Raw genomic sequence first — 60,896 nt, forward strand, 5'->3', positions numbered from 1 at the left:
AGCTCTATCTATGTGGCAGAGAATATGAGTCTTGAATTTTACATCTTACAGTTTCAGCCACCAGAGAGGGACTAACTCAACTCTCTTGGTCCCAAGTCCAAACCTCCTAGCAGGGGGGACCCATCAGTCTAGCTTAGATCAGGTGCCCACTCCAGGGTCCATCAGGCCATGGGGGTAGGATTACGTTAAGAGCTGAATATCTTTCACAGGAGACATACGAATGGGATGATGGATGGGGGCAAGTAATGGGAGGTTATGCTAAGCAGACACCTCATAGTTGTCTACTACAGTGACTGTGAACCCTGGTGCCCAGCGTGGGGCCTGAACATAGGAGGCACAGGACACAGTTGGCTGTAGACAAGGGCAGCATGAGGAAGGCTGAGAGGCTTTCGGTCCAGACTTACCAAGCAGAAGCATCAGGCCCACCTCCACTCCTCGGCATGGTTCTGCTGGCCTTAGCAGATCTGGGCTTATCTTAGGCCGTTCAGTCTAGATCAGTAGCTTCCAGCTCCTGAACTCCTGTTAGGATCACCCCCAGACAAATGCTCAAGGTCAGGTTAGGTCTGACCAGCCTAGGCGGCTCCCCTCTAGGGCACAGGTTTGTGTGTGATCACGTTGCTCTAAGAGTTGTTGAGCCAACTTGCTGGGGCCCTCGGGCAAGGCATGAAGTAGGAGGGTGCCACCTTAGCCAGGGACCCACCTGGGTCCTACGAAGTGGAGTTTTAGGAAAGGCAGCCCCCTGATCTTTTTGTGTCCACAGACCTGGGTCACATCTTCAGGTTCAGAGAATCTGGCTTAGAATCAGCAGAAAAGGTGAGTGAGGGGTGGGGACTGCAAGAGGCCCCACAGCTGGAGCAGTTGGGCTAAAATAGCCAAGGGTAGGGTCAGGATGAACACCTAACTAGGCTCAAACCAGGGATCTAGGCAGCCTAAAACAGAGACTAATCCCGCTGGCCTTGACTCCTGTTCCAGCTGTGCCCTCAGCTAAAAAGATATACTTCTGCATATCCTTTCCCCCGTCTGTCCCAGGGTCAGGCCCTATGTGACCGTCAGGGAACTTCTTGAAGGAAGGATGAAGCAGGGCATATAGCAAGGGTCTGCTCCAGGACAAGGGAGCATTCTGGGCAGCTTCCTAGAAACCCAAGTCCTGGCAAAGCAAAGCCTGGCATTGGAAACTTGGAACTTGAAGAAACCATTTTATTGCTGGGGAATCAGGCTCAATGTATGCATTAGGGGAAAGGCGAAGCTGCTGTGATAGACCCCAAACTGCGATGGCTTGAATAAGATGGAACTTTATTTCTCTCTCTCATAACACGAGGTAAGAAGCTCAGGTTGTCAGGGCTGCTCTACAAGGTCACTCAGGGACCCAGCTTCCTTCCACTTTGTTTCCCTGCATCCTTTCTGGTGGTGTCGCCTGCATAGTCCAATCTGGGTATTGGAATGTCTGTATTCTAGCTTATGGGAAGCGGGGAAGACAGGAAGCCCTGGATAAGCAACGTCCTTGTACACAGGAGAGGGAAAAGTAGCTCATATCTCTCCTGCCTACAGATGAGAATAGTAAGTTGTCTACACCTATTTGCAAGGGAAGCTGGGAAAGATAGTCTCCAGTTGGGCAGCTGCCCTGGAGGGAGGGGAGAACGGAGGCTGGGGACACCAATAGCAGTCGGCCATGCTCAGGAAGGGGAAGTTGCCTGAGAGCTGCATTAAGTAGCGTTTGAACCTGAATCAGGATCCAGGCCTGAGCCGTCACCACCAAGTCTGAGAGGCCTCAGGGCAGCACCACAGGCTCTTTGAGGGTCTGAATTAGCAGCCGGTCTCCAGGCTGTGGGTGACTCAGTCTGCTGGGCTGGGGCATATTTAGTGCAGGCCCTGAGTAGTGGCTGACTGTGACCTCCAGCCCTGACAGGACTCAGATATTTCTACGACTGACCACAGAAGGGGCCCAAGTGTGAGGGCTCAATGCCTGGCTTGGAGAAACCCAGGCAGGTCCTGGGTAGCAGCAGCCATAGAGGACTATGTGCTTCCAGGGTGATGGGTTTTTCTCCAAACTTGTATCACTTGGGAACTGGTGGGGCCTCTCAGACAGGCTGGGTGTGACAAAGAACCCCTTGGGCCTCTTCGATTTGGGAGCAGGGGTAGGACAGAAGGACCCCACTAGATAGAGCCTGGAGGAAGCAGACCAGGAGTGCTTCCCCATCAGCCTCACGTACCTTGGCCCCTGCCTGCAGCATCGGGAGGACGGCTTCTGGGATGCATGTGCTGTTGGGACATGCGGCTGTAGCTCCAAGGGGACCACCTGCATGTGGGCGTGTTCACTCTGGTAAGCTTGTCAGGACACTGTCTGTTCTCTGGGACTGAGTCACAGTGCTCAGCCCACAGGCCGGTCGGCAGGAGTCCATGAAGCTCTGGGACCAGCCCAGCCCCACGAGTACGTGGGGATGCCCGGCTTCAGAGATCCAGCCCAGGATCACTCCAGGTCTTCAGTCCGCGGTGGACAGGTGATTAGGAGGACGGGAAAGGGAGCAGAGGACCCTAATCACGCAGGATGATTATTCGGGATTCTGATTGGGATTGGGATTGGGATTCTTTTTTCTTTTTTTTTTTTTAATAATAATTTATTTATTTTTGGCTGTGTTGGGTCTTCGTTGCTGCGCGCGGGCTTTCTCTAGTTGCGGCAAGCGGGGGCTGCTCATCGTTGCGGTGCGCGGGCTTCTCCTTGCGGTGGCTTCTCTTGTTGCAGAGCACAGGCTCTAGGCGTGTGGGCTTCAGTAGTTGTGGCACTCGGGCTCTGTAGTTGTGGCTCGCAGGCTGTAGAGTGCAGGCTCATTACTTGTGGCGCACGGGCTTAGTTGGTCCGCGGCATGTGGGATCTTCCCGGACCAGGGCTCGAACCCGTGTCCCCTGCATTGGCAGGTGGATTCTCAACCATTGCGCCAGCAGGGAAGCCCATGGGATTGGGATTCTGAAGCTGCCGATCAGGCTGGAGCTTGGTTGCTGGGGTGGCTGTGGCCTCAGAGGGCACAGTGGGGCTCCAGGACGCCCCCGTGGTGAGGGTCTCTGATGGGTGGGAGGTGCAGAAGAAAGCCATTTGGAGATCGAGTGTGCCACTCTCGAACTGCCGGGGAAGCCTGCAAGCTCACCAGCACCACAGAGGGCCCTGTCATCACCAGTTCTCAGAACAAGCTAGATGACTAGATAAATACAAGAGTGGAGGGAAATATGTGAGGAGACAAATTCTCCCAACTGTGGTTAGGGTGGTGGCTGTGAGAAGGGCAAGGACAAGTTCAGAATCTCAGAGTTGGGTTAGACCCCTGGGCCTTCTTGTCTGACCCATTTCTCCCCCAAAGCAGGGGGTTGGAAGAGAAGATGCAAACACTTACAACTTAACAGTTTTTCTTTGATCCCCGTCACACAAATAAGTATACAGATAACTATGTAATTAACTAGATCGTTGTGATAAGAACTATGGAGGAAAAGCAGAGGGCCCCGCCAGACTGTAAGAGGGAGATCTAACCTAGTCTGGAGGGGAGAGGCCACCCTGACGAAGAGAGTGACATTAAATCCCAGACCCACGGGGTGAGCAAGAGGTGGTCCAAATGAAGAACGTTCCATGTAGACGAAACAGCAAGCCTGCAGGCCCTGAGGCAAGCAGTGGTTCAGACAATGACGAGGGCAATGACTGCAGGTGGGAGCAAGTGGTGAGAGCAAGTGGTGGGTGCCCGTGATGGGAGATGCTTCAGGAGACCCTACTTGTGCAGAGCCAAGGGACAGGCTGGGGATGGGGGCTTTCTGCAGAGAGCAACCGGGAGCCATTACAGCTCTGACGGTTGGTTGACCAAATCTGATCTGCATTTTGAAGACATCTCCTGGCTGCATACGGGGTATGGAGGCTGTATTAGCGGGCCTCAGGGTGGATGCAGGGAGGCTAGCAGGAAGCTCTTGCAGCAGCATGCAAAAGATAACGGTCCCTCAGACTAGCGCAGTCGTGGTGACTGTGTGATTGGAGGGAGTGTCAAAAATGACTCCAATTTATTTCTAAATTTTTTAAAATTACAAGTTACTTACTCATTATAAGTAATGAAAAGATTCTAAAGGTACACAATGAAGAAAGTTGCTACTTTGCCCTTAACTCCCGCCTTCCACTCTCACCTGCTAAGGCCACCCTGCTGACAGCCTGAACAGGAGCAGCCTTGCACATCTTGCCTTTGTGTTCATCTAAGCAGAGAGAGGTTTTCTTTTAAATGGGATATTACTTGCTACTTACTCTGCAACCTACTTTTCTCGCTTAACAGTACATCACAGACACCCTTCGCAATTCCATAGCTGTAGGTCTAACTCCCGTTTTAACAGCTGCGTGATGTTCTACAGCTGGACTGTACGACAGTTTATTTGATCATTGAGTGACATTGATATCAGATAGTTTCCAGTTTCCTGCCACCACAAACAATGCTGAAATTATAAGGCTACCCTTAAATACGGGTGATTTTCCTCCATAAGATATATTCCCAGAAGAATTTCTGGGTCAAAAGGTATGTGCGGGTGGGATGGGGAGGGTGGGAGGGAGGGAGACGCAAGAGGGAAGAGATATGGGAACATATGTATATGTATAACTGATTCACTTTGTTGTAAAGCAGAAATTAACGCACCATTGTAAAGCAGTTGTACTCCAATGAAGATGTTAAAAAAAAAAAAGGTCTGTGCATTTCTAATTTTAATCAATAGCACCAGGTTACTTGCCCCAAATTGTAACAGATAGTGCCCGATTACTTGCTCAGCAACAAATGAGAGCGCCCATTTTCTCACATTTCTAACAGACCTTAAATTTACTCTTAATTTTTTTTCCAATCTGATGAATTAAAGTAATGAAAACTTATTTTGCTTTAATTTGCATTTTCCTAAACAATAATGAGGGTAAGCATTTTATTGACCGTTTAGATTTCCTCCTCCCGCAACAGCCTGTTCATACCCTATTTCCATTTTTCTTTTGGGCATTTGTCTTTTTCTTTACAATTTATAGAAACGCTTTGTATATACAACATTTTCCCTTTTATTGTTTTATATTTTGCATATATTTTTCTGGTAAATCATTTGTTTTTTTTCTTTGTTTATGGTATCTTTTGCCATCAAAGTTTTTTTTCTCACTGTTGTGGCCTCTCCCGTTGTGGAGCACAGGCTCCGGACGCGCAAGCCCAGCGGCCATGGCTCACGGGCCCGGCCGCTCGGCGGCATGTGGGATCTTCCCGGACCGGGGCACGAACCCGCATCCCCTGCATCGGCAGGCGGACTCTCAACCACTGCGCCACCAGGGAAGCCCGCCATCAAAGTTTTAAAAATTAACTTAGTATAATGTCTATCCTTTTTTTTGCTACTCTTGCAGATATCCCCCACCAAATTTACTCATGTTTTCATTATCCAAATCTATTCCATTTTTCCTTTAAATTTCTTCTAATATTTTCATTGTTTCATTTTTGTATTAAAATCTCTAACCCATTTGGAACATAATCTTTATGGGAGTGGGTAGGGATCCTATTTGTTTCTTCCAGATGGATAACCAATTATGGTAGCACCATTTTAAAAAATAGCTTTATTGAGATATAATTTACATACCATACAATTTATCCATTTAAAGTGTACAATGTAATGCATGTTAGTGTATTTATAGATGGGTGAATCACCACAGTCAACTTTAGAACCTTTCATTACCTCAAAAAGAAACCCTGTGCCTTTTAGCTGTCATCCCACTATTAACCCCACTCATCTGCTTTCTGTCTCTACTGACTTGCCAACGCTTGACATTTTGAATGAATGGACTCATATAACGTGTAGACTTTTGTGACTGCCTTCTTTCACACAGCATAATGTTTTAAAGGCTCATCCATTTTGTGGCGTGTATCAGTACTTCATTCCTTTTTATGGCCCAGTCATGTCCATTTGTCAGTTGATGGACATTTGGTTTTTTCCCACCTTTTGGCTATTATAAATAATGCTGCTATAAACATCACTGTACAAATTTTTGTGTGGCCATGTTTTCAGTTCTCTTGTCTATATACCTAGAAGTGGAATTAATGGGTCTGGTTTTCATAGAGGAATTCCTTGTTTGGGGAATATTTCTTGTAAACAGCATTTGGCTATATTTTATGTTTTAACTTAGACAAACTGTTTTTTGATAGGGAAATCCAGTCTCTTCACATTTAGTGTAATATACTGATATACTTTACTTATTCCATCTTATTCCATATATTTGCTGTTTCTTACACACACACACACACACACACACACACACACACACACAAACTTCTTTTTGGTTACTTTTGCTGGCTTGGTTGAAATTCTGCTTTACTTCCAGATTTCTGGTATTAAGAACTGAGTGGCAGGTTTACTGGAACAAGATGAAGAAAGATTTGGGAAGAAATCATGAGCTCAATTTGGATTTTAAATTTTAAGGTACCTTTGAAACAGCCAAGTGGAAATATCAAGGGGGCATTTGGAAATACTGGAGTAGAACTCAAAGGAGAAATCCCGAGTAAGGGCTACACACCCCAACAGCCGTGGACAGCACCCCAGGGGAAGGTGTTCGGCAGGGGGAGGTGGGCCTTTCTGTCTAACACCTCTCATCTCATAAGGTAGGAGGTGACATCATCTGCTGAGACTTCAGTGGAGCAGGGGGATGAATCAGACAGTTGGGGAGACAAGAAGAGAAATGAAACAGAAGTTCAGGAGCAAGGACGAGCATGTGTGGCTTCAGGAGACCTTCCGGGCAGCGAGGGGCCATGGGAACAAAGCCTTTGGTTGGCCTGATGTTAATGAGGCCCTTTGCGTGTCCTGCTGATCTCCACTGCCATCAGGCAAAGCTGGCAGTCGGGGCTGTTCCGGCCCATTCCTGCTCCCACAGCCTCTCCCTTCATGCCAGTCACATAGCGAAAGCAGGTTGGAATATGGAGCCCATACATATGCCGGGTACCAGATCTTACACATTTACAACAATTAGCCCGAAATTCTCATGCTCTGATTCTCTTCTTCTGGATCCTCCTCTCCAAAAAGGTGTAAGACCTTCTAGGAATGCTTACATGTGTTATCCAAGTGCCCTCTGGACACTATCAGATTTGGAGTTCTGGATAAAGCCATTTTCTCTCTAACAGTCCCAGGGTTGGGAGGTAGGATTGATGGGCTAGGGATACAGATGCCTCCCATATAACGAGAGCTGCTTCCCAATACTCTTGCCATCTTGTCGTCCATTGCATGCATGTGCTGCCACCAATGCCACCGAGCTGCTGACCCAGTTGCTCTTGTCCCTCTCTACAGTTACCTTTTGTTCCTAGTGACCAGCTCTTTCAGAGGAGGCTTCAATAGTAAAGCCGTTAGTGATATGCTTCCTCATCTGCACCACTGCCCACTTCCTATGGGAGTGCCGGGTGGAAGTGGGTCAGGCCTAGCTTTGCGCCATACCTGGAATTGTTGCCCCGCCAAACTCCAGGCCTTTCTACTCAGTCTAGGTGCCCATGAGGATCTCCTTTCAGGAAGCTCGCTGTCTCTCCTCCAGCGTGGTTTCTGCTGGGGACCTTGATCCTTACAGTAGGTCTGTCCATGTCTGAATCTCAGGGATGGACTGAGTTCAGTGTCCTTCACCAGTGCTTGGGGCCCATATAAATTCAAAGATGGGCTGGGCATCTGTTTCAGTATCCCTGACCACCCATTATGGTTAAACTCTCTGAATTTTCTCTTCCTCTATGAAAACCAGGAGGCTGGTCTTCTAAGAGCTCACACAGGCCCTTGGTGTGAGTGAGGGTGGGGGCAGAGGAGGCTGGGTGCTCAACCCTTCAGGCCGGCCTCCTTGAGTGTCAGATCTGGCCAAGCAGATCACTCAATTCCGGGGCCACGCGAGTCCACATAGTGCTTCTGTGCAAACTAGCAAAAAGTACCCTCTTTTGGTGGGTGCAGCCCATGTCAAGCACATGGCTTGGAGAGCAGAGAGAGGGCAGAATTTCAGCCCCCTCTTGTCCCGTTGGCCAGATGCCCTAGTGCCAGGAACAGCCGGCACCAATCCAGGCAGTAGCCATGCCCAGCAACACAGAGAAGCATGGAGATCCAAATATTAGATCCAGAGGAAGCGTGCAACTGGGTTCTGGTCCCATGCCATCTGAGATCCTGGGGAGGGAGGAAAGAGGGTACCCAAGGTTCCCTCCTTCTGAGCCTCCATTCTTATATCTGAATCCTTCCCCTGCTTCTGCAGCTCGCATTTTCTCCAGTGACCCAGTGTAGACTCTTCATATGATATCTGTCCTTCCACTCCAGAGGAGAGCTGAAACTCTGCCCTCAAGGGCTGACCTTATACTCCAGGGCTCAATGGAATAATCCACATACCACTCAGTCATCCAGACTTCACATAGAGACACTCACTTAGAGAAACGTAGGGGTGAGGTTTCCTTAGAGGGCTTTGAGAGGTGGGCAAGGGCTTTCTAAGCAGAGGGATGCCATGAGAAGAATCACTAGAGCAAGAACCTGCAGGGTGTGTTCAATTACAGTAAAGCAGTCCAGAGGGGCTGGAGTGTGGGATTGTTGTTGGAGATCAATAGATAGCAATTGAATTGAAGTGAAGGGCAGTGGTGGTTACAAAGGCTTCCCCAGATCTCCCGAAGGGCCTGAAATGATAGGATAAGTAGTTAGGGCTTTGTTTTATGGACAAAGGGGAGCCATGGAAGCTTCTTTTTTTTTTAATTTTATTTTTTGTTTCTGCTTTATAACAAAGTGAATCAGTTATACATATACATATGTTCCCATATCTCTTCCCTCTTGCGTCTCCCTCCCTCCCACCCTTCCTATCCCACCCCTCCAGGCAGTCACAAAGCACCGAGCTGATCTCCCTGTGCTATGCGGCTGCTTCCCACTAGCTATCTACCTTACGTTTGGTAGTGTATATATGTCCATGCCACTCTCTCGCTTTGTCACAGTTTACCCTTCCCCCTCCCCATATCCTCAAGTTCATTCTCTAGTAAGTCTGTGTCTTTATTCCTGTCTTACCCCTAGGTTCTTCATGACATTTTTTTCTTAAATTCCATATATATGTGTTAGCATACGGTATTTGTCTTTCTCTTTCTGACTTACTTCACTCTGTATGACAGACTCTAGATCTATCCACCTCATTACAAATAGCTCAATTTCGTTCCTGTTTATGGCTGAGTAATATTCCATTGTATATATGTGCCACATCTTCTTTATCCATTCATCCGATGATGGACACTTAGGTTGCTTCCATCTCTGGGCTATCGTAAATAGAGCTGCAGTGAACATTTTGGTACCTTGAGCAGGAGAGTAGCAGGCGCAGGTCTTGGCACCAGGAAGATGACTCTAGCAGCTTGTGCTGGATGGTGAGGATGAGGATTTGCCAGACCCAGTCATGGCAAGGCCATGTTCAGTGCTCATGGGAAACCAAGAGCAGCAGATGTGGGAGATCATCCTGAAGAGCACCTCTGAACAGTCTGCTTTTCTTTACTGAACTGAATATGATTAATTCAGTCATTTCACAAACTTTTCCCAATATGAACTATGTGGGTCCATGGGCAAGGATGGAGGAGGGCAGAAGGAATCAGGATGAGCCCTCCCTTCCCCCCAGCCCTCTCTCCACCCCTCAATCAGAATGTGTTTTGATAAGTGGGGGCTTGGGGACAGCATAAGGGTGACAAGCTGTGCCTCCCCCACCAATTAAATTTTTAAAAAAGCGGCTATGGAAGGAGCGAATATTAGTTTCCTGATTTATAAAGCCAAATGGATTAAGCTCATTCATTGCCTGAGGAAACAAAAAGGAAATCTTCAATACCTCTGTGCACATTGAGAACAGGAACAATACCGGTCTTTAGAAAGCAGAAACCTAATTTGGGGGAATCAATTACCCTCTGTGTCCCTGCCTCTGTGGGCTCTCTCACTGGCTCTCTCTCAATAAAGATTTCCTGGGAGGTAAAATGTGGAGAAGTTGGTCGACCATAGGCACACCCTCCGTTCAACCTTACAGACAGGAGGCAAAGAAGTAAGGTTTGTGGAATTGGGTGGGGGAGTGTGCCTAGATATCAAGCACTTGTGGAAATGGAAGGGGGCGAGCTGGGACTCAGGAGGGCTTTGGAATAAACGCTGGAGAATGGGGGAAGTATAGGGATGTGCAGTGAGAGGGCGAGGGAAGGGGATGATGGGAACCTGAGGTTTATAACTGGGGGGAGGGGGAGCATAGTCCAGTCGGTGCACAAACCGGTGATGGGGGGAGGGGGACACTGCCCCAACCTGGGCACTGCCTCCTGATTCTTCCGGTTTCTCTTGTGTGGTCTGCACTTGCCCTTGTGGGTCTGAGCGTGCAGTGGGCAATGGCCAAGCAATTAGGCAAAAAAGAAAGGGGATGGGTGCCTACCACAGTAGCCAGGGAGTCACATTCACAGCCACACACAGAAGCACTCGCACAATCTCATACATTCCTGCGTTGGGGCTCGGACCCTCGCCCTCAGTCCCCAGACTCAGAGCCACACCCAGCCCGATGCACTGACAGTCGCACACGTAAAGTCCCACACTCACGAGGACAGGGTCACAGACTCAAAACGACACCCCACACACTCCCACCCGAAATCACACACATTCCGCCACCCCCAAGTCCCAGCTGAAGCTCACACAGTGGCTCACCACCCCACACAGCCCACACTCCGGCATGTGATCACACACACACACACACACACACACACACACACAGAGTCCTCACACACACACTCTGGCTGTGCTTTTGTGTTTTGTCAGAATTAATGAGAAAAGTTCCCGTGCCCTGCGGGTAATTAGTGTCCTTGGAGTTAAATAAGCTAATGGCGTGCACCTCTGGCCCAAGCAATTATGTTTGTGTATTGAATAATTGATTCAAAGGGGGGAAGGGCCGCTAATCAGATCTGAGCATAATGAATTGATTTAATTAACAGGGGAATCTGAGGGGCCCTGGGAAACGCAGGCTTCACTCGGCTGCGCGAGCGCTGCCAGCGCGCAGAGAAGGGCGCGCGGCGGCGGCGGCGGCGGCGGCCCGGCTCGGGCAGCGGCTGCCGGATCGGCTCGGCGATCCCGGCCCGGCTGATGCGCCCCAGCCCCGCCCCGCCCCGCCCCGCCCCCGGGTTGCGCCCGCCCGCGCGAGCTCCCTGTCCGCTGGGCTCAGCTCCCGGCGCCCGTCCGTCCGCCCCCGTCCGCCCGCCCCCGTCCGCGGCAGCGCTAGCCGGGCGCGGAGCCCGCGCGGGGCCGACTGGAGCAGCGCAGGCGGGCGGCGGCAGAGTCCGAGCCGCCCGCCCCTCCGCGTCCTCGGCCCGGGGGGGGGAACCATGGTGTTGGACCAGGAGGACGGTAGGTGCCCGGGGACCCGCGGGCCTCAGGGTGGGGGCGGCGGCGCGGGCCCGGCCGAGGCCACCCCGCGCGGCGGCGGCGGCGGCAGCGCCCCCGGCTCCCGGCTGCCTCGGGCCGCTGGGCTGCTTCCTGGAAGCCGGGCGGTGGAGGTGCGCGCGGGTGTGTGTCGGGGTGCCGGGCTCAGCCCCCGAGGCTTCTCAGGGGGATTAGGAAGTCACACGGGCCACCCCGAGCCCGCCAGCCCCGCACGCTCGGGCCGGGAACTTTCTCACTGGCTCTTGTCGCCTCGCAGACACAGGAGCGCCTCTCCGATCCGCGCCGCGGGCTTCCCCGCAGTGCCCGCTGGCCCCAGTCTCCCCGCCTCCCACTTGGGTATCTGCACGCCCTCCCCCTTCTGCACCGACTGCAGAACGGCTCCCCCAGGGGGATGCCCAGAGAACTCGGCACTGTCCTGGGGTCCCTTCCGTTCTGGAACTTCATAGCTGCGGGATGGGTGACATTGCTTCATCCCTGGCAGGGCTGGGGAGGACGCTCACCATCAGCTCCCCCAGTCCAGCGTGTTGGGAGGTGCTCCGCTGGCTAGGGCCCGTGGATGGGCCATATATCCAAGATATCAGGGCCGGATTCACCTTGAAGCTAATGAATTATAAGCTTCAGAGTCCTTCTGTTGTAATTTGTATTAGTGATCTACTGTTCCTTTCTTAACACCCCCCCCCGCCCCAGTTGCATAAGGAAGCTTGGGTCTCCCAAAATCTGGACCACCCCTGGATCCAGCTCACACCCTTCCCATTCTAACTGCCAGCCTCTCAGGAGGGCTCACAGTGCTGCTGGCCCAAGGAGCACTGCCAGTTGCTAGGGCAGTTATTTGGTGCCCAGGAGATGGAGCCCTGAGGCAGGAGGCTGGGAAATTTGGGGGTGGGAGGCAGCTGCTGGTCTGCAGGGTCTGGCTGCCTGGCCTTTCTCTCCGGCCCCACTAGTCCCTTGTCCCACCCTACCACATCCCACTAGGGTGATTAACTGTCCTGGTTTGCCCAGGACCGTCCCTGTTTTAACACTGACAGTCCTGGATCCTGGAAACCCCTCAGCCCCAGGGCAAACTAGGACATTTGGTCGACAGCCTATATCGACAGCCTTCTCTGGGCTGTTGTGCAGGGGTGGATTGGACTTCATCAAGTGAGTGGGGAGACTTGTTTTCTGGAGTGCAGATTCTGCCTAGGCACCCACAAAGCCTAATAAGTTATAACTGCAGCTTCCTAGAAGGCCTGTCCAGGGCCTCCAGAAACCAAAAGAGGAAAAGTTTGCCAACCGTGTACTTCTCCACTCTAGCTGGTTGCAAATCTCTGTGCATGGGCTGCTTTTGTGTGAGTCGGGGGCAGGGCAGGGCAGGGCATCTGAACTTGGCCAGCAGGTATCCTGATTGTTCTGCAAAGTCTGTAGATTCACCCTGTCTAGTCAACTGTGGCGGCCACAGGGAAATGGCCTTTGTCACTCCAAATACCCCTTTGAGTGTCACCTGTGAGGCCAGCTTGTAACCCCATCTTAGAGACAGCTGCACTGTGTTGGGAGCAGGGCCCTCAGGCTGAGGCACATCTGACAGGCTCTACTGAAGGGTTCTGGAATATCTGGTCTGCCTGGGCCCTCGGGCACCAAGTCTCCAACCTCCCCCCAACCCCCAACCCCGATGCAGGAATCCTTCCTCAGGACTTTACTGCCAGGTACAAGACAAACTGCTAGGACCTGCCCAAAACTTTGTAAAGCAGCCAGGAGCACCCCCTCTTCCCTCACCGTAACCTAGGGGACTGATCAAATGGCCTCCCCCTGCCGTCGCCAGAGGCATTTCAAGGGCATTTTGGAGCACTCTTGGCAGTATGGAAGTGAGAGTATATGCTCATCACCTGTGGAATGTGTCAGGTGCAGACAACCTCCCCCAGCCCCAGGGGATCCGAGGACTGCCCCCTGGTGTTGTGGGCGTGTCCCTGGACCTGGAGGCGTAGGAGTGAGCATGGGCGTGGGAGTTACCTGCCTGCACAGCAGTTACCCATAAGCTGAGAGGGAGGCCGCTGGATGAGCCAGGCTCGTGTCTGGGTTTGTAAACCCAGCAGGCCTCTTCCTGGCTGGGAGCTCAAGTCACCCAAACTGTCCAGGGCTTACCGGGTAGCTCTGTGAAGCAGAAGGCCTCTGCAGAGGCCCTTCTCGAGGTGAGTGTGGGAACTCAGTGCTCACCACTGGGGCTGCAGAGAGAGCTGCCTGTGGGCACAAGCAGCCAGCCCTTCACACACAGCACCGATCCCCTGCTCAGTACCCCAAGGCTGCACCAGTCCCTGGGGTGGCATGCAAGGCCTCTGACTCCCTAGAGGGAGGCTGGTTGGGTGGCTGCTAACTGGGCACCCTGGGGGCTGGGGAGAGCTGGTGTTGGGACGGAGTCCTGAGCACAACACGTGGATGAAAGAGTGAGCAAGTGGCCCCAGCTGATGGAGCCCAGGTGTGTGGTTCAGGGCCAGACCCTGAAAGTCAGGAGAAGCAGCCCTGGAGGTCAGGAGTAGGGCTGCAGCCCTTGTGGAGTGAATACCTCCAGGTAGCACAGCGGTGTCTACAGCAAGAAGCTACCCCTTGCCAGCCTGTCAGGCCCTGTGCTTGCTACACTGTCTGGCCCCCTCACTCAGGCTGGGGTGAGGGGCTGCCACTAAATGTGCTTGCGGCAGCAGTGCCAAAGCCTCCCTCAGACCCTCAGGGTACAGTTCAGCTGCAGTGACAGGGGAGAGATCAAGCTCGCAGTCCTGCGGGATGGTGAGTCTGAGCAAAATGATATATTTAACATCAAATATACTCAAGGACTATTAGGATTAAGTATTCAAGATGAAGGGGAAAGCGAAACTCTGAGCTGCGGAGGAAGCAGCTCATTAGAAGCAGCCTCTCTTCTGTTTTCTCAAAGCTTGACTTTGCTGCCTACGATAGAGGACCATAGACTGCAGCACCACTCCCCCCTCCCCCTCCCCAGTCAAGCACCCTGCACTGGGGCCTCCCAGGGCTTAAGGGGCATGACCTGGCCTCCAAGTCTCCTTTGTACCCACTACGTCCCCTTCCGTTGTCTGGGATGCCACAGTTCACAAAGCACATTCACATGCATTATCTCCTCTGATCCGCAGCAACCTTGGAGATAGCAGAGCAGGTCTCCCACTTCACAAACAGGGAAACTGAGGCCTGGGGAGAGAAAATGACTTGCTAAGGTCCACTGTTGGTAATAGGCAGAGATGGGATGAAGTCTCAACTGGTGGCCCTTTGCCCCTCCAGGGACTCCAGCTTCCTTCTCCTTGCCTGGGTCTAGTCCTCAGAAGAGACTGTGGGGATGAGCCTCTGACACATCTGTGTGGAGAAAAGCCATTAAGATTTTCATGCCATCCTGGAACTCTGTACTGTCAAGGAAATAATGCTCTTGATATTGAAGAGAGGCCTTCCTGGAGTAGGCAGCCTGGGCACCAGACCCAGGGCTCTGGGAGAGAAGCAGGGTTCAGAGGGAGAGGAGATGAACACTGTCTCCCTTCCTGCCTCCTGAGTTACAGAGCAAGAATTGTCAACTCTGCAATAGCAGGAATCTTTGTTTTCACTGCTATATCCCCAGGGCCTTAAAATAGTGCTTGGTGCATAGTATATGCTCAATAAATAGTTGTGGAATGAAAAAAAAACCTTTAAGGCCATGCTGTGCTTGCTCAGAGAGAATTTGAGACAGGATCCCATTCTCTATGGAATCAGGATGCTCTTGGGAGGGGCTTCTGGGGTAAAGGTTGTGCTGTAAGACACACAGTGGGAAAATTTGTGCCCTGCAGAGGGTTAATTTTACCAAACAATCCAGGAAGCACCCAGAAACCTGGGGAAGAGGAAGTAGGAAGGGAGGGCACGAGGTCAGAGAAACATTGCCCCGTGGGAGGGGGGCAAAATCAAGGCTGAGGGGCTGGGAGTGACAGACAGGTGTGGTCCACCAGGCAGTTACTGGGAATGAGGACCCTGGGTCCTGAGCAGAGCCACACGCCGAGTTGGGGCCGACAGGCCTCCAGGCGGCGCTGCGGAGCCGGGCAGACGCGCGTCTCCACTCCCCATTAACCCGGGAGGGAGGGGGGCCTCGGGAAATGTGTGCATTTATTCAGTAGCAGGAGTGCAAACCTCATACGTTGAGGGAGAAAGGCAGCGGGAGACGGCCGCCGAGATTCCCCCATCTCTTTGAATATAATTTTAGATTGAGATTCAGATTAAATCCGAGGGGAAAACACTTTATGAGGCTGAAAGCTGTGTCGTTGCCAGAGCCAGGGTTATGAGCTATCAAATGCAATTACATTAAGACAGATTATACTGGGCAAATTGAGCCATTTAGAAGGTGAGAATCAAAGAAACGGCTCTGATCCTCTCTTCCCCCTTCTCTCTCCCTCTCCTTCTCTCTCTCTCTAAATTGCAGTTCATAGTTCCTTGCAATTCTGAGGCACAAAAGTAGGTGAGACTGCTTTTGTATCTGCGAAGTGCTTCACTCCTGAATGTAATTCTAGCTGAGTGCAATCTAGGTTAAGAGCCGGGCAAGCGGGTAATTAGAGCCCGCTCGCTGCCCGAGGACCGGCCGCCCCGCCGAAGCGCGCCCGGAGCCGGCGCCCTTCTCCCGGCCGAGCCGAGCTGCGGCTGGACACGGAGCGCCCGAGATGATGGTGCTAGACAAGGAGGACGGTAGGTGGCGGGCGGGGGTCCCGACTCCCCGCACACCCGCGCCCTCCGCCGCGGCGCGCGGGAACACACACGCCAGGACACCGGCACCCACACACCGGGCTGTGCCGGGCTTGCTGGGCGGGCGGTCCGCAGGGCGCTGGGGCTGGAGCCTGGGGCGGGGGGAGGACCGAGTGGGACTGGCGTGGGGAGATGAGGGAGCCCCGGGCTGCGCGGCCCCGGGGCCGGGACAGGCCGGACCGAACCGCGGGAGGGCGAGCTGTGCGCCGGCCGTGCGATGCTCTGCGGGGCCGCGTGGAGGCTCCGGCTGCCCTCCGATCTCGGCGCAGCAGTGGTTTCACGTAGAGCGTTTTCGTCTTTGCGGCTGCTCCTCTCACCGCAGCCATCAGCCTCGCGCCGCCCGCGTAACCCGAGAGGCGCTGAGCGCCGAGCAAATCAGTGGCTTCGGGAAATCGGACTCCAGAGCTTGCGGCGAGCGGGCGCGCGGAAAGACGGTGGCCGCCGGGTGCCCGGCAGGCGAGGGGAAAGGCCGGCCGGACCCTCGGGGAGACAGCTGCCCGAAAGCTTGGTGAGAAAAAGGGTTGCCTCCAGTGATTCCCACTGTCTCCCAGTGTGATTCTCACTGTCTCTTGAAATCGGAGGCAGGAGTTTGGCCCAGAGGAAGAAAGTGTCCCGCTCCTGGCCAGTAGCACGAGTGCAGGAGCGGCATGGACGTGCCCTGGTCAAGAGCCTCGCTGCGCCCGAGAGGTCGGAACAGAGGGACCCATGGTGGTCCCACACACCCCAAAGCCTTCCTGACTGGGAGTGCCCTGCAGTAATTGTCCTGGTATGTGCAGGAGAGGTTGGAGAACCCAGTCCCCTTGAGGGTAAAACCAGGAGTGCCCTGTGACCCAAGGGCAGCCCTCAGGGTCAAGAGTGGCCATCCCCTGGCTGTCCCAGGCCCTCCTGCCCTGTAGGGGAGGGTTACCTGGTTTGTTAAGTTTGTTAGTGTTGTCGGGAGGGAGATGTGAATGTAATTGTTAGCATCCACGCCATCACCTGGGTTCTACTGGTAAGGAACTGAGAAGGTGGGTTTTCCGTGAGTCAGCGGAAATCCTCTTAGAGTGACATCTTCTGACCTCCGCTAGTGAGTAGTAGAGGTCTGTGCCCTCTTGCTCTCCAGGTCAGTGGTGTTACTGACATGGTCACTTGGTGAAAATCTGAAGTTAAGTGACTTAAGGTCACACAGGATGTTCACTTTGCTGCCATCATGTGCTGATGCCCCTAGCCTCCCCTCCCACCTTCTGAGACCTCCAGCAGGGAGGGACATTTAAAATATCTGGCCTGGGGGTGGCATGTGCGGGAGCTCTGTGGCCCTCAAGGCCATTTCTCAGTGTGAGTGTGGAAAGAGAGGGAGGGGGAACTAAATGCTCTGGCCAAAAGAATCCATTGTCCAGGGTCTGGCTGGGATGTGACATTCATCTCCTTATGCTTTTCTCTCTTCATGGACCCCTCCCCTGGAGCCCCATGTGGGCCATCAGAGGGCTGGGCTGGTGCAGTTGTGTACAGATTGAAAGAGAGAAGAAGGGGTCTGGGGTCAGGCCAGATAAGGAGGGAGGAGACCTTGATTTAGCTCCTTTCTCCACTAACTCCCTGTGTAATCTCGGACCAGTCATGCCCATCTCTTCACTTTCCCTCTTGGTAGAATGAGGAGCCAGGGCAGAGGGTCCTTCCGTGGTGTTTGGAGGAACTCCCACCCTGGGGAGCATGTGGAAATCAGGGTATGTCTTTAGCAGAGATTGTTTAGCATGCTTGGCTCCCCAGGCCCAAGCCAGAAACCCAGAAGACCCAGGCCCTATACATGGGCGGCCTCAGGCAGGGAGACTGGTCTCCCACCAATAAGACGACGCCACCACCACCACCTCGGGTCTTGCACTCTGTGCGGGCACCCAGAGTGCCCCGGGCTTTGTGATACTAAAGGTTTCCAGATGAGCCCTGAATGGGAATGGCTCTCTGGAGATCATTTTACCCCATCTCCTGCCTACACCCTGGGCATATGTATTTTCCCTAGTCTTCACCAGACCTGTGGAGGAGAGCTCGCGCTGCCCCACAAGTCCCCCACCCTGTCCAGTCTAAACCATATGGTGCTCTGTACTGTTGCTGCCACTGAGCTCTGGGACACATCACAGCACAAGGAAGAAGGCTGGCTTAGGCCCTGAGGAGCCATTTGCTCCTTGTCCTGCTCAGCCTAGAGCTGTCTTCCAAAAGCAACCTTTCTGCTCATAAAATCCACCCTCCACTCCCCACTGGAGTGAGTCTAGCATCTCCTGGTTCCAGGAAACCTTGAAGGTGGTACCTTCAGTTGTGGGGAGGGAGAAAGGCTCTGGATATACTCACCCTCCCCCCACACCTGCTGCCTAAATCCTTCCTTGCACTTACGCCCACCCAGCAGGTGGCCGTCTGGGCTGGGAGTCAGCACTGGTCCCCAGGGCCCCCAAGGGGTGTGTTCCTCAGGGCTGCGGACTGCACCCTTTGTCTGGCTGCAGCATGAACTCAGGCTCCTATTAACCACCCCCAATGCCTTTTCTCCACCTGACAGCATCTTGTCGGAAGAGGCCGGGGCTCCTCTGGTTGAAGTCAGGTCCGCCAGCTGCTGAGGACCAAAGCTCTTGCTCTGCTGGGCTGCAGGGCTTTCATGTTGCACTTCTGAAAGATAATAAAATATCAATCGCTTTGCTGTAGCAACGGGTTTAAGAGACTTTCTGAAGTATTGAATCGTCAGAAAATTTTTTTTTTTTTTTTTTTTTTTTTTTTTTTTTTTGCTTTTAAGCACAGTGCATTATTAATAAAGTAATCCATTAGGTCGAGCAGCGAAGGGCCACCACAGAGAGGAGAGATCTGTTTTGCAAACGGTTAAACTTCAGGTTTTAAGATTAATTGCTTTCATTCGGATGCTTGCTCTTGGCCTAGGCAGCTCCACTTTACTGGAACTCAGGGTCCTGCCTTTCTACATGCCGTTGGGCCTGCCTGTCAGCAACGGAAGCCCAGCTCCAACTTTCGTGGAGAAACAGCCCTTCTTCCCCTGGTACCTGCTCTTGGGCTGGCACCGGGCTGTGGGCTCTCCGGGGAGGTTTGCAGCCCCAGGGGAGCAAGGGGAGTTACAGCCCTGAGTCCTGAGAGTCAAATTAGCCCTCACGCTGTAGGAGAAAAGGCCCTTGAGCAGGGGCAGGCAGCAGAGGGTCTGAGCAGCCCCAAGAACTGTGAGAGCCTTGGGTTGTGAGGGACAAGGGAGGATGCCAAGGGCACCCCCAAGGGGTGTCCCCAGATGCATGCTGCAGAAGGGTAGGTCTGGGTGTAAGCTGCCTCTGCAGAGGCCCAGCAGGAGGGCTGGGGTGACCACAGGAAGCAGCAGGCAGGCTGTGGAACTAAACATCAGACCTAATTCCTAGGGCATTTTTAATAAGTTAAAAACACCTAAAGGTATTGGAGCTGGGCTGAGGAGGACCAGACGGTGCACCTTCAGTTGTTAGCGAATACTGTGAGTGCAGCGTCCACAGCTGACTCAGTTGATCCGCAAGGGCAGGCTCTCAGCTGTGCTTGGGTACTGACCAGCGGGACCTCCCAGAATATCCCGTCATGCTCTGGGCCACAGAGGGTACTGGCGGCCTCTCCTGTGGCCAGGACCCCTCCACAGCCCTGGGGGGAAGGCAGGGAGTGGGCCCTGATGCTGTTCCACACTACAGATCCCAGCCCATCAGCAGGACGGCAGAGCCCAGTGGACACTGCTGCCTGCTGAGGGCTGGTAAAGGCCTTGTGAGGTTGGCAGGGTAGGGACCAGGCCTGGCACCCACTGTATGCCTAGAAGAGGAAGGTCTCCATCTGCACCTACCAGGCCAGCCCGGGCTGCAGCCGCCTCCTCACTACAGGGAAGCAAGGCATCACAGAACCTGAGCAGCACGTACAGCCGTGTCCCCTTCCTGCCTCAACTCAGCCAGGCAGGGAGCCTGTGAAGATGGGTCTCCCCAACCCGCTCCCAGAGCCTGGGGTAAAAAAGCAGGTGCTTCTGTCTGTTCCCTGCTCTTCCATTCATCTGCCCACGCAGAGCACTAAGGGTCGGGGGTGGGGGGGAGGACAGGGAAACAACATAAATTGGTCTGTCGTCCAGAATCCGTGTCTCACTAATGTACCCAGATTAACTCAACTGTAAATTGTCTCCTCGGATGGCAGTGTCTTGCTAAAAGTTTCCCATATGATTCATGATTTGGATTGCTTTTAACGGCTATTGGCTAAGCAAGCCAGTGACTGTACAAGGTGATGCAATTGGCATTAGCAAGGGGAGGCACGGGAGCGTGTAATGCAGTCAATACTGCATTAACTACTGATGCCCAATTACAGGGAGTGGGAGAGAGCCTTTTGGGAGCATTAGGACTGGGGGAAGCTGAGATCACTGGCCGCTGCTCGCCTAAAAGCTTCACCCTTTGCGTGCCGGGGCTCAGTGCTGGCCTGGCCACTCACTTGGCCTCTGTGGCCATAGGAACTCACTCTCTCTCTCTCTCTCTCTCTCTCTCTCTCTCTCTCTCTCTCTCTCTCTCTCTCTCGTCCCACAATGATGCTTTTAGCACATGGAAATGTTCATTTTCCTAGAGCCGGGGCCTGCCTCTCATCCCTCCTGAGAATTGATTTCCTACCCCACTCCAGGTCCCAGAGTCAGATGGGGCGGCTGCCCCACCCACTTCCATTTAAGGAACCACTCAGCAGGCCCTATCTGAGAGTAGGACCAAGGGGAGGTCTATTTCGGTCTCTCCCCCTTGGAACAGATGGACGATTGCCAGCAAGCATTGGCGGCCGACCTTCTGTGGCCGAAGGAGACACAAGGTTTAGCCTCAGTGCAACTGTGCTGCTGGGGCAGGCAAGGCTGCTGGACCTGGGAAGTAGTCCTGGCTGGGCCTTCTGAGCAGAAGACAGAGATCGAGAGGCTGATGGGGGAGTGACCCAAGCCAGGTTGGGGTTCTCAGCAGATGCAGGCCCCCTCCAGAGCTGCATCGACACAGGGCAGAGCTGCCCGCATGTAGCCAGGAGACCAAAGCTGTAGTTGGGGTCCATCTCCAGGGGCCAGAGGGCCTCCCAGGAACCCCGATCAGACACATTAGGAAGTTTGGAAGGAGTTAGGGGACAAAGTAGAAAAAAGCACCTGGGTACCCCAGTGTGGCAAGTACCGTGGGACTGGGACTGGTTTAGCTACTGTAGTGCTAAACTGTGCGGGTCCAGCACATCCACTGTAGTTCTGTGTCCTGTGCCCACCCAATGTTGAGATTGCTTTGCCTCTATGCCTTCTCATCTCTACAGTGAGAATGACCACATCTAACCGGCACGATTGTTATTAGGATTAAATGAGATAATGTCCACGTACACCCTCGATAAACCAGGAAGCCTCGTGCGTGTGTGAAGTGACAGTGCTCTCTACACAGCCACAGTATGATCTGAAATAGTCCTGTGCCCAGTTCAGTGCCTTGCTCACTGCCAGGCACTGGGTCCTAACCTTCCTTCTTCTAGTTTATCCCTAATGGCCATCAGTGGCCACTGTCCAGGAAGCAGGGTAGACTCACTACTCACCACTGTCCAGATTTCCAAGGAGGGAAGCACCATGGGAAGAAGGCTCTAAAATCGCTCTCTGCAAGCCCTTCCATTTATATGGCATGGTTGGGGCTCAAAGTGGGCAAGAGAGTTGCCCAGGGTTATGTAGGGAGTTAGAGCCCAGAGCTTCTGCATCTTTCAGTGTTCCATGCCTGGCTTCCGTGCCCTCTGCCTGTACCCAAAACATGATAAGGCTGAATGGTAGAAATCTCCGATGAGGAGAAATGTCAGTTGGACCAAGGCCATGTGTCTGGGCATCCTACTCCCGGCCCTACTGACAGCTCAGGGCTCATGGTTCCGTCCTCAGATGTAGATCCTCCTGGCGCGCGTTGATGGTTGCTAACGTGGCCTGAGCCTTCACGGACTGGAGAAGCCCCAGAGGTGCATGTGGCCTGTAGCCCTTGCTGCCTGCCTGCCCTACCTGGAGTTGAAAGACACTGAGGCACACAGGGCATCCTTCCCCCCTCAGGCTGAACTTTTCGTGGTGCTGCTAGAGTGAGTTTTCCTGGTAGGTCTGTACTCAAGATAGGACTACACCAGGGGAGTCAACTTGCACTGGCTTGCAAGAGCTGATTTTGCACATCTCTTCCCAGCTCTGAGTTCAGTGATATCACATGGGTAGCTTGACATCAGCCATGGTGGAAGTATGAACACCACGGAAACTGGCAAACGCTACACATCAAGGGTTTTTTCCCCAGAGAATCAGTTGTGAGCTATCTGTCGGCACACCACTGGATTGCATTCATCTGGGACGCTGGACCCAGCTCTTTCTGTTCGGCCACCACCCTTCTCCCATCCCATCTACCTCCTTTCAGAGGACCCAGCCTCTGCTACGCTGGCATTCTGCCTGAGACCTGCTGCCACACTGAGCTGGGCAGGTCTAATATGTCCGCTCTGGTTTTGTGTCCCATGCAGACCTGGCATTTGCCTCTATACCCTTGCTCACGTTGTCCCCTTGCCACATCCTCTCCCCTTTGGTTGGCCTCGTAGGAGCCTACAGACTCCTGTAGGTCAAAGCCTCTTACAGACCATTCCAGGTCCTGCTCAGAGTCACATCCACCCAAGCTAGTAACAAGCTCATCTCTCAGTGGTTGGAGTATGTTTATTTTGTGTTCTGGCTAAGGCAGGAGCCTACAGTGGCTGACATAACTGGGGGCAAATTAAAAGCAGATGGTAGAGAAGAGTAAGCAGGCTGGTCCAGGTAGCCGAGGCAGATGCCCCAGACTGCAGGCCTATTGGGTCAGATTGGGCCCCTAGCTCTGCCTCCTGCCCCTTCCTAAGTGGGCTTACTTGAATGGCCTACTGTCTTCAGGTGTAGCCTGCTAGCATGAGTCAGGAGACCTGGCTTCTAGTCCCAGCTGACTGCTGTGTGACTTCAGACAACTTCCTGAGCCTCAGTTTTCACATCTCTACAATGGGAGCAACACCTAACTGACACCTAATGTCCATGTACACACTTGATAGGCCTGGAGGCCTCATGCCTATGTGAAGTGACAGTGCTCTCTACACAGCTACAGGATGGTCTCTTTGGCTTCGGCCTCTCAGTCTTTACACAACAGTTCTTGTTTCAGTGAACCCTTAGTTAAAAGTGAGCATTGTACTGTGCATGTGTATCAGTTAGTTATTGCTACATAACCAACCACCCCAAAACTCAGAGGCTCAAAACAACAAGCATCTATTTAGCTTTCGAACCTGTGGGTCGGTGATGCAGGCTGGGCTTGGCTAAGCGGTTTTTCGGGTCTCGGCTAGACTCACTCATACCTGGGAGATGGCTGATCAGACTGGATGCTGGGGGTAACGAGACTATGTCCCTCATCATCCAGCAGGCTCTTCCAGATTGTTCTCAGGCTGGAGGCAAGTCCAGGAGAGAGAATGGACGCATGTCTTCTTGAGACCTAGGCTTGGCTCTGTGATGTTGCCACTTTACATTCTGTTGGCCAAAATAAATCACAAGCCCAGCCCAAGTTCAAGGGATGGGGAAACAGATTCTGTCCTTGAAGGCAGGAGGTGAAAAGTCACATTGCAAAGGGAGTGGATAGGGGAAGAGGTAGAGATGTGGTGCTGTGTGCAGGTCTCACAACTCGCAAGTCCAGGGCTGGGCTGGGCACCCAGGCCATCTGCTCTCCTCTGTGCTCTGCCGGCTCCCAGCTCCCCCGTTGTGGCTGGCAGGCTTGCTGTTGGCGCACTTGTTGGGGGCTGACATCAGAGCCCTGGCCCATTCCTCCATGGGCGAGCCTGGAGGGGGACCACAGTGAGGTCAGTCCCCGCTGCCTTCTCTGGCTTTTCCTCTGTCCTGCAAAGCCACCCATCGGTTAGAAGGGGCGTGAAGCTCCGTGGTTCCCAGAGCTGATTGAAACCTGGACATACATGCAGATGCAGCCAGGCGAGAATCAATTCATTGGTTAGCCCCTTGCCTCAAAGCAGGGCAGTAGGTGGGCTGGTGAGAGGCCCATGTACATTCATAAACCAGCTGATTGAAAAGCAATATTTCAGATAAATACAAGCCAGCGATCTATCAGTGGTTGTAATAAAACCCAGGCTTCAGGCTGTGATTTTATTTTGAAATAATAAGAATTGCTTGATTCTTTTTACTTGAGTTACCATGGTAATTCCAGCGTGGAGCAGTGTTATATTGATTTAGAAAGTGGACAGTAATATTTCTTTTGTGTTATTCTGTTTCTAGGCCTTGATTTCTAATTTCCACTTGGAGATTACTTTTATAAATTTCTTAAGTCCTTCCACTTTTTTTCCTCTCTCAGTATAATTTTCCTCTCATACGCCGCTATGTTCTGAGCTTATTGGTTTGCTCTTATTTTAAATTAAACTTGCTGGTTTCAAATATTGAAATGACATCTTTGTGTCTGTACTTCGGTTTAGCAAAATATTACAGTCTGACGCTTTCCACTTAATAATTTAAGGGAGGCATTCTGTCGGCCCTCACTGGGTGCTGATAACTTATGACTCAACCAACGCAAGCCTTAAACTCCCTGACATTTTAATATTGTGTGGTAGGAGCGGCCACCCCTCTGCTCTGAGTCTCAGTGGAGAAAAATCCATGTGGTACCCCAGAAGGGAGTTTTAATAATTCAACTTTGCTGGTTGGCACAATGACTTGATAGAGAAGGGGCGGGAGGCCGGTTCTTCTCGGGTAAGTGGGAGCAGCTCTGGTCTGGGCTCCGATGGCTCCCACGAGCACCCGCTCCATCCTGTCTTTCCTTTCCCCTGAATCTTTAAAAACTCCAATTCCTGATCCCTTGGTGACAGATTGTCCAGGAAGGATTTGGGGCTGGGGTGGGGGGGGCTGCCTGTGGGTGCCGTCATGAATTCTTGAACTCTCTGCTTCTCAGTTTTCCCATTTGTAAAACAAGTGGAACTGGCTCGGGCTTTGAGTCAGACAGCCTGGGTTCAAATCCCGCCTCGGCCACTGAATAATTCTAGGTAGTAAACTGAATAGTAATTCTTACTGGTAAGATGGGTATGATCACGAACAGCTTTTAGGTCTGTTGAGCCTTTACCCAGCACATCTCTTGTTGGTCTTAGAGATGGTTGGTGCGGTCTCCCTACCCTTCCTAGGGTTTTAGGAGGAGCAAGGGAGAAGGCGGATGTGGGTGTGCTTTGGAACGTTTACTCTGCTCCAGACATGCCTGGGGTTCAGAGCTCTGGCAGGACTGTTCTTTGGAGAGGACCCAGGGTGATGGCTCCGCGAGGAAGTGGGTCAGCTCCACCCACTTTCCTGGTCTGCCCAGTGGAGAGCAGGGAGCCTGCTGTCCTCTGTCCTCTCCTTACAACACTACACAGCAAGGATGGGGCTCCAGAAGGAAGCTCACAGCAGCAGGGGTTGTAGGGCAGAGATCTGTCCACAAGCTCTGTCTCTCTGGCCTGAAGAAAGGTCCCTACTGTCCTGTGTGTGTATGCCACTGTGGTGGTGTATTAGTTATCTCTTGCTGTGTAACAAATTATTTCACAATTTAGCAGCTTAAAGCAACACCCATTTTTTAATCTCACAGCATCTGTGGGTCAGGAGTCCAGGTACAGCTCAGCTGGGTCCTCTGCTCAGGGTCTCTCACAGACGATGATCAACGCGCTGGCCGGGGCTGTGGTCTCATCTGAAGGTTCATCCGGGGGAGTGAGCTTTCAAGCTCACTCATGTGGTTGTTGGTGGGATTCCGTTCCTCATGGGCTGCTGGACTGAGGGCCTCCGTTCCTCACTGACGGCTGATCAGAGGCCGCCCTCGGTTCCATACCTCGTGGGCTTCCTCATTAGGACAGCTTGCTTCCTAAAGCCATCAAGAGAGAGTGTCTGCTAGCAAGCAGGAAGTCACAGTCTTTTATAAGATGTGACACATGTAATCACAGATGTGACATTCCATCAGTTTTGCTGTATTTTCTTCCTTGGGAGCAAGTCTCTAGGCCCAGCTCATACTCAAGGAAGTGTGTGTGGGGGGGCTACACAGGGTATGAAGACCCTGTGTAACAGAGGATCATTAGGGCCATTTTAGGAACTGGCCTACTGTGAGAGGTCAGCCTCTGGAACAGCATCTTAGGCCCCAAGGTGCCCAAGGTATCGGGAGGCCTGGAACCTCTGTTTCCTACATCACCTCACCCCAGGGAAGGCCACAGATGTCTCAAAGCCTTTCGTTTCATCTTCACAGCACCTTTGGGAGGCTGGAGATCAAACACTAGCCCCATTTTGCAGAGGAGGAGGCTATGCCCAGAGAGGGCAAGCTTGCAAAGCGGGCATCCATGACTCCAGGGCCTCTCTTCTGACTCAGAGGAGGTGAGGGTGCTTCCTTCCTGAGCCAGCCTCCCCACAGCTGTTGGACTGGGGGCCTCAACCCCTCGCCGGCTGTTGCCGGGCGGGGTGGAGACGGCGTCTTTGAGGTGGCCTGGGCAGAGGCCACTTCAGCAGTTCCTCACATGGGAACAGGGCTGAAGGAGGCTCTCCTTCGGGCTGGGACCAGAACTCGTGCATCCTCAGCCTGGCTCTCTACCAGCTCCCGTTCATTGGGAGTGTCCCAGCACGTCCCTGGGCAGACCTCCTTTCCTCTCTGGGTTTACGTTTTCCCACTGATGTTTCAAGGGCCGCTGGCCGCTTGATGCTAGTGGTACCGTGCATGGAGACATGACCACGGGTGGGGAACGGGTGGGGTGAGGCCAAGGCCAGGAGACAGAACCCACCCCGTTGACGTTTCTGTGTCTTTCTTTGGTCTCCTGGGGTCAGGAGGAGTAGAGATCCCAGGTGAGAGCATTTGTGGCCTCCAGCCCTCTATACTTGATCTTGCCATGTTTGAATCCAGGTGGACGGCCCCATCCCTGGCTGCTCCCAGGCAGAGCCTCAACTAGGAGGCAGAGGGGACCCTCGGGGTAGGCCCAAAGCCTGGAGGCCAGTGAACGAGTCACAGCCTCAGACCTGAGAGGACCCTGGTCAATGATCTCCTTTTATGGATGGGTGGGGGGTGGGGGGACTGAGACACCAAGAAGCATCTATTTCCTCTCTCAGCTGACGTTGAGATACTCAGCTGAAATCTCAGCTGAGATACTTTCTGAGTAGAAAAGCCTGGGGCCCAGCAGAGGCTGCATCCAACCTGGGGTGGGACATCAGGGCTGAACCCCATCTCTTTGCCTGTCAGTCAGAGGCTGTCTCTTGCAGGTGGCTGCTCTCACCCCAGCCAGAAGCTGTTTCCCGCCTGCCAGGCATCTTGGCAGGGGCTAGGGCTCCGGAGGAGCAGAGGGCAGTGGGCAGGGCTACCTCGGGCACCAGGTCCTGACCCGGTACTCAGCCCAAGTGCAGAGTGGGATGTTTTGACCTGCCTTTTTGCCCCGAGGATGTGTTCACGCTACTCTTTGATCCTCAGAATGCTTTATCAGAGCGGTGCTAAAATACGCCTTATATAACGAAAATAACATCTCCCTACTATTGCTGAAAATGTAAAGGAACAAAATGATCCAGGAAAAAACGGAAGTTGGTTGAAATCATGAACGCAAAGCAAAACTGGCAACAGCTAAGACTGCACCCGGCAAAATACGTTATTGACTAAAAATTGACAGAGGAATCAAATCTTCCTGATAAAATTTATCTGCCGGAGTTGGCTCAGGAAATATTTTCTGGTAGAAATAATTACTACAAAAGAAGTCTCAGCAACAGTGGAAGTTCTCATTTGTAAGATTTGATTTGAGCCCAAAGTTGATCATAAACCAAATAGTCACTTAAAAATAATTTATCCCAATGAAAATAATTTCAATAAAATGACAATGGAGAAAGAGGAAGAAATGGTTTAACTCTAGTGAATAGAAAGTTGATCAAGGCATTGAACTGACTTAATGAAGCTCCCTAAGAACTACTTTCTTGATCAAAAATCATCAATGTTGATACAATTCTTATTAACATATAGGTGTTAGGGGCTAGCCCTTAGTAGATGTTTAGTAAATATTTGTTGAGTGACCTGTGAGTGAATGAGTTAACAGGTGAAGGAGGGTGGGAGGAGAGCAGAGAGAATCATAAGAGTTCCTTTAACCCAGAGAGAGGGCACATTTCCATTTTATTAAGATCCTTTGGGCTACTCTGGAATGTTTTTCGACACCACCAAGCTATTCTCCAATTCTCAATGGTCACCTACTGTGTGTCCTACAAATTTAACTCAGTTCTGACCCTGTCTACCTAGAGATGACAGGTTAAGGGCTCAGTCCCACCAGACTGCTTCCACTTCAGAGGCCATTCGCAAGTCCAGGTTGTCACCTGTACTTCTGACCAACACACAGTAAATCGGGGTTCGCCCCCTCCTCAGGTGAGATAGTTTCCTAGAATGGCTCACAAAGCTCGGGGAAACGTTGCCTTACTTTTACCAGTTTACTCTAAGGAAATGATAAAGGATAGAGATGAACAGGTAGAGGAAGAGGTACCTAGGGTGAGGTCTGGAAGGGTCCCGAGCACAGCAGCAGCGTCTGTCCCTGTGGAGTTGGGGTACATGTGGACATGTTCACCAACCCAGACCTTATCGGATCTTGTATAGAACTTCTTCACTGGCCACTCCCCAGCCTTTCCTGGAAGTGAGCGGGTGAGGCAGAAAGTTCTAACCCTCTAATCGTTTGGTCTTTCTGGTGACCAGCCCCATCCTGAGGCTACCTAGGGCCCTCACCCTAAGTCACCTCATTAGCATAAACTCAGAGGTGCTCAAAAGGGACTCCTTATGAATAACAGAAGATACTCCTATCACTCAGAAAATTCCGAGGATTTTAGGAGCTCTGTGCCAAGGAACCTGGAACAAAGACCAAATATATTATTATACTCCATCTACTCTGTGGAGAATAATTGGAGGGGATAAAACTAGGGGCAGAAAATAAAAATAAAAAACAGCCATGATGTAGAAGGGAAGTGTTCTTCCTTTGGAGCTTTATAGTGTGACCACTGTAGTGTGACCTCCAGCCTCACACTGCCCCCCGCACCTTCCTTCCAGCAGTTTCCTTCCTTCCAAGCTTGCAGTCTGGGCCTGGGGCAGCGGCGGGGGGATGCAGATGGTGGTCCAGATGGTCAGAGAGGAGGCAGTTGAAGTCCGGGAAAGAAATGGTGGAGGGCATGACCAGAGCTGTGGCCTTGGGAATGTGGCGGGCTCCTCTGAGGTCTCCTGGTGGTCAAGATCTTGGCTAGAGAGTCTCAGCTACCAGCAGCAGGGCCTGAGTTTCTGGAGTTGAGCCCCAGGGAAGGCGGACTCTGACTGCAAGCCTGTCCTCACCCACTCTTGTCCCGGAGGCCCCTGCTGGCCCTGCCCAGCTTTGGCCGGAGGCTTCCGCGGCCCCTACACGTCCTCTTCTGTGGCTGCCCTGCGACTGGACCAAGATCCTGGCTTTCCAGACTCCAAAGGAGTGAGCCAAAGCCTGTAGGCCTGAGGCAGGCGGGAGCATACCGGGGCAGGGAAACGGCAAGTCCAGACCTGCCCAGCTACCCACTTCCGAACTCCTGTGATCTCATGTGATCTGTCTGTGAAAAGTTTCGTGGCCTTCCCAGCTCCGGGCCGGTTTCCTTTCTCAGACGGGCTTCCACGAAAGCTCCTGATTCTGGGAAAGAGCTAAGTCTCTCTACCCTTATCTGTGTCTAATACAGTCCTCCCCCTGATTATGTATGTGAGTAGGACTGGCCCGAGAAGAGCGGAACCTGTGTCTAAGAGCACTTCCGCAGGGAGCTGAGTCTAAGGCCCTGCCTCTGCAGTGAACTGTCCCTCGGGGCATCTTTGTACAGCACTGCTCCTGCCTGGCTGCCCAGGACCTAGAGAGCCACCCAGCCCATTCCACACTGGCCACACTCTTCTCCCCACGGCCCACATTCCCAGGTGCTCTGCCTTCCCTTCCAGGGTGAAGGCTTTGGATTCTTTCCCTCAAGAGGAGAGAAACCCCAATAGCGTCCGTCCAGACCCCAGATTCACGGGCAGCTGGGTGCACCCTGCCACAGCGTAGGCCTGACTCCCTCTGCCGGCCACATGCTTCATCTTGAGTCACCCTCTCAGATGAGCCACAACGGGTGCTGCCCTAGCCTGGGCACTGAACTCTCTCCCTCCAGCAGTTTTCATTTGACCCAAAGGCAGCCCTGTTGCCTTCCTTCCTGGCCTACGTGGCCTGGATCTGAGCTTGCACACCGTCTTGGGCGGGGCTCTCAGGCCCTGGGAGAGGATAGCACTCTTTACTGAACCTCGGCTGGGGGCCTGGAGGATCTCACTCTGACCCTATTCATACTGCATGTACCGTAACTTGTGGTACCCAATGTAGGACAAGCTTGGGGTCTAAAACAGGGACCCTCCCCAAGAGTGTGCCCAGTTTGCAGATGGGGCATAGGCCTCGGAGGATGCAGAAATTTCAACAGAGATCTAGGAAGACAAAACACGAGTGTAGTAGTGGAAGCAAATGGGTCAGAGAAGAGTGATGGATTCAGTAGGGTCTGAGTTGCCTAGGAACAGGGCTGGAAGAGTGGGCACAGTCAGATTTCTGGATGGGAGGGACTGGGGAGGGAAGCAAGGGGGTGCTCTGGAGCCCTTCCCTATGAAGTAGCTGGGGTGAGGTAGGGTGACCAGGGCCCAGCCTCTTTGAGGGCTGGCTGCTGGACCTCCCAGGACCCCTCTCCTGACCCCAGGACTTAATTTTTTATGAACTGGTTTCTCCTGTTCTCAAAGGAATATTTGTTTTGTTGTTTGTTTGTTTTGCCTTTCTTTATAACAACTTTATTGAAAATAATTTGCATGCCACCAAATTAACCTTTTAAAAATGTGCATTTCAGTGGTTTTTAGTATATTTAGAATTGTGTGACCATCACCATTATCTAATTCAAGAACATTTTCATCACCCTAAAAAGAGACTCCATATTCATTAGCAGTCACTCCCCATTCGCCTCCTCCCTGGCAACCACTAATTTACTTTCTGTCTCTCTGGATATGTCGTATAAATGGAATCATACAAGATGTGGTCTTTGTGGCTGACTTTTTCCCTAGCATAATGTTTCCAAGGTTCATCCATGTCATAGCATGTCTCAGTACTTCATTTCTTTTCATTTCCCAATAATATTCCATTATATTTATATACTACATTTTATTCATTCATCAGTTTATGGGCATTTGAGTTGTTTCTCCTTTTTAGCTATTGTGAATAATGCTGCTGTGAACATTCATATACAAGTTTTTGTGTGGACATATGTTTTCATTTTTCTTGGGTATATATTTAGGAGTGGAATTGCTGAGTCATATGGTAATTCTATGTTTAGGGATATTTGTTTTTCACTTTAAATAAACAGTACAAGAGTGTTTAGGAGAGACACCATCCTTGGCTGTCTGAGCTTTGGGAAAGGAGGTTGCCTGCAGCCCGGTCCCCCGGGCTCCTAAGGGTCAGTGGAACCTTGGGTAAGTCCTTTCCCCTGCTGGCTTCAGTTTTCTGATCAGTGAAATGGGATTCTTATGGATCCCTGCTCGCCTCAAGGGCTTTTGTTCGTAATTACTACTTACATAGCGTGTCGAGGATGGCAAAGCCCTCCGCTTGTTTTAGCTGCTTTGCTGCTTTGGCCCCACAACTTGGGTATTATTACTCGAGTTTTGCCGATGGGGAAGCTGAAGCTCAGAGAGGCTAAAGAACTTGACTGAGTTTACATTGTGGGTTAATGGCAGAACCTGAACTTGAACCCAGACTCATCAGAGTTCAGGTCCCTGGCCTGAACTCCTGTCTCACCTGTGTCTCTGGGCAAAGCAGGGCATCATGCAAGGGAGATCCCTGTCTGAGCAACCATCACATTCTATTCTCCATCCTGGGTGCTGGGAAGTCAGGGCCCAGACGTGGCGAGGTGTGGGCTCTGAGGCAGAATGGGGCTCTAGGAATCAGGACTTTGCAAAAGTCCCCTTTTACCTGTGTGACTTTGGATAAGTTGCTCCACCTCTCTGAGCCTCAATTTCCCCCCTTCCACAAAATTGAAACAGTAATTATTACTCAAAGCACTGGAAGGGGAACATGGTAAGATGTTGTATAGGAAATGCCAAGCACGATGCCGGGCAGGGAGAAGGTGTTAGGTTATAGAACACCCGAGGAGGGCTGGAAGAGGGTGCAGAGTGCCGCGGGACCTTTGAGGAGAAGCGGCTGGATTCTGGGCTGGTCAGAGCCGGTGTTAGGGAGGGAAGGTGAGAGAAAGTGGGCTGTGCCAGTGGTCTCCAGCCTGGGGCTGCCAGAAACCAGGAGGGGTTTCCAGGGGTCTCACAAAAACCTCCCGTCTCCAGGAGAGTTTGTAGACAGGCCCTGCGGGTACCAGCAGTCCTCACCCCCAGCCTAGCCCACAGCTGCCTGAGAGGGGGGCTTGCCTGACTGCCTAAGTTAACCCAAATGGTAAGAAAACACTTTAAATTTATTGTGACATTTGGATTTAATTAAAAAGTACACACTTAGGGAAGTAGAACATAATGGGGAGAGAGGCAGGGTGGCTTTTCCCCTCCTTTCTTCCCCAAACTAATTAGCGTTGTATTTTAAATTGTTTATGTGCCGCTAATCATCGTAATAAATCATTTATACTGAAAAAGACACAGTTGGCTGTGCCCGCCACGCAGGTTCCGCTCTCCGGGCTCTATCGCGAACAAATTGATCTGGAAGTGAATTTATTAACCACTGGGGAAGAAATCATTAGTGCTTCCTCTAAACATTCCCCAGGTACGCTTTATTGCCGCAGTTTACGCTGTAACTAAAAGAGCATTACCCAGGCCCATGTTGTAATTTCCTTACAGAGCTGGCAGCCCACTCCCAAGCCAGGGGGTGGGAGGGGTTCAGGAGTCCCTGCCTCCTCGCCCATAAGTGGTCTGGTGACCCCAGCTCTTTCCCAGGGCTGCTCATTCCAGAAGGGGCCCCTTGAGGTCTCTGCAGGCCCAAGGCCTTGGCTACCTTCCTGGTGCCTCTCAGAGGAAGAGTGGTTCACAGTCGATCGTGTTTCTGTCTCGGGCGTGTGGCTTACAGTTGGGGGTTTAGCCTCGGGTCTGGAGAACTGAGGGGCAGGGGCTGGGAGTCATTGAGGTCCTACAGGCTTGTTGTGGACCAGTGTCCCCACCCGGAGGTGGGAAGGCGTCAGCGGTAGGCTGATCGTGCGCTTAGGGGAACCAACGTGGCTGAGCAGGAACCCTGGCAGGAACAGCGGCTGCTGGGAGCATCCTCTACCTGCAGGCGTCCCAGGGCCCTCCTCCTGCGGGCCCTGGGCCCTCCTCCTAGGTTTGGCTGGAGCAGTCTGTTCTGCTCAGCTTCCTGCTGAGGCCCGCTGCCCCGTGTGTCCCCGTCCACCTCACAGGGCAGGGCCAGGATGGGGCTGAGTATGCCATGCATGGTCTGACAGATGACAGGCAGCATGTCAGCTCCCTGGCTACAGATACCACGCCTCAGGTCGTGCAGCCTGTGGCCACAGCAGCCTTCCCAGCAGCCTGGCTACCCTGTCATTGCTTTCTCTCCCTTGGCACTGGGGGCTTCAGACCACTCTCACTTCCCAGGGCCTGCACTCCAAGACCCTCCCAGCAGGCTTTCTCCCACCAGGTTTCTCGAAGGGAAATTCACTTCTGAACCAATACCTTCTCCCTAGGAGCCCATGGCTGCTCTGGGATACAAATCCCTGCCTGTCTGACTCCAAAGCTCATGTTCTTAACAGCTTCATCCACTGGGGACCCATGAGCCTCCTCAGCCAGGTTGGGGGTGCATGGGGATCTAGCTCACGTGGGCCTTGCCTTCGGCTCTTTTCATCCGGGTCTGCAAAGCAAGGGGGAGCAGCCCCCGAGGCTTCAACAGGAAGCCCCAGGACGGCACCTCAAGCAAGTACCCCAAGGTTGTGCTGGGTCCACAAGAGCCGGAGGCGCTCCTGTCCCTGCGGCTCCCGGGGTCTTTCTCCCAGCTCCCTCATCCTCCCCTCCCTCACGCAGCCCAGTGGCTAGCAGATGGGCCCTGGCTGCTTTGAGAAGCAGGCAGGACCCAGGAGCTGGCTAGACCAAGCCTGCCTGGAGGGTCCCCTCCTTGTGTCTAGCGAACACATTTAAAAGTTTGAATTCAAAATTGATTTTGAAGGGCCCTAATCTCCGATCCCCTGGCGCTCATGGTGTGTCTGCAGCTCCTGCCAGACTCTCGTTTTCTGGTTCAGCGCATTGGTGCTCGCGTCTCTGTTGCTGTGAAATTGAGACTCGTCTGAGAGTCGGTGCCCTCCTCCTCTGTGGAGACGGCAGGCCCCTTGGGAGCCATGTTTCATTAGATGGGTGACGTGGGCTTTCCGGGTGCCCAGGGAGCAGTTGAGTTGCTGTCTGGGGAATGCAGCTTCCAGACGCTTCCCGCTGGTTCCCATAGCTGTGCAGGTCCAAGCAGCATCCTGCCTAGGGCTCTGGGGGCTAGCTCCAGCAGCCCAGGATGGGATGGGGCTTGGAGGAGGCTACAGATAGAGAAAGACTTGGGACCTGGGGATTTTCTGTAGCAAACTTCAGGGGCTTTTTCCTCCTACTGGTCCTCAGAGGCTCAGACTAGGCGGGGAGTGCGTTACATCGTTAAGCCAGAAGGACCCTCAAGTGGAGAGTGGCAGGGGCTAGGTCTGTGCCAGGGAGGAGCGGTGCCCTGGCCACAGGTACAGAGGGAAAGACTGAACTGCCAAGGTTACACAGCTGCCTGAGCTCCAGGACTCCGCTGCAACCCGAGAGTTGGGATGTAGTATTACGCATGACGAGAGGCACTGAGGGGGGCTTCCTTCCTCATGGGTCTGCAGGGCTGAAGGACAGGATTCCTGCCCCTTTATCTAAGGAGTAGAGGGTTTATATCTGCACAGGAGCAGTCATTTCTCAGCTGGAGCCCTGGGGTGGACCTATTCAGATTCCAGATAGTGGCAGGCGGGACCTAGGCACTGCCACAGTTGAATCTGCATTTGTTTCTTAGAGCTGCGTAGCTACAGGTGTGTGGCACGGGGCAGCACCAAGCCAGATTAAGGGTCCCATCTCTGGGGAGCCTGCCCGTCTGCGTCAGCCCACTCTGCCCAGCAGACTCTTGCCAGTAATATCTGGATAGATTCCGTTCAGTCTCTTCATTCATTAACTGAACTGATTAAAAAACTGGTTAAAAAGTGACCGCTATGGGGTTCAACCCTGGGGACACAGTGGCGAACAAGACAGAGCCCCCAAAATAGGCCTTCATGGGGCTTACATTCTTATAATAAAATTCTTAAACATTTTCTTAGGTAAAATCACAAAAAAGTAAAACAGTTACAGATTGGGGTAAAAAACTGAGAAGGAAATGACCAGGGAGTCGTTTAAATAAGGAAATAAAGAGATCAAGGCTGGCCTCTCTGAGATGGTATTTAAGCTGAAGCCCCCAAATGAGAAGGAGCCAGGCACATGAAGAGACAAGGAAGGGTGTTCTGGGAAGAGGGGAACAGCAGGTGCAAAGGCCCTGAGGCAGAAGGGAGGTCTGGAGTGTAGCTGAAGCACGTTGGGGGTGGAGGGGCAGAGGCCAGACCACCTAAGGATACCCTGGGCTTCATGAAGGGTGTGGATGGCATTCCCAGCCCACTGGAAGATAAGGAAGGGTTTCAAGCTGAGCAGTGACCTGACCTACTTTGTTTTGAAAGATTTCTCCAGCTGCTGTTTGAAGCTGGATTGTAGATCCTAAACAAGGAGCTGGTGGGGTGCTTAGCTGATAGTGCCGTGAGAGATAGTGGTGGCTCTGGAAACGGAGAGAAGCAGGTGGGACGGGGCGGGGACCAAGCAGGGAAGAGGGGATGAGGATGATGGAAGATCTGAAGATGACTCTGAGTTTCTGGCCTGAGCACCCGGCTGGATGATGGTGTCAGGCCTGTGAGGGGAAGCCTGGGTAAGGGTACAGGTTTCGGGGGAGGAGATCTAGAGGCCTATTTTGGATCTGTTGCTTTCTAGATGTGTCTGGGGCTTTACAGAGACAACCTGAGGATGAGAAGAGAAGGCCTACACCCGTGCCGGAGGAGCACACGTCGCAGATAACTATGCAGTTAACGTAGGCATCATTCCCTGTGACAAACTCCAAAGAGCACATGCAGCTTCTGATGTTTCAAAGCGCCCCTCACATTCTGTTTGCAGCTGCTCCCATGTCTCTCGGTACATTGTCCAGGTCCCCTTCAAGTTATCGACTGGGTCCCCTAAAGCCGTTGCCCCACAGCAGGCTGTGCTGGGTTCGGCTTCCCTCAGCAAGGAAGACCTGTGAGGTACGTGTGGAGACTCCTCAGCCCCTCCATCTCTCCACACTGGAAGGTCCCCGTGGGCTTAGGCATCTGGACCCACCATTCCTCAGGATGTCTGTCTCTGCTAGAACCTGCTGCAGAAATGCCTGCTGCTTCGGACTGCTGCATAGGAAATGGGTCCTCTGGGGGGATACTGGGGACCAGAGGCCCATCCTTCCCTGATTTGTCCCTGTAAGGTGTGTTTCAGAGCTGCCTTCTTTTGGCAGGGCCCAGTTTGGGTCCAAGAAGAAGTTCACTTACCCCATTGCTTAGGAAAAAAAAAGACACGATGCTGCCTCTAGAGAGAGCAGGAAGGGGGTGGGGCATTTCCTGGCCAGCGGCCTGGGTCCAAAGCCCTGCTTGGCCACTCACAGGATGCCCCTGGGCCGGTTGTGTGATTTCCCTGACCTCAGGGTCATGATGAGAGAGAGCATTAGCGAGTATAAAGCGTTTGGCCCGTAGTAGGCATTCGGTGCGAGGTGTGGTCATGTGGTCAAACGCCGCAGTTGTCTGGGGATGGGACTGGACAGTGCTTTCCGTCGGCCTCTACTGTGGTGATCTGCGGAGACCAGGAGGAACTTGGCACTTCAGAGACCGCAAGCGTTTGCTGGACCCCCTTTCAATTTGTTACCTCCAGCTCCCCCCACACCCTCCCCCTCCCCTCATTCACACAGAGCCCCTGGCCGTTGACGGAGGCTCCCCGACTCTTGTGGCTCTGGGTCTGGAGCCACCAGCCCTCCCCTCACAGCCCAGCTCTCCCCAGTGAGGCTTCTTCATCTCTGTCAAGGCTGCGATGCAAACGTCTCTGCTCTGCCTCTGCATGGCCTTCCTGCTCCCCTCCCAGCCCCTGTGCTGTCTTTGTCCTTAGATTCTGGTCTGTGTCCCCTTTTCTGGCCCTGCCAGAAGCCCTTTCAAGATCCCACAGCAGCAGAAGCTTCTGAAGGAACAACAGGTGAGAAGCAATAGCCTGTGACCCACCAGAGCCTGGAGACAGTGCACTGCCTGTCATTCCTCCTGGTCTCAGTCCGGACCCTGCTCTAAGCTTGCCCCCCTGAATGCCGCCCTAGCATCACCTGTGTCCGGGCTGCACAGATGCTGCCCCAGCAAACCTTCTTCACCTGGGCTGTTCAGGGAGGCCACGGGGTGTGTTCTGGGTGAGAAACGGAACTCTGGATTCTGGCAGGCCAGGGCTCCAATCCTCCCCCTGCCACCTGTCAGCTGTGTGACCTCGGGTAATGGCCTGAACCTCTCTGGGCCTCTGCCGAGTGCGGTAATCATTTAGTGCCTCAGGGTTAAAATGAGGATTCACTGAGACAACAGATGTAGTGAACAGTGGGTTAATGGTGGGTTTTATGAAGAGGCATATAAAGTCTTGACGGAGACTGAGGGGTCTCCTTCTTAGGTTTTTGGTGTTGCTGAGGTATCATATATATGCAGTAAAAGGCACAAGTCTCAAATGTTCAGTTCAGTGACGTTTTCTGTTACGTATGCACCCATTTAAACACCACCCAGATCAAGATAAAGGACATATCCAGGACCTCAGCAGGCTTCCCCACACCTCCTGCCAGGTGATGATACACCCCATTATTCTGACATTGATCACCATGGATCGGTTTTCTGTTTGGGAATTACATATAAATAGGATGATACAGTATCTACCTTTCTGTGTCTGGCTTCTCTTGTTCCACATTATACTGTCTGATTAACGCACATTGTGGTGTGTACTGGCGATTCGTTCTTTATCATTGCTGTGTACTATTCTATTGCATGACCATAGCATAGTTTATTATCCATTTTACTGTTGATGGACATCTGTGTAGTTTTCAGTTTGGGGCTATTATGAAGAAAACTGCTAGAGACATCATCGTACATCTCTTTTGGTGGATGTAAGCTCTCATTTCTGTTGGGCGCGTACCTAGGAAGAGAATTGGGGGGCGGTCATCGGATGTGCATAAATTTTCTTAGTTGATTGTTTTTAAGCTACTGTGTCCCACATCGTTATAAGTATTTCATGTCCATTATCTAATTCAGTCCTCCAAATAATCCTTTAAAGTAGTCTGTTCTCATTTAGCAGGTGAGTATATTGAGGCAGAGCTGGGGAGTGATGGAGTCAGAATTCCAGCTGAGGCCATCTTGTCTGCAGGGACCACCATCAGTGTGTACCTGCCTGCCTCTTCTCTCGGAGCCCCTTGAGGGGCACCGTCCCCCCGCCGCGCTGACCGCCATCCCGGGAGCCAAGCCCCCCAACCCCTAGGGGAGTTGGAGGCCACAGGAACCCCACTTCCCTCCCTCATCAAATCCAATGAGCAGCTACCAGCGAGGGGTTGTGCAGAGAGGCGGTAATGAGCGTGCTCTAGGTGGCTGTAGCCGTGCGCTTCAACAGTTGTTCTCGTTGGCTTTTGATTCCAAATGAGTAGGAAATGCTATTAGTTCAGGCCTCGCCTGGTGCGTGGCAAGGCCCTGGGATAGGAGTGCAGTGAGACGAGAAATTGTGGAGATAAAACTGGTGTGAAATGGAGGCCTTCGCACGAGGCTGGATGTGTCCGTGCGAAATGAAGTTACTTCTGAGAAAACGAGATTTAAAGAGATTCTGCAAAATTAGATTACACTTTCAAATTTCCTTATTAAACAGGATTGACGCCGAGGAGGGGCCGCTGGCTGGCTCTGTTTGGGATCCTACTCTGCAGTTCCGGGCCCGGGTGTGGGCCCCCCGCTGGGTACAAGCACCTTGCAGGTGGCAGGGACCCAGACCCTACCCCTCCAGCAGCTGACATGGGTGTGACGATTGTGGGACTGATCACTTCTGGATAATTTCCCCTGCTTTGCCTGGGTCCACGTGGGCGAAACCTCAGGGCTTGTGCTCCTCCATTTCCTGGGGCAAGTGGAATTAAAAACAGAGCACCAGTCTTCTCATCCGTGGGTTTTGTTCAAATCAGAGCTTGATTTATAGCTATGATCCACTTTTTGGAAGGGTAGTTTTTTAAAAGGCCGTAAGTGTGCATGTGACGGCTCAGGCGTATGTGTGTATATTTTTACGTGACACCCACGCATGCGTGTCCTTGGATGTAGGCGTCTGTCTTTTCATGCAACTTACTGAGCACCTACTGTGTGCTGGCGCTGTGCTGGAGCCTGGAATAAAGCTGTTCTGGGGAGAATAAGCAGACACAGTCCCGCCTCTCGTGGACCTTGTACGCATGTGTGTGATGACACGTATGTGTGAAAGTATGTGTGCGGCTGTGTATGTTTGCACGTGTGACCTACATGTGCATACCTTCTGTGTCTCCTAATCTCTGTGATGTCTTCCTCCCCGGTCTACTAGCATCTCAAGGTAAGCAGCGCACCACCTGGCATCAGAGCAGTTTAGTCCAGTACTCGGACCCTGAAGACAGGTTGCCAGGGTTCAAATCCCAGCTCTGTCTCATTCTGTGTGACCCATGCCAAGTCACAACCTTTCTTGTGCCTTAGTTTTCCCATTGTTAAAATGGGAATAGGTTTCATCTGGAAGGGTATTTGCTGGTTTCTGTGATGAAAGAGGTGCATTTAATGCGAGGTCTTATCCTACATACGCCTGAGGACATCCTTAGAAGTACAAGCTAGAATCATTCCCACTGTGCAGCTGGGGAGACAGACAGGCCTTGAGAGCCACAGTGATTTATCCAGGATCAAGAACAGGGCTCCACACAGGAGGCCGGACAGGAGCTGATCCATGGACCCCCTGCTCTATCTGCCTGCAGGAGGGCAGGTGCCCCACACCAGCAGCGGAGCCTAGGACAGGCTCAGGGGGGAAAACGTGTCAACAGTAGACAGGAATGGGGCCTGCATGGTACCCGTCTCATAAAGCAGTTGTGAGCTGAGCACTGCTCAGTGTTCAGTCAGTGATATCTCCCTGCAGAATGCCCTTAGCCCCCAGAAGAGTCCAGCCCAGGCTCCCTGCCTGTCCCCCAGTGTGAGAAAAGGAAGCCCCAGCACTGTGCTGGGCAGCTGTGTTTTGCTGTGTGGGCATGGATTTGGAACAGTACTGAGGCATGTGGAGAGACGATGAGAAATCCCAAGCCTACACCTGCCTGTGCCCCAGGCCTCCCAGGGCACACAGAGGGACCTGCCCTGAACTGTCACCCCCTGAGCTGCCACAGCCCCCTTCTCCTCTGACTGTCTCTGAAGCAGCCTGTGGGACAGATGGGGCTGACCTCCCGCACACATTTGCAGTGGCCACTAGACTATCCTTTGGGTAAGGCTGGACTCTAACCAGTGCCTGCGTGACTTGAACCATGGTTGCACATTCAAATCGGGTAATAGCCTCCAACTGTGCCCATCACTGTTGTAGCAGCCTGAGATGGAGCTGTGACTAAGGTCATCCTTCCCCATGTGCTGAATGGGGTGACACCAATCAGAGCTAACTTTTGACCGCCAGGTTCGGTTAGTCCTGAGCACTTCACACGTATTAGCTCCTGGATCCCTCATGGAAACTCTATGAGGGCTATTCTCATATTCATTTTATAACAGAGAGGTACAGAGGAGTTAAGGTCATATAGTCAAAGGTGTCAGATAAACCCAAACTGAAGGAAACTCCATAATAACTGGCCCGTACTCTTCAAAAATGCTAGTGTCTTGAAACACAAAGAAAGGCTTAGGAATTCTTCCAGATTTAAGTAGACTGAACTTGACAGCTGAATGAAATGCGTGATCCAGACTTTTATTTTGCTATAAAAGATATTGGGGGAACTGATTAAATCTGAATGGATAGATAATAGTATTAGATCAATGATAATTTCCTGGTTTGGATCATTGTACTGGAGTTCCGTGAGAGAATGTCCTTGCTCTCAGGAAATCAAACCAAAGTATATATGGGTATAGGGGCTTCATGTCTGAAACCAACTCTCAGATGAGTCAGGAAAAGAATTATAGGAAGGGAGGGAGGGAGGGAGGGAGGGAGAGAGGGAGGTAGATGCATAGATAAACAGAGAAGGATAAAGCAAGTATGGCAACATGTTCGTATTTAGAGAATCAGGGTAAAGGGTATACAGGAATTCTTTCTATTCTTGCAAAATCTGGAAGTTTGAAATGTCAAGATAAAAAGTTAAAAGAGCGAAAAAACAAGTGTCAGAACAGGAAAGGCATCCCACGGTGCATGTTAACAATATACCAGTTCCTGTTTGTTGGTCCCAGCTGGCTGCCAGACCCTGTGCTGTGGCTTCCTCTGCAGAACCTTATTCTACCCTCACTATAGTCTGGTGGAAGGAGACTAGTATGGCCCCATTTCACAGATGACAGTTGGAAAGGTAAAGGGGTTTGTGCCAAGCCCTCCAGCTACTTGGGACAGTTCCCAGATTGGAAAGTAGGTTCTCTGAGTTCAAAGTCTGTGCTCTTAGCCTCAACTCCACTGCTGACTCTGACCTTTGGGGAAGAGTGGGACAGGCAGGACAAGGCATTTCTTCCTGGAGCAATGGCGGAGGGAAGGCTCTAGGGCAGAAGCAAATGAGATCCATTTGCAGGGCGGAAAGGGATATTATTCCTGGGATTCTATAGGGAGCAGAGCCAGCAGTGCCATGCAGGGGTGCTGGCACGTGGGAGGGGGCCTCGAGGGCCAGGTAGAGTTCCCAGTGGTGGCCACGGTGGCTTCCAGCAGGAGAGCCACAGGGCACGACCTGACATGGGGCTGGATGGGGTGGGCATCCTGTGGAGGAGGACCTGCCTCAGAGGAGCTCACTGTGAGCAGAGGAAGTGCTGCACAGCCGGGCTCAGTGTGCTGTCCAAACTGGAGGCAGGGGTGGGACCGGGAGCCGGTGGCCTTGGCACCTTAGAGAAGTCCCATCTGAGGGACACGCTGTCCTGGGATAGGTGGGCAGGAGTTGCTGAGGACTTGGGTCTGGCCTGGCAGGCCACTCTCGAGGATGCGGGAAGAGCTGAATGACCTCTGGCAGTGCCTCCCGGTCACCGGGACTGTCTGGCTTTTCCCCAGATTAAAGAGCTGAGGGTAAGTGTCTGGCAGCCGGATGAGTCAGACTGGGAGGCTGCCTCCTTCCACCATCAGCCCGCCCAGGGGAGAGGCGGGGTAGGAGTCTGGCCCATCTCCTCGCAAGTGTCGTCCCCCTCACACCCCGAGATTTGGGGGAACACATGGGCTGAGTGAACTGGTTTATTTTGCTGGGTCCCGTGTGTTGCGTCTGAGCGTGAGCCCAGACGCGCAGGCAGGGGCAAGCATCGTCCATTGTAAAATGTCAGTGTTTCCATGAGTGAGTAGTAATTACTGGGTAATGCTTTAAAACCTTTCCTGAAGGAGCGCGAAGCTGTTTTTTTCTAAAGTCGGGAGTACATTAAAAGGATTACCATGTAGATTTGATTTTTAGATAACACTAAAATGGATCCCAAATGGACTTCAGCAAAGGGATGCTATCTCCTTAATGGAAAGTGCATGGCCCGAGGCTCAGCTCCCAGAGCCGGGCAGGGGAAGGAGGGAGGGAAGAGGTGTCTGCAGGGCCGACAGGCAGGCTGGGTGGGAGCTGGGGAGGCAGGACAGGAAGGGAGAACCCAGACCCTCTGGGGAACATCTTGCTCTATTTGGGAGAAGGAGATTATAGATGCCCCCCTTAAAGGCCCTTCACCTTTCCAGGAGTGTTTTCAAGTCTCCTGGACTAGCCCAATGAGGGCAAACAGTGTGGGTGCTTGGTAAAAAAGGGAGGGGTGAGTCAGACTTCTCCCAGGACCTCAGCCTTCCCAGGCGAAGAAAGCTCATGGTCCCCAGATGCTCTGGGACCTCCTCAGCCAGGCTGGGCCTGGTGTTCCGTGTCTCAGTGGACATCAGACACTGGCAGAAGCCATGTGGCTTCTTAAAGAACCCAGGACCCAGGAAGCAGAGTCCAGCACCCTAAAGCAGTGTATTCAGGCCTTACAGAGCACTTGCTGTATGCCAGGCGGGGGACCTGGGGCAGCGTGTGGCTTTGCTCCCCGCATCCTCCCTGCATCCTCTAGGTGCTCGGTCCCACTGGTGATGGAATTACCGGCTACCATGTGATCCATAGCCCTGCAGGCTCAGCCTCTCTAGGAGCCAGGCCAGACGGAAGATGGAGCAGGACAGACGCTCCTAGTGCTGGGATCCCCCTTCATTTGGGGGCATAACTTAGTGGGCCAGATGTATCCCCTGAGTAATGATGTTCCAGCCACTCACCCCCCTTCCAGTGATAGCACAAGTATAGAGCCCTGGGAGGGCTCAGGGCTGCTGGGAAGGGAGCCAGGCCTGCTGCTAGCCCTGGGGAGCAAGGGGAAAATCAGCCGTGAGGGGACTAGAGAGAAGCTTGGTCTGGGGTTTTCCAAGCTGGAATGTATATGCATAGCTACGCTGGCTGGGCGCGCCTTCCACAGGCCCCAGGGACAGTAGTTTTACCCTGGGAGCCCCCAGACCTTTCCATATCCAGCTCTTTGAACCCCTCCCCCATTTGATCCCTGTAGGCCAGGCCTAGGAAGGGGCGTCTCAGGCCCCCCTTAGCTCTCGGGTGGGCCTGCTCCCCAGCGGCCTCTCTGGGCTCCCCTGAGCTCTGTGACCGGGCTGGCCCCTGTCAGAGGAGACACAGGCGGGCCTGCGCCCCCTCACTCTCTCAGACCAATTAACCTGTAGAGCTGCATTAAGGAAATTAGGCAGCAAACTTCCCAGCTGACAGATGGGCCCCGCGGGCACTGGAGGAGGGAGGATGCGCTGCCTCCTTCCTGCCCTCACCTGTCCTGCTGCTCCCGGGTGCTGGGGGGCCGCCCCCTCTCCAAGAGAAGTCTGAGGAGGCAGCGAGGCTGAGACAGAGCATAGGAGGGAGGAAGAACCCCAGAGGCCAGCTTGATCAGAGGCTTACACTAGCTCTTTGGACTGTCTGGGCCTCAGTTCCCCCATGTGTAGAATGAGAGCATTTGCCTGTATGAACTCTGGGGGCCCCTCTCACCTGACCTCTGTGGATTCTGAGACTGAGGTTCTTTGGAAGCTGGTTCTCTCCTGGAGCCTGAGGAAGGGTCACAACCCAGAAGAGGGAAGGGAAAGGAAGCAGCTCTGACTCCGGGCTGGGGGCAGTGAGGGGGAGGGAGGGAGAGGAGGAATGCCAGGGAACAGGAGCTGAACCCAGAGCCCTGAAGAGTGCAGGGGTCCTGTGGAGACCTTGGGCCCAGGGGGAGGGAGTCTTCGGGGGCTTGCTGGAAAACCGAGGAGGCAGGAGGGCGTGGGCTGTTCCCCCCAACGGTGACCCCTCACCCATCTGAGCCCTTGTGAGGGTCAATTAGACTTAGACAACTGCAAGGCAACCCCACCATCCAGCTGGGCTCTGAGACTCTCCGCACTTCCCTCCAAGCCTAGTCTTCACCACGCTCGAGCCTCAGGACTCCACGTGGATGTCCAGGTTCCCAGACAACATCTGTCCCCACCTCCTTCTCAACTGCCCCTCCCTAAGGCCTCAGGGCCAGGGGCTAGGAGCCTGTGCCTCTGTGCACACACATGCCCACGCCTGCACACCTTGCCTGTGTGCACGGGGTATGCGGGGTATGCGTGAGTGACATGCTTGCCTGGTGGGAGGTCTGCCCCTCCCTCCGGTCAAGGCTATGCTGAGATTCCTGTCTTTTGTACTTACCACTTCCTTGTGTGTCGGGAAGCTCATGTGGGCCCTGGGAGAGGGCCAGTGTCTCCAAGGTTCTTATCCTGGTAGGATGAGCAAGGACGCTGGGGCACCGGTGCTCCCCTTCCTCAGGCTAGGGCAGGTAGGAAGTTTGAATCTAGCTAGAAACATTCCTGAGGAAAGTGTCAACTAGGCCAGGCCCAGCTACCTCCCCAAGCATTGACCAGGAGCTCCAGAGCTCCTGCTGCCCCCTGGGAGTATCACAGGGGCATCTCACGTTCTTCTTTTTTTTTTATTTTTTAAATTTTGTTTATTTTTGGCTGCATTGGGTCTTCGTTGCTGCGTGCGGGCTTTGTCTAGTCGCAGCGAGCAGGGGCTACTCTTCGTTGCGCTGCGTGGGCTTCTCATTACGGTGGCTTCTCTTGTTGTGGAGCACCGGCTCTAGACACGTGGGCTTCAGTAGTTGCGGCGCGGGGGCTCAGTAGTTGTGGCTCGCAGGCTCTAGAGTGCAGGCTCAGCAGTTGTGGCGCACGGGCTCAGTTGCTCCGCGGCATGTGGGATCTTCCCGGACCAGGTATTGAACCCGTGTCCCCTGCATTGGCAGGTGGATTCTTAACCACTGCGCCACCGGGGAAGCCCTCACTTTCTTCTTGACGCCTCCATAATCAAGAGGCTGTAGCCTGACGTGTTAGGTTAAAATGGTCAAGCACACAGCAGTGTGAGGAAGTCTTGAGGTGGCGAAAAGATCTGGGAGTTCTAGTGGACCCCAAGCCCGAGATGCCATTTTCAGGGCTGCCAAAAGAGCCGATGGGTGGTGGCTGCATGAGGAGACCTACCGTGGATCCCACGGCACAGGGGGCAGTGGCTGGAAGGAGAGGAACAACTCAGGGAGGCGGACCTGAGGACTAGCTGTGTGCCCTGCAGCAGAGCAGATGCGGGGCTCCCGCAGCTTCTGGAGGACCTTCACAGGGCAGGGGAGGAGGCCGTGCCATGCAGGCCACCCAGGGCGGGACCCAGGCCCAGGGGAGGCAGCTGCTGGGGAGACAGGGAGGGCTCCTGGAAGGGGGCAGCAGAGAGAAGCAGAGGGATGTACCCTGAGGTGGGAGCCGCAGGGCCCACCATGTCCATCTGTCTGTCCATCCGCAGGTATGCCGATGCTCTCCGTCCAGCCCAAAGGGAAGCAGAAGGGCTGCGCGGGCTGCAACCGCAAGATCAAAGACCGCTACCTGCTGAAGGCGCTGGACAAGTACTGGCACGAGGACTGCCTCAAGTGCGCCTGCTGTGACTGCCGCCTGGGCGAGGTGGGCTCCACGCTCTACACCAAGGCCAACCTCATCCTGTGCCGGCGCGACTACCTGAGGTGGGCGGCCTCCCACCCCATCCGCCCCCCAGCCCTTCTGCTCAGAAAGCCCCATCCTCCAAGGCTGGCACCGCTCTGCCCTGCTCTAGCCCCAGCATCCTGCCTGCACTCATCCCCGCCCCTGCCCTGCCCCGTGGACTCAGTGCCCAGCACGGGTCCTGGGCGGGCACATCTGTTACCATTGGGCACCCAAGAGAAGCTTCCCGAGGGCACCAGGGTGGCTCTGGCCCTGCCTTTGCCAGGTGCTTTTGACCCACCCCGTCCCTGAAATCTGGGAAGGGACGCCCTGGAGGGGCTTCCAGGAGCAGGTGGGGAAGCTCTGACTTCCCTGGGCCCCTCTGGCCTGACGGTCTCCTTCTCAATCTCCCCAGGGCCCAGCTCCCCATCTTCCAGGTGGGCCCTGGGATTAAACACCCCCACGCCTGGGGAGCCTGGTAGGTAGCCAGACCCTAGAAGAAGAGCTGCTGATGCTGGAACTTAAAGACCTGGGTTTGAACTACTCCTGAACCTCTTCCCCCACCTCAGGTTACCCCTCTGTGAATGGTGAAAAGACTACCGCTTCCCCTCCTGGCATTCCTCAGAGCTCTGACCCACCCTCCTCCACAACCTGGATCCTATTCCCCGGGGCTCCTCCTCCCCAGTTAACCCTCCCTCAGGCCATCTATGACATCAGCAAGGCTGGAAGGAGGCCACAAAGCAGGGGCCTGGCTGAGACCCAGCATCTGCATTTGGCTCCCATGCAGGCTGCTGGGTGGCGGCAGGGCCTTGCGGGGAAGGAAGGCCCATCGCATTAATTAGTAGGTCACAGCCAGGCTTCTTGGGGCTCCCTCTGCTCAGGACTGGGCATGTCGGGGGTGGGGAGGGGGGAGGGCGGGGTCATCAGCAGAGGCTCCCCTGTTTCCCCGAAGAGCCTAAGATTTACCTGCCTGCACCTTCTCTTTTAACTTCTGCCTTTGCAGGAATTTTTTTTTTTTTTAAGTGGTGCTATAAACCAGGATGTGTGACTCAGTGCTCCTGACTGGGGCTGGAGGAGAGATGCTGAGGCCAGGAGGAGGGGTTAAGGATGCTTCTGGGGACTCACCCCTCGGCAACCTGGAAGGGGTCTCCAGGTCTGGAGGTTTAGGACATCACCTGGGGGCTGAACCTACCAGGCTGAGGGGAGGTGACGGACCATCTGACGAGTCCACAGGACCTGGAGAGGGACGACCACAGTACAGGATGGGCTCATCTACAGAGCTGATGCGCCCACAAGCTTCCTGGGCCCTGCCAGCTACTGGAGCCTGAAGGTATTCTCCCGGACTCTGGCAGAGGCTCAGGAATGACTTCGGGGCCTGGTGGGCCAGTGGGCCGGGGTGGACATGGGTGCGGGGCTTCCTTGAGCTCCTCAGCCCCTGAGAATGGCTGTCCAGAGCCTGCCTCTCTGCAGTCACTTCTCACTGGACTGGTGGCCAGAAAGGCCCCTCTTGGCAAGCAGATGCTGTTGGCCCGGCCTTTGTCTGCCTTAATCTGAGCCACCAGGCAGCTCAGGCTGATGAATAATGGAGCCAAGCTCATCTGCAGGCGCCCGCGCTTGAGCTGGACAAATCAGGGATTAGAGGGCCTCCCGCCCGCCTCTCAGCCCCCTTGCCTCACTTGGGGCTTGCGCTGCCAGTCTGCAGAGCAGAGGCCTGGCTGGCTCAGACCCCTGGAACATTCAGCCAAGGACTGGCCTACGTGGGGAAGGAGTGAGTTCCCTGTCCTTAGAGCTTTGCAACCAGCAGCTAAGAGGAGGGGTGCCTGCCCCAAAGAGGCGTCGTGCCAGATGGCCTTGGAACTTCCTTTTGGCATCGGTCCTGTTTTAGAAGCACCTTTGAACAGGATCATCTAGTCCAGCCTTCCCATTTTAAAGAAGGATAAACTGAGGTTCAAGAAAAGGGAGTTAGGGCTTCCCTGGTGGCGCAGTGGTTGAGAGTCCGCCTGCCGATGCAGGGGACACGGGTTCGTACCTCAGTCCGGGAAGATCCCACATGCCGCAGAGCGGCTGGGCCCGTGAGCCATGGCCGCTGAGCCTGCGCGTCTGGAGCCTGTGCTCCGGAACGGGAGAGGCCACGACAGTGAGAGGCCCACGTACCGCAAAAAAAAAAAAAAAAAAAAAGAAGAGAGTTAGGCAAGTCACACCATGAGTTGGTAGCAGAAAGACCACCCCATAGGGTTGTTGTCAAGATTAAATGAGTTGGTCTTTGGAGAGTCCTTAGAACAGTGCCTGGCACATAGCAAACGCTACATAGGCATTTGCTAAAGGAGCTGTGACTGAGAGGTTACGGTTTTCACAACAAGCTTGTGAAGAATGTATTATGGTCCCCATTTTACCGTTGAAATAAATGAGGCTCAGAGAGACTCGGTAACTTGCCTGAGGACACACAGCCCATGATCAGCAGACTGTCTCTAAATTCAGGCTTGTGTGAGTCTGGAGTCCTTGCTCAGGGCCCAGCCCAGTGTTCTTCTGGTGACCTCAGGTGCTTGAGGGACCCCAGTGGAAGCCTGGGAGGGGGCATTGTCAGTGAAGCCGGGGGACGGGCAGTGTCAGCCAACACCTGGGTCCCCAGAGTCTCCTTCCTGGGTGAATGCGCCAATTTCTCTGAAGCCTTCTCTCTTAGCAGAATCTAGACACTGTCACCTGTGCTCCTTCCCTCTTGCCCAGGCCCACCTGCTGAACCAGGGGGAGGGCAGGTGAGGCCCTGGATGGAGGCAACTCCCCTGCCCCCCACACCACCCCAACAGGTCCCTGAGCCCTCTGCACCCTTCCCCCTGCAGGCTTTTCGGCACCACAGGAAACTGCGCTGCCTGCAGCAAGCTGATTCCAGCCTTCGAGATGGTGATGCGGGCCCGGGACAATGTATATCACCTCGACTGCTTCGCCTGCCAGCTCTGCAACCAGAGGTGAGTGCTGGCCTGTAACAGACCCAACACACTCAGCAGACCCCAGCCGACACCTGCTGCCACAGACCAGGAGTGCCATGGAGGCATGCGTGCAAATGCAGGTTCTGTGTGTGCATGTTGTTGTAAGCATGTATGTTCATGCGTGTGTTTTATGTACACCTGAGCCCTGTAGCCAAATGTGTGCCCTCCGATACCGCATGTACATGTTTGTGGAGTACAAGCTCTGTGCAAATGTAATGGATGGGGCCATGCATGAGCTGTGTGCAGTATGTGTAGTGTCCATGCATTTATTTTTTTTTATATATTTATTTATTTATTTTTGGCTGCATTGGGTCTTCATTGCTGCGCACAGGCTTTCTCTAGTTGTGGCGAGTGGGGGCTCTTCGTTGCGGTGCGCGGGCTTCTCATTGTGGTGGCTTCTCTTCGTTGCAGAGCCCTGGCTCTAGGCACACGGGCTTCAGTGGTTGTGGCATGTGGGCTCAGCAGTTGTGGCTTGCGGGCTCTAGAGTGCAGACTCAGTAGTTGCGGCACACAGGCTTAGTTTCTCCGCGGCATATGGGATCTTCCCGGACCAGGGCTCGAACCCGTGTCCCCTGCATTGGCAGGTGGATTCTTAACCACTGCGCCACCAGAGGAGTCCCATGCATGTATTGTGCATGCATGTTTTAAACGTGTGCGCACAAGGGTTCTGTATGCATGTCCTGTGCCGTGTGTGTGTGCTACATGCAGGAGCACGCATGGACATTCCAGTGAAAAAGGGTTCCCAGACCTGGAGGGTGAAATCCCCTTGGGGAACGGTCACTCATTTCTGTGATTCTGGTTCCAGCCCAGCCTTGTTTCTGGTCTTTTGGCCCCTACTTTGTGCCCCGAGCCCCATGGGAGACCCTAGGGCCCTAAGGAGCCAGAGCGCTTCAACCCTGGCTGGGGGCCGGGCCCCAGAAGGCAGGCCCTTTTCTCAGGAGCCCCCAGGTGAGGAAGGAGTTCATACAAGTGTTCCCAGAGAGTGAGGTCCAGAGGGACCTGCAGGGAGTGCTGGTTTGGCTGGGGCTCTGCCCAGACCTACTGCCGGGAGGGCTCGGTGAAGTTGCAGCGCCACCTGGTGGTTGAAGTGGGATCTGCTGGGACTGAGCCTGTGACCCTGGGGTCCCACTACAGGCCTCAGACACCCTGGGCACGTCTTTGTGGGAAGGGCTGAGTCCTCCAGCGCTTGAGGAGGACCGAGAGGGGCAGAGAGGCAAAGCAGGGCCTTCTTTGGGTTCGAGGGAAGATGATGGGACAGCGTCACCTCCTCCTGGAAGGATGTTCCCGGAAACCCACAGATCCTGTTTAGAGGAAGAGTGCCCTTCCCTGAGCCATTTCCTTAAGCTGGGAGGGGAGCAGAGGGTTGGAAAAGCCAGCCGTTTTATCCCTTCCTCGTGCTCCATCTCTGCCTCTCGCCTTCCCTCTCCTCCGTTGGTCTTCTCCTATTTCTTTGTTCCTCCTCCCTTTCTCCCTCTCTGGCACTGAGGTACATTATTTCTACACCTGCCCTCCGACCCCAGCCCCGCTCCCACCTCCACAGGAGCTCTGACTATGTGGAAGGGCTGTGGCCCGGGCTTATCTGTGTGTCTTACGCCCCAGGCTGCAGGGCCTGGCCGAGAGACTTTCAGGGATCCCCTCTGGAAAGCTCGAGGAGCAGGCTCCCCGGGACCTCACTTCCCACACGTCCACTTCCTGGGGCGGGCGGGGTGCTGTCTGGAGCCGTCACCGTCCACTGGGACCCCTCCATGGCCTCTCTCTCCTGCTTGGATTTTCCAGATTTTGTGTGGGAGACAAATTCTTCCTGAAGAACAACATGATCTTGTGTCAGATGGACTATGAGGAGGGGCAACTCAATGGCACCTTTGAGCCCCAGGTTCAGTGACGCCCGGCGCCTGGCCGCCCGGCCCGTCCGTCCGCCCGCCCGCCTGCCCACCCGCCCGGCTGGCCAGCCGCTCTCCTGCCGATTACAGCTCCTCTGTCCTCGATGGGAGGAAGGGCCCTTCCTCCAGCGCCGCCCGTCTGTGTGTGACCCCTCCTGGGGCCAGGCTGGGCCTGTACAGTCTGTCTTCTGTATATAAATGGGAACATTTATTTTATGAGAAATGTAATGCGATTTTATTACTGGCGTGGATTAAACTTATGAATGTTTCCGGGGAGGTTATTCTGCATTGATCACATGACTGACACAGACCTGGGGCCCCTCCCCTTGGCTTGGGAGTAAAACAAGACCCTCCCCTTGGTCCTTGGTAGGGGGGGCGGTGCCTGGGGCTCTAGTGTATGCCGTTGCCGGCAGGGTGGCTCCAGGTGGGCTTTGGCGGGAACAAGCTCGAGGGGAGGGGACAACCCCAAGCACCCCCTGAGCCAGAAGGTGGGGCCAGGGTGTCCTCCCCCTCCCCTGGCAGAGCATATATCCTGGCCCCCGAGAGGAAAACCTCCCTTCCCTGGGCTCCTGTGTTACATCCACCATTGAAACCCCCCAGACTGCCCAGACAGGGACCCAGCTCTGGTCTGCCTCCATGGTAGGACCCCAAATCCTGAGCTCCCTGCTATGGGAGCACCATTCTTAAACCCCTCTTAACCTTCATGGGGACGGACAGCATTTGCTGTCTCTTCCTTACAGCCTGGGCCCAACCTGGGGCCTGCCTTTCTGCTCCCCTGGATGAGTGAGAACAGTTCTGTTTGCCTGTTAACTCCGCCCACGCAGGCGGGAGGTTTTCGTTCATTCCGTCGGCAAATCTGTCTGTCTCAGCCCTGCGCTGCAAGTACCAGACACAAGGATGAATCACGGACTGGACACAGTCCGTGCCCTTGAGGAGAAGGGGGAAAGCCAGGAAAACAAACAGAGCACATCAAGGTGAGGATGAACACCACACCACGGGGAGACCTGGGACAGGCTGGTTCCCTCCAGCAGACATGGGACCATGTGTGACGACTGCAGAGTGGGACAAGTCAACAGACACACAGTCAGACACATACGTGTACTGGCAAGCAGGAGAGATGGACACACAAGTAGATGGATGTGTAGGCAGAGATAGGTAAGGACAGACAGAACGCCGGCAGGTACTCAGGCTGGAAGGCAGCCAGACATCCAGCGGCTGAGCTAGGCTCACCCCGGGCAGCAGGGATGCTGTCTTGGTCGTGGCTGAACCCGTAGTGCCGAGCACGTAGCCTGGAACTGAAAAGGTATCACTGAACAGTATTAAAAAGAGAGGCTCCTTGGGTCCAAAACCTGAACAGTGAAGGCTATATGGACAGGCTCCCCTGACCATCAGGCCACTCACGCCTCCTTCCCCAGGGACGGTTTTTATCCTGGCCACAGACCAGAGCCCAGATGGAGTCAGCCTACAGCCTCATCCTCTGCCTGCTCCTGGGCAGGGAACTGGCTGCCTGGGCAAAGCGGGGATGCGCTGCCATCTCACGTCACCTGCCCCCGGGCCTGCTCCTCCACTTGAGTGAAGCGGGAGGATGGCTGAGCTCTTATGGGCGCTTGGAGGAGGCTACGTCTCCAAGATACGGTTTTGTGGCCAGTGGCCCAGTCCGTGGGAAGGCATCTTTAGGGCCAAGGATCTTGGGATAGGAGTTCTCTACTTTGGGGCTTCCACTTTCTATGAAGGAGCCGCACCCGTGTACGTGAGAGAAAAGGGAGGCTGCAGTGGGTATATTTGAGTGAGTCTGGTGGGTATATTTGAGTGGGTCTGGTGAGACCAGGGAGCTGTCGTCTGTGTGTGACCATGTGAGATTGCGAATGGGTTTGAGCACATGAGCTTGAGGCTGGAGTCTGTAATGAGGGCTTTTTTTCTCTCGCTCAACATGAACATTATTTCCCTGGACTGTAGCAGAGCCCTCAATGCCAGACCCTCCCTGGGCCCTTACGTCTAGGATGGCTGTGCCCACCCCAAGGACCCAAGTCCTAACTTCGGAGTCTGCTGCAGATAAAGTTGTAACAAGTTAATTACATGGTTATCGAGAGATAACGGAGCCACTCGAATGCAGTTTCTGGGCAATTACAATTGTTTCCAACAGAGTTACCATATTGCAGCCATGAAATAACGTGTCATTTTGCAGTAATTATGTAATTAACTTGTCTCACACTGTAGGTTGCACAACAATTAATTCACTCACAATGAGATCGACTCAAAGTCAGGCAGCCGGGCTTTGAAAGCCCCCAGGAGCAGAGCCGGCCTTCTAAGATGACCCCAGCCCCACTCTGCTTGCCCCATACCTGGACAGGGTGCTTCCTCAGCCTAACATGGAACGTTCCAAGTTCAGCATCATGGCTCCACTTACTGCTGCCTCCATCCTCATCCAGGAAATGGGGATGATCTGTGTCCTGGGACAGCCGCAAGGCTGAGATCTACACTGTGAAGTGCTGTGCTTACGTGAGCTGGGGTCACCATCCTGGATATCGTGAGGTCGTGAGTAGGAAACCCTTTGCACAGGAAGACCCATAGCAGTCCACAGCTGCCCCCAGGAAGAGGCCACACAGGCGTTGCCTCGGCAGGTGTAGAACCAATGGTAGGGGGGAGGGGAGAGAGCCAGAGAGGAGACCAATCTCTCTCTGTAGCAGGGCAACCAAGCTGGGGCTGGAATGGCTACTGGGGGCCGGGGTTATGCACCTGGAGAGGATTTGCAACCCCCAGAGGAAACCCAGGAAAAGCCTGACCTCCCCAGCCACTGTGTATGAGAAACTTGTTTAAGTGTAGGGCGTGAATGGTCCTGACCTGGTTCTCCTTGAGGCCGTAGCTCACCACAGAGGGTTGAAGTTGAGGACGCCAGGGAGCACTGAACGTGAACCATTAGAGGATACAGCAGCTCAAGCCTCAGCCTGGGGCTTGTGGGTAGTGGGGATGTGGAAAGCCTTGCACTAGCTATGCACAAATCCCCTCCATCCCCAGCCGGCCCCTGGGACCCCATCTCCCCACCTGCTTTCCTTAGTGCCCTGGTGTCAGAGATACTCTAACAAGGGGCCTGGGACCCATGGAACATGACACCTGCTTATGCCCCCGCTCCTTGGTCTGAAGCTGGACCACATCGTCTGTGTTTGGAAAGGAGTTGGATTCTAACCTTGACACTGCTGCAGGGCCCATCATGGAATCTCGTATGGGTCCTCTTCTCCTGGGCCTGGTCCCAGAAACCATGCCCCATATCATGAGACATGTAGGAGCCACGGGTGGAATCCACGTGAAATTCCTGCCTGGGAAATCTCACCTCTACATGGAGGTAACTGCTCTCGCCCTTAAAGCTGTCAGAGATAGTCAAGGCCAGACTAAACCTGGCACTGAGTGATCTCCAGCACCACCCATCTGCGGGTGCTGCCACCAGGTGAGGGTAGGTTAAGGAAAGATGCTTTGTAGCTGTGACTGTGCGTCACTCTTGGTGAAAGTTCCAGTGAGAGAATTCTGTCAGTCTGCATGTCGGTATTTAGCTCTATGTTACCTCCCAAACTATAATTAGCTAAAAATGAATGAATAAAGATGAGCTGATACGAAGGTAAGTTGGTCCAGAAAAATACTTGATCAAGATTGGTTTATCATGAAAAAATGATCAGATGACCCAAACACACACACACACACACACACGTGCACGCGCCCACACACACACATACACACGTGCGCGTGCGCGCACAGGCACACACACAGCTAAAATCCAGAAAAGAGTGCTGGTTCATCAGCACCTCATGAGCAAACCTCATCTCTGCTCCTGGCCCCTGGGGAAGACTCTCATACTGCTTTAACCCAGCAAAGGTAGCAACTTCCTACCCCCAGACACGAGGTTGAAGGGTGTCCAGATCTCTTCAGACCCTTGGTACCTCCAGAGTAGATTGTTCCTGAGCTCCCTCCTGTTGGGGCCATTTTCCATCACCCAGCAATAGCCCCTCCAACCAGTGGGTCTGCCCACAACCTAGCGACACCTCTCTGTTTCTGCTGCCATGTTGAGCCCTGAGGCTCCAGTGAGGCCACACTCACCCACTCTCCCCTCGGGGCTGGGTCCAGTGCTCACATGATAAGTTTCACATCAAACTTCTTTCCACCATGTGGTTTTTCCCTTTCACCACCTTCACCCCCTTCTTGGATCAGGGGACATCCCTTGCTGGGGCTCCTTCCACCTGGGTTAGACCCTCATGACCCTCGCTAGGGGCTCAGGGCCGCACCTAGGAAGGGGAACGCCATTGCTGCTCAAGGCATTCATCAGGGGTGCAGGGCAGAGGTGAGAGGCACTTTACTATGAAACTGCTGTAGCAGGAAGAGGGAGAAGCTGGGCCAGGCCTCAGAAAGGAGGGAGAGAAATTAGCTTTTAAAACCTATTTCCAGTGGGGGAAATAAGACCTGGATTCAAATACTCTGGACTCTACAAAATGGTTTTTATTCTGGGTCAGCATCTGTCTTTCTGAGAACTGATGGAAACCCTCTGTGCTGCTGTGTTCCCCAAAACACTGGTTTCTCCCTCTCTCCAGACCCCAGGCTGCACACCTACCCAAGGCTTCCAGTAGGTGCTGCCTAGACCCCGATTCTCTGAACTCACATGCTCGGAGCCCAAGACAAGCAGCCCAGTCCCAAGTCTATCCCACTGGCACTGGGTTTGGCAGAGATTATGGCCTTTGAAGGGAAAGCGTGAGTCCCTCGGGGGCTCAGGTGCCCTTTGGCTGCCTGTGGCGCCCAGGTTGGAGGTCTGCATCCCCCCATTCCCCTGCCTTCTTTGCAGGCACAACCAGATTCCAGAGGAGAGCTGGGCCAGGGGCTCTTCCCTCAGCTTGACTTACAGACTCACACCTCCTGGGTCTGCTCTGTGAGCAGTGGGAAGCCCTGTGGTGGCCAGAGTTCCCTATAGTTCTGGACGGCAGGTACACTGTTGTCTTCCAGAGTCTGAGGTACTAAAGGGACTGAGGCAGTTCCCAGGCCACACCTCTCGTTCTGCCTGGTCTCCTGCTGCACTTGGGGACCACGGGGGCTCTCCCCACAGGGGGCCAAAGGCTTCCCCCAAATGACCCAGGTTCCCCTTCTCCCACCTCCCTCCCCATCTGCCAGCACAGATCAGGGACCACTTACCTGAGACAGAGGAACACAGAGACAGGGAGAGGTGGGGGAGGGAATGAGAGGCGGGGAAGGGAGGGAGGAAAGGAGAGAGTGAGGAAAGGGAGGAGAAAGGGGACGTGGGAGAGATGAGACAGAGGGCAGGAGAGAAGGGAGAGAGAGTGGGCAAAGAGTCTGGGAAGAATCTTCTAACTGCAGGGAAGGCGTGGGGTGAGGGCAACCATGGTGGCAAAGGGCGGTGTGGCATGGTGGTGGCATGTGGCTCAGAGGTCAGATTACGTCGGTTCTGATCATAGCTCCTCTGCGTAGCAGCTGTACAGCCTTGGGCAGCTTACCTACTCCCATCTTACAGATGAGGAGTTTTCTCATCCTTACAAGCGGCGTGTTGATGGTCCCTACTTCTCAGGGCTGCCTTGAACATTAGCTGAGTCGTCACATGGACAGCACATACTCACAACTGCGACTGGCTCATGGTAAACAACAGAACATGTAGTCACTGCTGGAACATTCACTATATAGAGCCAGGTCTAGGTCCACTTGTTCTGAGGCCTGGGACCCTCCCACAGGAGGCCTGGGCTCCTCACAGCAACCTCTAACTGCACCCCACAGGCTGTTCCTGGGCATCGGTGTGTGCTTTCTGGAAAGGGCACTGCACCCTGGGACCAGTGTGGGACAAACTCCGTGGGCTTTCATAAGTAAAAACATGCCTAACCCACTTGAGCCACTTGTAACTCTATTAGGGAAGTGCTATTTTTATCACCCCCGTTGCTATGGGTGCTATTATTATCATCATTCCCATTTCACCGTTGAAGAAACTGAGGCTCAAAGAGCCATTCTACTTAGTAATAGAACCTCGATCTGAATTCAGACCTGTTCTAACTCCAGATTCCATACAGGTAATTCTCATGTGAAATGGACACCTAGAGGCAGCCCTGTGCAGTGGAAGGATCTAGGAGTGCACAGTAGCTTTTACCCATGACAGAGCCCCTGGACCCCCTGCCCCACCCGTTTCTCACTACAAACCATCCCCCAACTGAGAACTTGTTTCTTGGGTAAGGAGGGCCCTTGGGCACTTCTGTCCCTTATTGCACATCTTAACTGAGCCTGTCACTGGCCCTGGCCTAAGCTGGGTGCTGAGTGGGATGAGCAATTCCAGATGATGGAGTCAGAGGCAGTGCAAGGTTGGAGCGGTGGTGGGACTCCAGGCAGCTCATCCAGTCCCGGGCTGGAGGTTTCTCAGTCATCCAATCGCTGGGCTGGAGGTTTCTCAGTCATCCAATCGCTGGGCTGGAGTTTTTCTCAGTCATCCAATCCCTGAGCTGGAGGTTTCTCAGTCATCCAATCCCTGAGCTGGAGGTTTCTCAGGGAGGCAGTCCCCAGTGCATCATCATTCATTCAGTCAGGGAACCAGCCTGCCAGCCAGTGAGCAGACATGAATCAAGTGTCTGCTACATGCCAGGCATGGTGCTGGGCGCAGAGGAATGGAAATGCCAGTGGAGAAGACAGACAGGGGCCTTCTCTGTGTCTAGTTTACAGCCAGCCTAGTGGGGGAGACAGATGATAAACAAATAGATCAATAACAAGCTAAATATAGTTCTGAAGAGCTAGAGGGCGGCCTACTTTAGACAGAGTGGGAAGGAATGACCTTTTCTGGCCCATTCTTATGGACCATCTTAATCAAAGGGCTCACTTTGGGGGAATTGAGGACCAGAGAGGAAGCAACGGCTAGGGCACATTGTAGCCAGCCTGGTCTGGAAGCCTGACCTCCTGGCCCTCAGCCTGGCCCAGGGCTCTGTCTCCTGCATCCTGAGACCTGCGTTCCAGCCAAGGATCCTACTTGGGCACCCAGTGCATGGAGGAGAGAAAGCATCACTCAGCCCTGACGCCTGCTCGCTGCTTCTCTTCCTTTGTTTTCCAGGTTAACAAGAAATAGTTTTCCCTAAAATACCAAGAAACTGGGCTTGGGATCTTGGCTGCCATCACAGGTCTCCCTGCCCCATAATACCACTAACTTGGGACGTGTCGACTGGACCCATGGCTTCTGGGGGATTCTAGCCTGCTTGTTCTGAACACCTGGAATGACTGCCCTCCACAGAGGAGGCATCAAGAAAGTAGGTTTCTCTGCAGACTCTGCAGGACCAGTTTTCCAGGGAAAAAGAAGATTTGCTGTAAAAGCAGGAATTGGCAATGCACAGAGGGCCACGGGACAATGGGACTAGCATGACCAATCCTCCTTTTTCTCTTCTCCAGACCTCACCGCCCTCAGCCTGGCTGGTCTCTTCTGAGGGGCGGAGGTCCAGGTTGAGGCTCAGCCTCAGGGTTTCTGATGGACTGTCCTGGCCCAGAGAGGGGCCAAGGCAGGTAGGTTTCTCTTAGCTGTGCATCACAGAGCTGAGGCTGGGGACTCCTGCTGCTGCCAACAGGGCACCCCATCAGGTGCCCCCCGGAGGAAGGGTTGTTTTGTCTGGCTCCTGTGGACACCCCCTCCTGCTTCATCCTGGCCTTTCATGCAGGGCCATGGATTTCCAGAATCCAGCTAACACCAGAGCCTTCTAGGCTGGGGACGCCAGGCGACCATCCACCCCTACCCTCTCACAGTGAAGAACTGAGGGGGACTTGGCATGAAGTAGGGCTGGAGTGGACACTGGCTCCGTGAGGCTCAGGAGACCCTGGACCCCCTTCTCCAAGTTCCCACAGGCTGGCTGCCCCTCAGCCTGGGGCCCAGCTGGCCTGGCCTGGCCTTCATGCCCTCCCCTGCACCTGTCTTCTTATTTAGGGCCTGTTTGGAAGCTAATCCCTGTGTTCATTAAGTGACCCCTCCTCCCGCCCCTCTGCTTTCATTAGAAACAAGAGAGCTAATTACTAACTGCTCTGAGACCTCACCACAGGCCATTTTAGAGCTGATGTGGCCGGCCCTTAAAATGGGATTTAAAAATCTCATTTCCCTGTAATGAAGCGGGCTGCCCTTCCCCCCCTGTTAAGGCTAATTACTACCACTTCCCATCTGCAGAGGGATCCTGTACCTTGTCCTCCCACCCAGCCTCAGGCTGTGGCTTTTTACAGAAGCCTCCCGGCTGTTGGGCAGTGGAAGCATCATCAGAGGATCCTCTCCCTCCAGGCACATGCCCCAGTGAGTTCAGGAAGGCTGAGCTTGGAGGAGACTGGGCAGGATGGGCCCGAACTGGTAGGGTTGGATGAAGAGAGAGTGTTGAGGAGGAGGGGTAAAGGGAAAACCAGTGCTGAACTGTGGCCATCATCCCCTCCGGAGCTTCAAAATTTCCCTGCTTAAAAGGCAAGACTTGAACAGGCCCTGTAGAAGGGAGAATGGGATTAGGGCTGTGGCGCTCCCTGGAGCTCTCCATGGTCCTGAACTTTTTGAGGCCGAGCCCTTTGGTCCTCAATCAGCCGCAGAGCGGAAAGCGTGGTGGAAAGCACCTCCAAGTATTACGATGTGGGCTTCGCCTGGAAGACAGGCGCTCACTGCCTCCAGAAGCAGCTGGATTCTAAGGGAGGCCCCTGTTTAGGCGCCTCTTCCTCCAGGAAATGATGCCAACAGCGCCCGTCATTGTGACCTGTCTTCTTCCCCTCTGCCTCCTGTCTGGGACATGCAAGGTGGAAAAACCAAACTAAAAAAGGGCAATTTTTTTTTTTTTTGGCCATACCACGTGGCTTGCGGGATTAGTTCCCCGACCAGGGATTAAACCCGGCCCCCCTGCAGTCGAAGCACAGAGTCCTAACCACTGGACCGCCAGGGAATTCCCAAGGGGCAATCTTCATTTTGTCATATGTGTAAGTTCGTTTCATTTCAAAAATACAATTTTCCTTTGCACTTTAGATATTATATTTATTTTAAATCATATAGGGGGATGCCCTAACATTGTTTCCTTAATTTAGGGCCTCTAACTTGGGCTCCCAACTCCATCTGGCTCTGCTCCCCGGTGTTCACTGGGGGATTTGCTACGTAATCCTAGAGGTCCCTCCCCTCCTACATTCTGGGAGCCCTTGAGTCCCCTGTCAAAGGACATGTGGTGGTAGGCTGTTACTGCATGCTGTCTTCCCAGCCCCACCAGCAGTAGATGTCCACCAGTGTTTAGCCCATAACCTGTTAGAGTGGGAATATAAGAAGAAAAGTGGCATGGCCTGTCCTGCTGGGGACCCCCAAGCCTCCACAGTGCAAGCCCTACCTCAGGCCAAGCAGGGGTCAGACTCTACCTTCCACCACTGGCTTTGTCTCTCGTGACCCTCACCACCAGCGGCACTTTGAAGAGTGAAGCATCGTATTCCTAACCCCCCATCCTCTGCTCTACCAGTCCTGTACACCTTCAAGCTTCACCTTCTGATTTTTGCAGGAAAACAGGCAAGGATAAAAGCTCCACACAGAGGAAGGGGCGCAGATCCCAGAGTCCCACAGTACACGTAAATTCCGGGCTCCTGACCCCGCCTGGGTGATGAGCGGATCCCATCACACTTCTGGTTGCCTTTATTCCCTAAAGGAATGCTCACATTTCTACCTACCCCTGCTGCTCATCAGTATCCCCTGTGTCCAGCAAAATAATGCCCTTAGGCCTGAAGAGACTTTAGAGGCAGGATATCAAGAGCCC

The 60,896-nt window shown here is 53.6% G+C and overlaps 1 protein-coding gene and 1 long non-coding RNA gene across 5 annotated transcripts; both read left to right on the forward strand.

Moving 5' to 3' along the window:
- Nucleotides 1-11,187: 11,187 nt before the first annotated feature.
- LMO1 (LIM domain only 1) lies at nt 11,188-51,425 on the forward strand. 4 transcript variants are annotated; one of them, XM_060159744.1, is made up of 6 exons: nt 13,396-13,550; nt 15,800-16,059; nt 16,439-16,624; nt 46,111-46,324; nt 49,118-49,243; nt 51,041-51,425. In XM_060159744.1, exons 4-6 carry the CDS (start codon nt 46,113-46,115, stop codon nt 51,144-51,146), a joined length of 444 nt encoding a protein of 147 aa, XP_060015727.1. In that variant the 5' UTR covers nt 13,396-13,550; nt 15,800-16,059; nt 16,439-16,624; nt 46,111-46,112; the 3' UTR covers nt 51,147-51,425. The 4 variants fall into 4 exon arrangements, with proteins under 4 accessions (XP_060015726.1, XP_060015725.1, XP_060015727.1 ...); XM_060159742.1 differs by lacking the exons at nt 13,396-13,550; nt 16,439-16,624 and adding an exon at nt 11,211-11,352; XM_060159741.1 differs by lacking the exon at nt 16,439-16,624 and having other exon boundaries at nt 13,397-13,550.
- LOC132526037 (uncharacterized) lies at nt 16,635-18,776 on the forward strand. The gene is made up of 3 exons (XR_009542433.1): nt 16,635-16,882; nt 17,741-17,816; nt 18,635-18,776. It is a non-coding gene; the product is annotated as an uncharacterized LOC132526037 (long non-coding RNA).
- Nucleotides 51,426-60,896: the final 9,471 nt, after the last annotated feature.

Source organism: Lagenorhynchus albirostris, chromosome 9, assembly GCF_949774975.1.
Source record: "Lagenorhynchus albirostris chromosome 9, mLagAlb1.1, whole genome shotgun sequence".
In the NCBI taxonomy this organism is placed as follows: domain Eukaryota; kingdom Metazoa; phylum Chordata; class Mammalia; order Artiodactyla; family Delphinidae; genus Lagenorhynchus; species Lagenorhynchus albirostris.

Excerpts from the sequence above, each read along its gene's own strand:
- LMO1 (XM_060159742.1), top strand. The coding sequence starts at position 16,035 with ATGATGGTGCTAGACAAGGAGGACG. Across the intron at positions 16,060-46,110 it reads GGTGCTAGACAAGGAGGACG|GTATGCCGATGCTCTCCGTC; the intron begins GTAGGTGGCGGG and ends GTCCATCCGCAG. Across the intron at positions 49,244-51,040 it reads TGCCAGCTCTGCAACCAGAG|ATTTTGTGTGGGAGACAAAT; the intron begins GTGAGTGCTGGC and ends TGGATTTTCCAG.